Consider the following 72,089-nt stretch of genomic DNA (forward strand, 5'->3'; position numbering starts at 1 on the left):
AAATTAAATCGTTATTTTATATTTATTATAGTTAAATACGTTGAAGTATTTTTCTCATTAAAATGGTAAGTTTTTTGAATTGAAACTATAAACTTAATAATCAGTAACAAAAACTGCTACAAATCTTTTCTTTTTAATGGTCCAACGTTTTTATTCGTTGGACTTTGACCTGTGATTTGAAGTTTTTTTTTCTTTGTTCGTAACTTAACGGCTACGAAACTGAAAAGGTCGAAAGAAAAGTTTCTTTGATCCCACGTAAATATAAGAAAAAATATTTAATTTTTATTTCATGATATAAACATATATATTAGTTATCCTTTTTCACGCTTATCAATAAATCAATCATTGTTACTTATTTCAATCGTGAGATAGTTTTCGATTCAAAATAAGAATTTTTTTTACCAATTCTCGTTAGACATGCCATCGTATAAAGTACTAAAAATGTGTTCAACAACGCATTTTTTAACAAATATGTTAGCGTCAAACTAATTATAAAATTTAGCACCCACTTCTTCGTGTGGGTGTCCGGGAATTGCGATGAAATGAAGCGTGCAATCCTTTGCCGACCTCGAGTTAATGCGGGCCGCTAACATCGATCTTTAAATTCATGCCAACGATAGGAATATTGTTCAATGGGTATATATGTATATATTATAAGTATTATATTGTTTAAACTTTCGTGAGACATCATAATTAATTAATTAAGAAACGGCGGATCAAAACGTGAGTTAAGCCGTTTCTTAATTAATTAATTATAAGTATTATGTAAATACATAATTTATGTAAAATAAATGTATACACATTCCATTATAATATCAGTATGAGAGATAGAGTTTGTCTCTTCTTTATTAAGAACCATGTTTCATTATTAATTAACATATACCAATTGTTGCTTATTAACACTAACATTAACTATTACTATTATTTTAATCCACAATAATCCAAACCATATCGTAAATTTTATTTTAATACTAGCTGTCGCCCGCGACTCCGTCCGCGCGCAGTTAAAAAATGGGGGGGGGGTTATGAAAAATAGATGTTGGCCGATTCTCAGAATATGCTCACAAAATTTCATGAGAATCGGTCAAGCCGTTTCGGAGGAGTATGGCAACGAAAACTGTGACACGAGAATTTTATATATTAGAAAAATCTTTTAAGAATCCAAACTATTAATCCAATATAACCATTACTTACTATGTTATATTCTAGCTTAAGCTTTTGAGGATTTCGAATCTAGGTTACATAACAACAGCTGGATATTTGAATCTCTATCTAACATTTCTAGGCCTTCAGACTTATCCTTGAAACATCGCCCTTGGAAATATCATTCGAGTAACTCGACCTATAGAGGATTTATGTGGAGATGATAGGTTGAATTTTGTAGTTTACGTTTATTCGTATTTTCAATATTCATGTAAAGGTCAAGGTCAAGTTAAAATTGTGGTAATAAATTATGAAACAGAATTATAAATCAATAAAGTTTGTTGGCCTTATTAACGTCACTAACTGATTTTCAACTTCGCTTTATTTTCTCTTCGATGAATTCAGATGACCGCTTGCTTGTTAGCCAATTTACCTATCCATCCATTCATCCATTCAGCCTCGTTACACCCACTGTTGGGCATAGGCCTCCCCCAAAGATCGCCACAATTATCGGTCCTGTGCAATTTACCTATCTATATATATAAAAGAAAGTCGTGTTAGTTACACCATTTATAACTCAAGAACGGCTGAATCGATTTGACTGAAAATTGGTGGGCAGGTAGCTTAGAACCAGGGAACGGACATAGGATAATTTTTACCCCGTTTTCTATTTTTTATACCGCGCGGACGGAGTCGCGGGTAAAAGCTAGTATAATATAAAAATACAACTTTCTTAATTATATAACCTAACCTTGGACAAATAATTTGAACACACGTTTGATGTCTCAAACACACTTGTATTCATAAAGATTGGTAAAATAATAGAAATGCTATAATTTAGAGCGTAAAATATCAAGCACACACACTTATAATTATGAAAAATTCATACAAAGTGAGAAAATTATGCCTAGTTCGAACAAAATAGAAAAACATAAACTGCCTACGCGGTACGAGTGGAAGTTAATTTATATTTAAATACAACCTTATTAAAGGTATAATTAAAAACTCGCAAAGTAAATACAAATTCATCGCTCGAACTATGTTTAGAACGTGAGAAATATTTCATGAAAGTTCTCTATATGGGATTAAGTTGCCGGTCTTAAGTTCGAGCTTGCGCGTTCCAACCTCCGCTAGGCGGCGAGTCAGTCGCACTACGCCTGCCAACATAACCACTACTGCGCAGAGCTTTTGTACTGAGCTTTCGAACGGAGCTTTTACGCGATTTCACCGACGCAACTTTGTAGTGAATAAAATATATTGTGTTGGTGTTAGTGAAGTTTTAAAGTGATCACAGGATGTGTTGTAATTATGTTATGTTGAACATAATTTATTTAATTTATAAAAATAAACGATGACCTTTGAATTCTGCAGGTAAGTTGTGTATTTTTAATTTGGTTCTAGAATTTTAATAAGCATTTTTTGAAAACGTTTTAATTAACATGTGTGCTCGAGTGTGTATTTGATTTTATTTAAATTCAATTAACCTAAGATATATTAATATTTTTAACTATTTATATTTATTATTATTTATTTTATCTATTTATATTTAATTTAACAATTTTAAATACTTCTTTACTTGGTAAAATATATTTCATGCAACTTTTTGTAAATTTAATTGAAGTTACAATCGATTTAAATACTTTTTTGTATTAGAGATATGTTGGTAATTTTTCCGGTAAAATTGAACATTAATCGATCAGTTGGTCGACAGAAATGGATATTAAATATTATTATGTACTAAATATTGTATTTCTAAATGACTGAGCTCATTGATTTGTTCAATATACGAATACAATTTACACTTTGAGTTATCAAAATGACCAAACAAAGTCAACGTTACGTGAGACTGAGAAACTAAAAAACTACTGAAGCTATTTTCAAAACTCTTTTATTAAATGAAAGCTCTTATTTTAAGTAGCGAAGTTAGGTTTTGTTTGTAGACTAGGGAACTACAATAGCAAATTTTTAAGAAATATTTTTTTTCTATTATATTTTTTATTTTGTGTTAAGTTCGAATTCTCTCACATTTAACTATCCAAAGATAGGCACAAAGGTTCTTATCTATATTTTAACCTTTGTCTAGAAGTAGTATACTTCAATCCTTTTTTAAAGGTTAAGGCTGCTCTTTCGATTCCCTCTCGCTTGAAAAAGCGCCCTCAAAGGAAACTAAGGTGAAAATTCGTTATTAAATCTAGATTAATACCGTATAAGTATAAGATTAAATTTTTCATTCTGCAACATTAATTTTCAATTTTATTACAATATTACACAGGGCTTAAGACGATCCTTATATTATCCGCTAATTAAAAATAAAATCCAGTGATTTATATTTTTATAATACATTTCTTTTACAGGATGTTTTTTAGATTTAATATTTTACATATTTACTCGATTTGCCCAGATGTTTATGCATGTTTCTAACCTCTAGTTGGTTTATCTTACCATTCAATATAATATAACAAAACTTTCATTAAGAAGAGATTGGTACATAACTATATGTCTCCAATGCCTTCTATTTTATTAGCTATGTCCTGTCTATTTATATTTAAGTGTCCAATTCTACAGCGACTCTTTGTAGTGGCTTTCGATTGATGACAGGTTAATGTCCTTTGTCATATGTTGATATATACTAGTCAAGCTAAGTGGTATTAAACATGTTCTAAGCTTAATGAATGATTCTGATCAACCAAATATTATACGATAATTGAGATGATATCAACGTAGAAGGCTTTGAGAAAACATTATATAAAACAGTGAGCAAAAGCTGATGATGGTCGAGATTAAATATAACATTTTCAGCATGGGTTTCCACTGCTGAAACATCAGAATATAACTCTATTCATACTTGTCAAAAATTACTTCTATTTTTTTAAAGAATGAAAAGGGTGACAAGTTTTTAAAATCTCTAGGCATCTGTAATATATTTCATACCTTGTAGTATAATGTTGGATAACACAATTTTTTACTTGAAAAACCATTCCTAAATGTCAAATATGATAAAGGATAAACCCTAATGTGGGTAATAATTTTTACTCTACTTTTTATGACAAGTTGGAGACATCTCCGCCAGGTCTGAGTATTGCTTTGCGATTGGACAGATTACAACTTTACTTTTATTGCTACACTAACTGACACTTAGCGACGTTTAAGGGTTTCTAAAACAGCATCTTAGACAGAGAATTAATATCTAGTTGTTAATATCAAATGTTGTCTATAAAGTGCACTTACCTAGTTTCATTTCGAAAATAAAAAAGTGTACATCTGACCTATGAACTTGTCACAGTAGTAAACATGATTTTATTTTTCGCGATTTATTTCCGAACACTTGATAATTATTTGCATATTGTAATTTTACAAATACATTTTATAGAAATGATTTCATTTCGAAACAACATGAATGAAACCATAAAAATCTTCGTCATATTACCGCTAGGTAACAAGTCTATTTTGACACGCACGTATTTCAAGTAGCATTTGACGATTAATATAATAAGTGTTAGTAGAGAAATTTTTTGAATGTCCACTCTACAACGTATTTATTTCAATGTCTATGTTGAGTGATATTTGAGACTTAAAAAAACAGAGCAAAGAATGCATCACACTTTTATATTATATTTTAATATAAATAATCTTATATAAAATTCTCGTGTCACGGGGTTCGAACTTGAACTCCTCCGAACCGGTTGACCGATTCTTATGAAATTTTGTGAGCATATTCAGTAGGTCTGAGAATCGGCCAACATCTATTTTTCATAACCCCTCCCCCCATTTAGTTTTTTTTTAACTGAGCGCGGACGGAATCGCGGGCGACAGCTAGTTAATCATATAAAAATCTTAAAGCATCTCTCATTCGTGTTATAGGAAAGTAATCTTTGTTTGTTTTCAGACTCATGTTTTTAAACAATACAGTAGGGAACCAAACAATCTTACTTATATTATAAATGCGAATGTTTAGATGGATGGTTGTTTGTTTGAAGGTATCTCCGCAACGGCTCAACGATGAAATGTGGCAAAAGTGTAGAACATAGTCTGGGATAACACATAAGTTATTTATTATGTTTTTATTTAATTCCGCGCAGATGAAGTCTCGGGCGACAGCTAGTACATTATAAAATTACATTTAATGTTGTAATTGTTAAAACATTCAACAATACAAAAAGCTCTTGCGCGGCTGTATTACGGTCAAAATTTTCCGAGTTCGCTTTCATTTCAACACTCCCTTTGTTTTCAAATATTAAATATACTTTTTTTACATGTTATTTTTCTAAGTATGTTTTATACGCGTTTGAGTAAAATATAGAATTTAATTAAAATTAAACTGTTTTTACGACATTAAAAGCGGTGCGTTATTTTTCATTTATGACGATTTATTTGGTAAACAAATAATATAACTTTATAAGTCAAAGTATTTGAAAAAAAAATACTTTATTCGTCCTTATTTATAATTAGAAATATCCACAAAAGAGTGGCATTTCCGATAAAATCTTATCTATCTATATATATAAAAGAAAGTTGTGTTAGTTACACCATTTATAACTCAAGAACGGCTGAATCGATTTGACTGAAAATTGGTGGGCAGGTAGCTTAGAACCAGGAATAGGACATAGGATAATTTTTACCCCGTTTTCTTTTTTTTATTCCGCGCGGACAGAGTCGCAGGAAAAAGCTAGTATGATATAGTTTAAAGGTCACCTTCAATCAAAAGCATCGTTTATTCATGTAGATGTTACAAAGATCAGAACATATATGATAATATGAGATAAATTGTAACATGATAACGTAACATATAAAATATATAATTCTAGTCACATTTTTACCTTCTCTAAAATTCCTAACCTAAATATTACATTGAAATTAAAATTTACAACGTACTTTTATATTTCGGAAAAGTGTTAGGTTTATGCTCACGTTGTGAGCTCTTTAAATTTATTATAATTAATTCTCGGTGTGATATAAAAGCGGCCATGTTTAATGATAACAGAATTTTAAATTAAGGGCTAATATTATGACCCTTTTATAAATATGAACAACGATATCTTTCTCCTCCTGACACAGATTCCAAGCATTTTTTATATAATTTTATGTCCTTTCTTTTGTAATAATTAGATGTTGAAGATTGAGCGAAATGGAAGAAATTAATAAAGTAATCTGACCTCAATTCCAAATGAGATACAGGCTAGTAAGAGAGGGACAGAGCTGTTACCTGGGACTTTGGATTTATTTTTTTATTTTATTCCTAAATTTGTAGCTTGATTCTGTTTTCAAAAAATTAAAATTACAATAATGTATAGATTTTTTAGAAAAAACATAAATCATTTAATCTATCTATCTATCTATCTATATATATAAAAGAAAGTTGTGTTAGTTACACCATTTATAACTCAAGAACGACTGAATCGATTTGACTGAAAATTGGTGGGCAGGTAGCTTAGAACCAGGAAAAGGACATAGGATAATTTTTACCCCGTTTTCTATTTTTTTTTATTCCGCGCGGACGGAGTCGCGGGTAAAAGCTAGTATTACTATAAAACATTTCTTTATATTTATTTATAATACGACTTACGTTCTTTTCTACATATATCCTAGAAAAAGTAACCACACATACACAATGTGACTTTCATCCAAAACATAAAAGTTCCTAAAAAACAAACTATATTAGATTCATTATTTCGATCACTAACCAAGAAATAAGTTTGCCTTTTTAAATGAACATAATTTACTCCGACATACACTTACAATGTAAAGTAAAATAAAATAACTTATAACTTCATAACCTCACAATTAAACCAAAAAGTCGTACGTTTTAAAAATAAAAGCAAATTGCCTGGAACGCATTAAAATTTCTCATTTCTCGTCGCAGCGTGCGGCGAATACTAACGTATGTACGATCATTAGCCGCTGTATGCAGAAACTGTAATGCATTTCTGACGACCAGAGAACAGTTTTCCCCAATTTTAGGGTAATATTCACACAACGCAGCCAACAATGTTTTGATATATTTATATTTTATGAGAACGTCAAATACACGAAGAACTGAGTATTATGCTTAAGGTGATAATCTTTATTTCTTTATAGTAGACCATAAAAAAGCGGAATACGGGATTTGTCGTACTAAAGGTCTTGGGCCTTATGTCCAGGGTGGGTTGAGATAAGCTGATGATACTGTGAAATTCCACTGCCGGTGAATTTGTATTACGAGGTACAACAATAAAGTGAAAGATTTTCTGTAATAAAAACTCTTTTGATACCTTTAAGTCTTGTAAAGAAAGAAAACAACAGATTACTAATTGTTAAGTTTTACTGTCAAAATTTAACCTTTAATATATACTTAACCTTGAGTAACCTTGGACTGCATATTTTAAGGTTTTTGAGATTTTTTTTTGCAATATAACTACAGCGTAATTTGTGGTGTATACTGTAAAATGATTTTGTTGTAACTTTGTCAAAATAAAGTTAAACTCAATTCGGATTATTATTTCTTATTCACGAGTCGTGGGGAATTAAGTACGTGCATAAAATATGAGATAAATTTAAAGACTCATGACGAATATAAATGAGATTTAATATCAATATTTTGTCGAAAATATCATCTTTGGATTAAGTTAAATTTGATGTATTTAGACATTTTACTGTATAATTATATTACATCGGACATCCATCGGATATTCATATATATGATGCATTTACGTTCATGATAACGAAAAACCATTTTTTATTTTTCTGTCTGTCTGTCTCTCCGCAAATTCGCGTTTGTTCCAGGAAATCTCGGAAACAACTGGACCGATTTTAAAGGTGAAGTATCGGATGCATGCGTGCTAATTATAGGCTATTTTTTACTACGCAAACGAAGTCGCGGTCGACCTCTAGTTATTAATAAAGACATCAATGGGCAGAAGAATATAATTGAATAACTTCTATATATTTCCCCCAACTCACGCCTTACCCAGAGGGGTAGAAAGAGTTCACAGACCACCATTTGGAGTGGCTAAATGAAACTCCGCAATCCACTTTTCGCTATTTCGGAAGACGGAACATGACGTGTGGCACGCATCGCCGTCTTTTTCTCCCGGGAATTCACACATGTGTGCGGGTTCAACACGATGTTTTCCTTCACCGTACGTACGTCGGATAAATGTACATATGTAAATCAAAAATCGAAAAACACATTGGTACACGGCGGGATTTGAACCCAAGACCTGCAAATTGCAAGTCAATTGCTTAACCTCTGAGCCACGGACGCTCTCTAATTCATTTATTATTTTCACATTAACTATTTATACGGTTACTATCGTATTACAATATATACAAAACATATTTTTAATACTGTTCTAAACAACATCAAACTTGAAGTAATTTTTCCTAAAAAGACGTGAAATTTTAAATTAAAGAAGGGACCGTAAACATCTTGTACGGTGGACAAATTATTCATAACCTTAAATATTTCATGGCCCATCTCCGAGAAGGTAGAAGTTGGATAAATTCATAATTTAATTTGATTTCTTCACGCCGAGTCGCCTGCATATTTTCACTTATAAAAGCACTTCGACCCACGCTAAGTACACTAACTTCTTCTTCTTCGTATACTCCATTACTGAAGGTCGTGCTCATCTTAATATGCCTTTACAGATGCGTCGACCAGCTACCTCCACGCCGTCCTGTCTTCGGCTTGTCTCAAAGCAGTCATGATATTAAGTCCCAATATAGCCTGTACTTGATCGGACCAACGGGTAGTTGATCGACACCGTGACCTTTTACCGTCAATTTTTCCAACCACGACCAATTTGTGGGCTTCTCCGGGCAATATGTCCAAAGTATCCAAGAACTCTTCGGTAGCATGTACTGGATAATCTGGTGGATATTTTCAGTTGATCTAGAATTGACTTGTTCGTTCGTTTTGTAGTCTACGGTATACTTAACATTCGCCTCCAACACACTTCGAAGGCATCAATTTTCTTTTGGTTGGCTGCACAAATTGACCACGATTCGGACACGTACAGTAATATTGAGAAGTACACTATAGGAAAGTGATAAATGTATTTTTTTTAATTCTTAATCTTATTCTCTTTTTTTTATTAATATCAAATGGTCCTTCGACGAATTTTGCGAAGAGTTACAGTATAATCTGAAAACTGGTATAAGCAATATATTTGGTGCAAGTGTTACGGGAGTGAAAACCTACTATGAGATAATTAAATTCTACTAAAATTCAAATAATTGCTACATGCAATCTATTTAGAATTAATTAAAACTTATTCTTGTCACAGCTTATGTTGCATCTAAGTACATTGAATAGTAATATATCTGTAGTTATGACAAATTACTCTGTGTTTAAGTACAGAGTAAGCTACTCTGCCATTTCGTGATAAGTAACGAGTACTGGTGACCCAGTTCCCAGTTCTCAGTTCAGTCACGATGCTTTCTTTCTATACGCAAAGTTGACATTGTACGTACTATATGTGTACGATATACAAATATTATATACATATTGTAGTGGAAATAGCATTAAATTTAATTGAAGAAGACAATGTCTCTTCTTCAATTTAAAAATTAAAATATCGACTTTAAAAAATTTATAATTTTGAAAATCAAATTCGGATTATTCTAGTTTTTTATTTAAATTTAATATAGTAATTTTTTATAATTTGAATGAGGCTTGATTGTATATTTTAAAAAACAATCTTAATTGTGTTCTTGTAAATTAAAACAATTGAAGATTTAAAAAAAGAAAAACAACTCGTCAAAACACTTCAAACGAGTCCAAATTTGGTGAAGTTGTCATTTCATTGCGAAGTTCCTTTAGGTAACTTCCAGCTCCATCATCAGAAATTCACCAAGTCATGATAATATTGAAATGTCAAGGAATTTCAGCACAATCAGTAACCGGAAAATCTAATTTAATTTGCTATATTTGATGCCAAGCACTGGGACAGGTGGAACTAAAAAAAAGTATGTAATAAAAAAGCTATAATTTAAAAAAAAACGCTTTAACTTATTGTCATTTCACATTAAGTAAAAAAAAAGTAATTCCACTTAAATAATAAACCATCAATCGTATGGGAAAGACATAAAACATTTTTTTATTGCGTATTTACTTTACACGGGCTTTAGTCGAAAACTTTTTACGACATATGAAATTGCGTGGATTTGTGTAACGCAGTTACTATGGGTTTCCACTGTTGAAAGTCTTGTTTAAAAGCATGTCATCCTTATTACCACAGATGAAAAGATAGAGACAACAATATGTATGAATATATGTGTTACGGCAGTAAAATAAGTGAAGTAGTGTGTTAATTCTACTGGGGAATTGTAGGCAGTTTAATTTTTTCCTACTTTCCGGATATTGTGGCAAAGTTTTAATACAGTTTGCAGTCTTTACGGCTCTCGAGGGAGGGGTAGGGGAGGTGCGCAATTATAAGACCTCGTAACTGTTGTTCATCTCGATTTTACTATAGAATAACAAAAACAAGTACTTACAATTTATGCGAGAGTTCTTACTAATATTATAAACTAGCTTTTACCCGCGACTCCGCGCGGAATAAAAAAATGCACAGAAGATAAAAAAGTTCCCATGTCCGTCTCCTAGTTCTAAGCTACCTCCCCATCAATTTTCAGCTAAATCAGTTCGACTGATATTGAGTTATAAATAGTGTAACTAACACGACTTTCTTTTATATATATAGATGCGAAAGGTATCTCAAGAACGTCTCGGCAGATCTTGCTGAACTGCTGAACTTAGGCTACTATTTTTTTATTCCGCGCGGACAGAGTCGCGGGCAACAACTAGTAAATAAGTCACGAAAGCTGATCTTGTATTCGTTTCCACGGATCAAACACAAAAACAATGTTATGTATTTCTAAGGGTTTTTCGGCTTTGGAAAGTAACGCCTACAAAAACTTAATTTGCTTTCTGAATTGATAAAAGGATTTTTAAACAAAACAAAATCAACAATTTCTAAACAAATTAAACCAAAAAAAAAAGTTGTAAAAAAATTAATTCTTTTTTTTTCGAAATTTCTCATCGTTGTGGTTTAAATAAATTATTTCAAATATTATGCAGAACATTGTTTCTGAAAACAACGAAGATAAATTTGTATTCCCTCGTAGCAAATGTAATATACTTAACCCAGTTCCAAGAACATATTTATTCAGTTATTTGCAAATATCGCCACGCACTTCCTTTAGTATATCCCGTAAACTTGAAGGGTTCCTTAACACAATTTGATAAGTACATACGGTACACATTTACACCGAACTCCTTGCATGTATGTGAACCAGCACGCATTTACACCGAAGTCAGCGTGTCACCGAATGATCATGAATATGCCAATTTGTAATTTGCCTAGGCAAATTTTAAAGACTTGAATTGCGTATTGAAGGGATGTATTGACAAAGTGAGGTAGATATATTCCGACATCTTATAAAGATTGGCCACACAAAATACGGTTTCAAGGTTGATTAGCCTATATACTTTTGTAGCTGCACTGTTCATTTTTTTATATTAAAAGGTAGTAAACTAGCAAGCGGCCACTTGAATTCGCCGAAATGGCGAAGCGACCGCTGCCCATAGACAATCGCAATTGCAGATGCGTTGCCTACCCTCAATCGACGAAGGAGGAGACGCACAAAAAGAGAATATTTAACCTTCCTATGGATCTCCTCCTCCATCAAATCCACCTCCCCTTCCCATCATTTCCTTATAAGAAATGAGATGGGAAGGGAAAGAGGACTTAGGCCTCCAGCACCACGCTCATCAGACGAAACGCGGAATTACTTCCACTTCACGTCTGTCTTCTGTGTGGTCGTGGTATTTCACCAGGCGAGCCGACCAATTCGTGCAACTGATGTTGTTATTGCTGGCGTCTACCACTGTTCATAGCCAAAGTGTAATCAGAGCTAACCCAGAGAATCAATTTTTTTTTTCTTTTTAGATCCCTATCAAAATGTTCTATGTCTCTGCTATATTTCAAACTATCTGTTTTCCCGCCAACTTTAATTTGTAAAAAGCACAAACGATATTCAACACCGACTATTAACTGCTTTTTAATTGTCTAGACAAATAACAAACAGATGGTATTCGCGATCGATCCGCGACATAAATGGTTACATAGAAGTCCGTACATGCTAGTATTTTGGTGTGAATGCGTACCGTTTCTAATTATGTTATAACTTCATCGTAAGTTTGCTAATGTTTATTGTTTAGCGAAGTCGGCCGGAGTGAGGCGTAGCTAAACATTTACCAAGTTCTGTTCCCCGTTTTCTCCGTCATTAACAAAGGCCTTAATTAATACGGCATACTGTGATCATTAATTATACAAACTCTTTGATACATCTTGTTACGTAGTGTTGGATATACGAAAAGACGACTCCTTAATTATTTTTCGATCAAACGACATTTATGTTAATGAAAAAAAATGCTTCATTATTTTAGCGAAATTAGTAGGTAATTATATTATGTTTTTCACACTAGATGTCAATTAAATAATAAAAAATAATAAGTAGCCTATGTCTTCTTCCAGACTATGTTCTATTACCATGACAAATTTTATCCAGATCCGTTGAGCTGTTCTGGAGATAGCTTGTAACAAACATCCATCCATCCAAAATTCTCATTTGTAATATTAGTAAAATAGATTCGATACGCAAATATATAGTCGATTTATTGTTTTACTTGTTATGTTAAATAAAGAAGTACTAGGACTTAAGTAAATTCCTAATTACTTTTGTAATATCCGAGTGGAGACAATCAAAGGAAAACTGAATAAATAACCCAACAAATTTACTCGAAGCAAGGCATGTAAAAAATTAAGTATCGTGTTCTTTACATAGTTCGCCACATTAATATCTAGTTAAATTTATAACAGTCGTATTTGTCAATTGGTCAGTGACATGTACAAGGCGTGCACCACACGTATTTACGTTTTAACTTCATTATATGAAGGTACGTGGTTCATTCAGCGCTGGACAGTCTCAGTTAATTTGATTTAATAAGGATGAAATGGGTAGAGAAATATAATTAGCCCTTACATGTTACTCCGCCCGTCGCGTCGCTCGTTATAACTGGCCCTTTGGGGTTTTACAAAATTAATTTACAAATTGGCAGGCGTTGGAGTTTATTGTTTAAGTAATAAAGGTCATTTTACAGTAAAATATTTTAAGCATTTTGATAAAAAAAATGCGTTTGTTAATAAAAGATGGCAGACTAATAAAATATTTTTATTCCCACCGGACTTATATCCTTCGTTTACAAAGCAATGTAAATCTTTGAAACAGGGTAAGTTCAGTCGCTAAGCGACTTCAGAATGCAATGTCGAAGAGATTCGGACAGAGCGCGCATCGCCGACATTTCTGTCATCGCTAAAGACAATCCCTAGCAACCTATTTGTCAAGATTGCGAAGAGAAAAGTTGCTGCGATTTTCAAGATTGACGCAACCATAGATTTACTTCGCTTTGAGTACGAAGGGCCATACTCGCTAGAGAAATGGTTTTCGCGAATATAATAATTTGAGGCTGTAGCCTAAACCACTGAATCGATTTCGACAAGTGAGTTGTTATTCGATTCACATTCTTTCCCTGTGTCATAGGCGATAACAATAACAATAACAAATATTGTTATTTAAATTTAAACTATCCAATAAGTCGTATGTTTACCATAAGGTAACTTCAAATCTTTACGAGTCTCAGGACAGTCATAAAATAATTATAGGTAAGAGTTGGAGCGTTATATTATTGCCTCTGAAGGGTCGTAAAGGTCTCAATGTGTTATTCATGTATAATTTTATGGTTGCAGGAAAATTGACTTATTATTCGTAGGTGATTGAGTTCAAAACGTACGTTAATTCACATCTTTGGATAGTCTGGCGATTTTAGTCGCTAAGTACTTTGTTCTTTTATTGCCAGTCAGTCGCTCACGACCTGTTTGTCAAGGCAATCCTGTCGCTGCAATTTTCAAGATGGCGGAACAAATATATACAATTGACATGTAGTCGCTATGCCCCACTCCGCTACAGACTGTTGAGGCGAACGGACGTGTTCTCTCGCCGCACATCTGTCGCTCCGCCCGACATTACGTTGAGCAATCCGCACCTGCGCGCGCCATAAAAGGTGCCGCCGTCCTTTGTTCGCGAGCCGATTGTGTCGGCGCAATTTTTATTGCGCCCGCCTTCTGGTAAGCGCTAATCCTAGTTTCTAGGTAGAACGTCGTAACGTCTATTGTTCCGCTAAGGAACTATTATTGCTCTGCCATCTGGCAAGCCATCTGGTTTCTTGGGATAGCGACGTCATTGTTTCCGACTTCGGGAACTGCGTGAAAGAAATTGTGAAGTGCAGTTTTCACTGCGCTGAACAATATCTTAATAACCGCAATTTTGAGAAAGGCTAGCGGATACCTAACGGTGATAACGAAGCTAGTCAGGCAGCCCCGTTCGCCTGCGTTTCCCCTTCAGGGAACCGCGTAATTCGGAAGGGACCTCCATCATTGGCCTTGGGTAGTGCCCTAGTCAACGTTGGTCCACGCTTGGCCCTTTAGAGCCCACGGGTAGCTTTAGTTAGACCTAAGTACACACCCGAGTGCACAATAAGATCGGCACTCGGACACACTAGGGCTACACGTAGTAGGCACACATCCTCCCTGCTTAACCCAGCAGGGAGGGAGCTAGGGATACACACCCCGGCATCCCACCGGGAGACTACATTTAGAATAGGTACGGTCCACCATAAGTCCAAATGGCGGACCACAGTCTAGTAGCTGTCCTGGACTTTCTCAGGACAAAATTTCCTGATGTATTTATGGCACTTAATGCCTCGTTAACAGCCGCGGAATCCCAGGCCCGCGCAGGGCCATCCACTTCAGACTCGACGTCTAGCGATGCGTCACTATCGAATAGTGACGCCGAAGACATGGAGCTTGACTCTCCTCTATCGCCCGAAAACCCCGAAGATGCAGGCGGTCTTTTCACGGAAGTGAAAAACAAGAAAAAGCGCAAGAAGCGCTCCTCCCCCACACCTTCGTCGGCATCATCATCCTCCCCATCTCCGGTGCCTCAGAAGGCACCGCGTCCACACTCCCAGGTCGAATCCAGACCCTTACAACCGGTACCCATCCCATCCCTCATGACCATCCCAGTCGCGCCGCCCAAAACTGCTCCCGTAACGCCCGCTACTCAGCCACCGTCGGCTGTCCGTCCGGTCCCCCCCGCAGCCCGCGCGCTGTTAGATAAAAAACCTCCGCCCATATATATCCAAGCACAGGACAAGTGGCCAATGATCCAATCGGCCATGTCCAACAAGTTCAAGGTCGTCGCTTCAGCGACAGCCCAAGGAATCAGAATGCAACTGGAGACCGCCGAGGCCTTCAGATACGTAACCCGATTCCTCCAAGAAAAAGAGGTTTATTATCACACGTACACGCTCGCCGACGAGCGTATCCTTAGAGTGGTGGTCAAACGCATCCCTAAGGAAATCCCGGTAGAAGACATAGTCCAGTCCCTCAAGGATCAAAAGTATCCAGTAATAAGCGTCTTCCGCATGACAAATAGGCGTACAAAATCGCCTATGGACTTGGTACAGGTACATCTAGACCTGTCGCCCGAAGGGAAGGCCATTTTTGACGTTAAGTCAATCTGTGGCCTTAGCGGGCTCATAGTTGAACCGCCACGCAAGAATGGCCTACCCGGACAGTGCCACAAATGCCAGTTGTACGGGCATTCTGCCCGCAACTGCTTCGCCCGCCCTAGGTGCGTTAAGTGCTTAGGCGATCATGGAACGTCGGATTGTACAAGGCCGAAAGACAAATCATTATTAGAGGCTTTCGGGAAGCCTGCATGCGTCCTTTGCCGCGGTGATCATACCGCTAACTATCACGGATGCCCGAAGGCACCAAAGCGAATCCAATCGCAACCCCAGCGACCGTCGCGACGTCTAACGCTTCCGATACCGTCAGCCAACGAATTTCCACCTCTTCAACCATCGTGGAAAACTAACACCCCCGCATGGGGCAGTAACAGGCCCACCGCTAGCGCACCCGCGTACAATACATCTACCGCGCCCATTGCTAAACCGGTACCGGTCAAGCCGGTGGCAATGCCTACGCCACCTAAAACGACAGGGAATCCGTTTGAATCCCTCAATCGTCTTTCAGGCCTCAACATGGAGGAAGTCTTAACGTTCGCCGACGAATACGAAAAGGCGTCAGGAAATATAGGCACCCGACTGTACTTGATTAAGAAGTACAAGCACATCGTCAGTGCTCTCGAACACAATTAGGCTTTCCGATGGCTGCAAACGCGTTAAATAATTGTAGTCATCCGCCCCTCGCGCATAATAATGGCAGAGTCAAACCGCGTTCAATTATCGTAGCTTTTTTTAACTCGAACGGTGTTAGAAAACAACGCGACGAAATTCATAACTTCCTTCGCGATCATCAAGTCGACGTGTTACTCGTGCAGGAAACCTTTCTCAAACCGGCTATGAGGGACCCGAAAGTCTCTAATTACAATATCGTTAGAAATGATAGGACCGGCGCCCCAGGCGGTGGCACTGTCATTTACTATAAAAAATCCCTGCACTGTGTACCGATTGACACGCCCGCGTTAACGCACTTAGAGGCCTCGATCTGTCAGCTAGCCATGACTGGCCATGCCCCCATTACGATAGCTTCGGTCTACCTTCCTTGTAGATCAAGCGCAACCATCATACGCTCCGACTTTGAATCACTTCTATCTATAGGAGGAGCCACCATCCTTGCTGGTGATTTCAATACCAAACACATTCGATGGAACTCTACCAAAATCAGTAAACGCGGCCGTGAGCTTGACTCACTGTCGGACTTACTTGATTTTGAAATCATAGCGCCACTAGAGCCCACTCACTACCCCCACATACTGGGACACACTCCGGATGTGCTTGATATTGCAATCATCAAGAATATTAACCTAACCTTACGTAATATTGAGGTGATACATGAGCTTCACTCAGATCACCGACCAGTTTTGCTACAGCTAGGGCCCTCTGCACCGGCTGACCCCCAATTAAGACAGTTGTTGACTGGCACAAACTTAGTGCCAGGCTCAAAGACATTAACTCCCCACATCTAAACGACATCCCCGACATAATTAATTCTGATAACAATATGGGCGTCGCGATCGGCTCTCTAACAAGTCATATCCAAACCGCCATCAAGGACTGCTCAAGGCAAATGCCAGAGTCAGACAATCAACGCTGGGCACTACCACCAGATGCCAGAGACTTGTTGAGACGCAAGAACGCGGCTACCCGAGCTCACGATTTGTATCCCACTGAATCGAACCGAAAACAGCTACGTAAATTACAGCGTGAAGTAAAAACACGCATAGCTGCCATCCGGAACGAACGATGGGATTCAACGCTTCGAAATATAAAGCCATCACATTTAGCATTCTGGAAGCTTCCCAAGTCACTTAAAGGCGACACGTACTCAACGATGCCGCCATTGTCGCGTCCAAATACAACACCAGCTATGCTGGACGAAGAGAAAGCCGAATGTCTTGCAGACAGCCTCGAGGCCCAGTGCTCCCCCAGTAGCCTACCGGTCGACCCTGACCACCTACGGAGGGTGGACAGCGAGGTCGACCGAAGGAAAAACGAACCCCTTCTCGACTCAATTCCTCCGGTTACTAGCGACGAAGTCGAGAAACTAATTAAAAATCTACGTCCACGCCAAGCTCCCGGCTCAGACGGCATCACCAATAGGGTGGCAAAACTACTTCCAGTTGCCATTATACAACTTCTCGTAGCCATTTATAATGCGGCAATGACCAAAGGCGTCTTTCCCAGCGAGTGGAAGGACGCTGAAGTCATAGGGTTCCTCAAACCCTCAAAGCCGCCTTCCAATCCCACGTCTTATCGCCCCATAAGCCTTCTCAAAACCTTTGGGAAGATTTATGAACGATTAATATTAGCACGCCTTCGCACCTTTATGGACACAATGGGCATGCCTATTGCAGAACAGTTTGGCTTTCGCGCCAAACATTCATGCACCAATCAAGTGCACCGCATCACGGAGCACATACTTGTCAAACGCCAACGCGGCCTTAGCACCGGAGCTATCTTCCTCGACGTAGCGAAAGCGTTCGATAAAGTATGGCACAACGGGCTTATATACAAGCTATATGAGTACGGGGTACCCGACCGTCTCGTATGCATAATACGAGACTTCCTAAGTAATCGCACGTTCCGCTACCGCGTCGAGGGAGTGTGCTCACAATTGCACCCCGTTCGAGCCGGGGTGCCCCAAGGTTCGGTGTTAGGGCCTGTTCTATTTACCTTATACACAAACGACATTCCTCGCGTACACGGTGTAGAGCTTGCTCTATTCGCCGATGACACCTGCGTATACACATCTGGTCGTTCACCCGAAGCTATATGTCGACGTCTCCAAACCGCTGCCAACACGTTAGGTGCCTGGTTTCGGAAATGGAGGATCGAAATTAATCCTAGCAAAAGCGCGGTGCTCTACTTTTCACGCCAGAAAGGGGCTGCTCTTCCGTCCATTAAACTCATGGACAGCCCTATACCTTGGGAAGACCAAGTTAAATACTTAGGTGTCATATTAGACTCTAAACTTAACTTCTCCGCTCATGTGACCCGGGTCAGGAACCGCGCGGCTTTTATCCTAGGTCGTCTTTCTGCGTTGATTAATAGAAAGAGTAAAATGTCCCTTCGGAACAAGGTGACACTCTATAAATCAGTAGTTCGTCCCGTCATGACATATGCTAGTCCGGTATTCGCGCACATCGCCGCGAAACAAATACATCGACTTCAGGTGATTCAGAATAGATTCTTGCGTAGAGCCACGGGAGCCCCGTGGTACATGCGCAACAGCGATCTCCATATAGACTTGGACTTGCCCACCATTGCCCAACACCTGAAGTTGGCGTCGCGTCGTTATTTTGACTCTGCCGTCGGTCATCCTAATCCACTAGTTGTAGGTGCCGCCACCTACAATCCAATCGCGCTCGGTAAGTTTCGTCGGGATTATCGTAGACCTAGGCACGTTCTTGACTTTCAAGACGATGCAATTACTATCGCCCAGGCTAAGCTCAAACATCACAAACAGATCACACGCCGCAGTCAATGTCGGCTGCGGCAATCATTCTCGCGATACGGCCTGATAGCAGGCAGGTTTTCTCCTATTAATAGTAGAAGCGTTGCTGGAGTTTCTTCCGCCACTTCTTCTCCCAGCGCTAACGCTTTCCGAAGTGGTAGTAATGTTAGCTGTATTAATAATAGCAATCAGATAATAGCAACCGATCAAGCCGAGGTTCGGCCCTCTCGGGCACCCTTGAATCGGAATGCTAAACGCGTAATGAGTGACAGCCCAAGCCGAGGTCCCCTCTCGGGGGCCCTTGCGCCCAGTCACTCCATGGAGCGTCCACCGAAGCGACCTAAGAGCTCGGTGACCTCCCAATCCGGTAATAATAACGAAGTAACAGCCCGAGCCGAGGCTCCTGAGGGAGCCCTCGAGTCTAGTTACTCTTAAACGAGGTTTAGGCTAAGCGCCATCTGCGCCCGGCCACCTCAAGCCCGGTGAAACTGTAAATGCCTCCTCAAGGCAAACAGTGACTACTCAGTCACAAAAAAAAAAAAAAAAAAGTCGCTATGCCTGAACTGGCCCTAATAGTCGTCCACCGTGGACGATCCAACATTGTGTGCACGGAGCGTTAAATTTAGATTTTCCAAAAAAGGTTATGTATTCACGATCACTTTAATATTAAATCAACATTTGGTATACTACAAACATCCTTATCCACGTGTCGGTTAACCCTACGTGCTTATATGCCTACCGTGTAACTCGCCTCCGGTCAAAGGTATAAAATGTACCCATAAATTTCTGTAACTGTATAGAAATGGCTGCACAACTTTATTGCGGCTACGTTGCAAACCTCTGTAACCAAATAGATGGCGGTTACGTGCTGTGTGAGACCACTGATGTATTGTGTACTTCTAAAAGAAAAATATCCTTTAATCCTAGTTTTACAGGAGAACGTAATATTTTTAATATTTTAATTTTAAAACAGAGTAAGAGACAGTGCAGTACTGCTATTGTATCATAGTAGTACTGTTCAGTCGTACTGTTACATTTGTATTGCCTTCGTATGAAAGTAGCTTTGCTTTTAAATATTACTGTTAATCTTGTGTAATTACGACAGTGATTTATTACCTAACAAATAAAGAAGTTGTGATTTCTACAATGCTTTATATTAGCTCAGCACGCATTGCAATGGCCAAAGTAAATTAGAAAAATCAAAAGGTTGCAAAAAAACAAGTTAAATTGAAAACAAAAATTTTTGTTTTACATTTTTAATTCACAAATCTTCTCTCTCGTCATCAAAAAATCCTACCAAAGTTTGAAAATCTGTTCAAATATTGATTTTCATTTTCTGTAGTACATCAGTGATAAGAAGCAGTAATATGAAATGATTCCGTGCTCGCCCGCGGCAGTGGACGCTCGTAATCCTCGGCTTTCCAGATAGAGCTATCCGAGACGACTCTATCACGAAGTATCAGTAGGTCACGTTTATTGTTAATACGCTACCATATCGATAATAATAAGATTAGCACAGCCATTGAAATAGTTACAAAGTTACTTACAATAACTAAGTTATACATATTTTACAATAATTTACTAATTATTTTACAATGCAATCTTTTTCAAAACAGTCGCTTAGTGATTTTTCATACTAACTCTTAAAAACCAGTTAACAACTCACTGTCTCAGTGAATAGTGTTTTTTCAATAGCCTTTATTGGTAATTGATCTGTCAAATACAGAAAGAAAACTCCTACATGTGAGTTATACGTTTGAAGGAACAAACACTTCAGTTTTTTTTATATTTTTAGCCGACTTCAAAAAGAAGGAGGTTATCAATTCGACTGTATTTTTTTATGTGTGTTACCGTGACGCTCCGCCCCTGGTTGTCCGATTTTGATAAAAATTATTTTAATCGAAAGGTAGTGCTTGCAGATGAGTCCCATTTTTTTTGATTTTTTTAAAGAAGACTAGTAGATTTTGAATTTAGCTTCAAAATTTGTTGCGAAAATTAGGGACATTTTAGATACCAAGGAATTCTATTTAAACTACGAGATTGAAACTACTGACTATATTCAAGCTACTACTACTATTATAAGGTGGCAAATGAACAAGTGGCCACCTAAATTCGCCAAAATAGCGAAAAGACCGCTGCCCATAGACGTCCGCAATCGCAGATACGTTGCCTGCATTTAATCGACGGAGGAGGAGTTGCACAGAAAGCAAATATTTCGCCTTCCTGTGCATCAAATCCACTTCCTCTTCCCATCATTTCCTTATAAGAAGACTAAAATATAAATCTATAATAGTTTTATCAGCTTGCATAATAACTTTTACATATACACCTGACCTAATAATGTTGACCTATGAGAACCGCTATTTTCTGCATCACAAAGCGTTGCTATTGAGCGGAGGTGATTACCATGTTTACGAACGTGCCAGTAACTATTTTACATCACAATTCAGTTGAAATTACATCGATATCGATAACATTTTCAAATAAAATAGAAATATACTAATTTATTATTATTTACTAGCTTTTACCCGCGACTCCGTCCGCGCGGAAAAAAAAATAGAAAACGGGATAAAAATTATCCTATGTCCGTTTCCTGGTTCTAAGCTAACTGCTCACCAATTTTCAGTCAAATCGATTCAGCCGTTCTTGAGTTATAAATAGTGTAACTAACACAACTTTCTTTTATATATATAGATAAATAAACTAATAATAATAATACTTACGCATTTGTAATATTAGTAAGGATTTTTAAAATAAATTATAAAAAATCCGTAAGTTTAGATGGATGGATAGATGAATGTTTTTGAAGGTATCTCCGGAACAGCTGAAAAGATCTTGATTAAATTTGGCGCAGACGTAGATCATGGCTCGAGACCAAACACAGAGCTCAATATAGAGCGAGCTGGCGGTACACTGTGGACGCCCTCTGCCCCACTACGGGGACATATGACATTAAGAAGAAGAAGACGTAGATCATATTCGGGAAGAACACTTAAGCTATTTATTAAGTTTGTTTTAAATTTCGCGCGAACGGAGTCGCAGGCGACAGCTAGTGTTTTGATAAATTACAATTTTGTTACTTCATGTTTGTAAGTTCCAAAGCAGAAGAGAGATATATAAATTAAATGAAAATAATTTAAAGGTAATCCATTCTAATCAATTACTGGAAGTCTTAATATTAACATTCCTTATTATTGTACCTGCTTGGTATACTTTACTAATTTGAACATTTGCAAATGATATTTACAAGGTGAAAAAGTTTGTGCAAAAGAAGGGAATAGCACCGGGCACTCTATCTTAATAAATATAAATCTCGTGTCACAATGTTTGTCCTCAATGGACTCCTAAACCACTTAACCGATTATAATAAAATTCGCACACCATGTGCAGTTCGATCCAACTTGAGAGATAGGATAGTTTAAATCTCAAATTATAGTCGCAATTTTAATTTATTACTAATTATTTGTCTGTTATTATTTGACAATCACAATTATCTGTTAACTCCAAATGATTCTAACAGATGTCGATACCTTTCGACTGGGTTGAGTAAGTAATCAATAGATGGCGCTGCTATGGTAAATCTACGAACGTGTCATATAAGCTTATTAACTGCGCGCGTACGTAGTCGCGGGCGACAGCTAGTAGCTCTATAATTCTAAAATATTAGTTTGCAAAAATAATTTACTGATTCCACTTTTTGTTACTGAAATATATCAGCACCTAACTGCGTTATTCCGCTGCGAAGTGACACAGTAATAATCTACCCACAGTCGTCATACTTTCAGATTCATTGTCATGAGGCGCTGTTAATGATGTCGCATATATAAACGCACCGCACGAATACGACATTTGCAGACTCATGTGAGATAAGCGAACCCACAATACATAAAACTGAGTTCATATTAATGTCATATAGAGTTTTGTCAGAGAATAAATCATTTATAGAGTTGACGTTTGAAACATTATTCCACAATATAAACTTACTAGCTGTCGTCCGTGACTCCGTTAGCGCGGAATAAAAAAAAACTCAATAAATAGTCTATGTGTTCTTCCAAACTATGTTCTACATATTTGCCAAATTACATCAAAATCTCTTCATCCGTTTCGGAGTTACCTTGAAACAAACATCCATCCATCCATCCATTTAAACATTCGCATTTATAGTATTAGTAAGATATATGTCCCAATCGAGGGGCTTGGAGCATACACTAAGTTATAGGTAACTTGGTCTTAGTTAATCCCGCTGGCCCAGTCCGGATTAGTTGACTTCCCACATAATCTTAAAATCTCTTCTCAGGTATATGCAGATACGATGTTTTCCTTCGCCATATGACCCACAAATATATTACATTTCAAAGAAACAGGACCTATAAATTATAAATCTAGAGTTTAACACCTAAGCTACCGTCGCCTACGATATGACTAGCAAACAAATGACATGCGGATGCATAAAATTTGTGGATAGTTTGATGACACTTTAGTTCGTGTTGTTCTGTCTATAAAGTTTAAGGTCTTTAACTCTTTAATTATTCAAACTTTTGTGAGACATTATCATTAACTTATATAGAAACGGCTAAATCACTCACGTATTATCCGGTGTCGTCACCGACTAGTTTCGAGCTCTTCGGGGGCCCTTCATCAGGGTAAGTGGGACTGGTATTATTTCGCGGACGCGGCTCGTCGCTCACTTGTCTAAAACTTACACGAAGTATTGAAAAAAAAAAACTTGAGAGGTGTCAAGGGACACCTAAATGGAACGAAGTTCCTTTCTATTAGTTAGTGAAGGAACCAATGTTTATTCTATGAATAAAAAACTTAAGTCTTCACAAGAAGTACATTTTATTTCTATGAATTTTCGTTATATATTGTCACGTCGTTGCCATGGTGAAGTAGCGCTCAATCGTCGTTAACATACTTACTATAGCAAAAAGTGTCGTGACAACTTTTCGTAAGAATTTATTCCGTCTAGCCCCCTTTCAAAACGCGCGATAAGGAACTTCGTTCCAAAACTATTAATTTACTGTTTGGCAATTTACAAATATATTTTTCTTCGTATATTTTAATTAATCTAGTTGATTGAGTGTTTAATTTTGGCCAAATAAATGTTTTCAAGATGAAATAAAATCCTCATTACTGAGTACAACTATATAAGTGTTCAATGTTCATGTTTTGTTTATATAAAATGGAATTAACTTTATTATTTTAGTTATGGACTATTTACAATCATATAGAGCAGACGTCTGATACTCGTTAAATATTTTATAGCTGTCAAAGGATCTGCGGCGTTCGTCGCTCTCAAATTGTTGTACGACGGCCGATTTCAAGGGCATTGTAACGAAAGATCGATACAAGATATGAAACTTTGTAAACAATTCGTCAATTCTTGGTAAAATTACTGAATAAAATGTACATTTTTAGATTAAAAATAAGTTGCATGAACTCTTAACAAAAAATAAGATAATAATAGTAACTTTAAAGTGCAGATCACCTGTATAAACATATGTGAAAATATATTTTTTTAGTTTTTCCTACACTCGAGTTGTTAAACCGGTGACAATTCCGATTGGATTTACGTGTTCATTTCATTTTATGAGAAATTACCGCGCAATGTTATTTTCTACACGACTAAGGACGTTTTATTTCAAAAAATAGTTAAGCTATTTTTATTAAAAGTTAGTACCTGTAGGCAGTAATACTAGGAAATAATACTAAGAAGTATCGAATTTGGCATTTACTTTTATCTCGCTCGCTTATATTTACGTTCACTATCATAGCTTTCGGAAGCTATTTATAAAAGCTTTATAATAAAACTACCAAAAGAAATTCAAGTCTGTTAACACGCATATCACTTCTAAGATAAGACCCTTTTCCACTAAGCAACTAGCTTTTTGTAAATCGTCTGCGCGAGTGAAAATCATGGTTGTAATGAAGTTGAAGATTGTGCGTAACTGATCGCGCGGTTTCTCGCTTAGTGGAAGTAAGTTTTAAGTCATACATGCCTTTTGTCTGTGTCCGTCTCGAACTGGCACCGTCTTTACGACGCTCATAAATCAGACGTTTCCGAACGCTATATTGACGAAAAAAGCCAACTGTATAAATCATACGTTATTTACTATTCAGGCAATGTTTTAGATTTTATTGCTGGACGATACGTTTTCATATAAAACATATTATTACTTAATATTTTTTTATTTATATTACAAGATAGTAAATAAGAAAGCGGCCATCTAATATCTTACTAATATTATAAATGCGAATGTTTAGATGGATGGATGGATGTTTATTTGAAGATATCTTCGAAACGGCTCAACGGATTTAGATGAAATTTGGCACAGATGTAGAACATATTCTGGAAAAACATATAGGCTACTTATCATGTTTTTTTTAATTCCGCGCAGACGGAATCGCTGGCAAAAGCTCGTCGCTAATATAGTCAAGTGACCGCACGTAGGCATTTCCAATCTTGCTAATATTATAAATGCGAATGTTTAGATGTATGGATGGATGTTTGTTACAAGGTACATAAAGGTTGGATGAATCTCGATGAAATTTGGTATAGATATAGTACGCAGTCTGGAATACATAGGCTACTAATTAAGTTCTTTTTTAATTCCACGCGGACGGAGTTGCGGGCGACAGCTACTGAGGTTATATAATCTGCAACCTCCAGACGATCTACAGAAAAATTATATTTTCCTTTTATATAAATCCCCATCCTTTTTTTACCCTTTCTAAAAAGTAGGACTAGAACTGATCTAGAACATAAAGACATAAAGTTATATAACATCATAGTAATAACGACAGAAAAGTACTGAAAACATAATTACTCATTGTCTACGAAAAAATGAAGTGCAAGTAAAGCTTTGTTTCAAATTTTGGCAACAGTACAGTGAAGTCACGATAAAGGAATAACTAAAACATCAAAGCTGATGCGACGAAGCGTATCCCAGAGATTGCGACGCCGACGTCAACGCAACTTTTGTATTTAGCAAAAGCGAAATTTTACGGCTAGGTTTTGTTTATTCTCGTATCTTCTTTAAGAAAATTATAACAAAATTTCTGTGTTAATACATTTTTAGTGTTAAAGGAATATCTGTGGAAATAAATTAGCAATATACACGTTTATCATATTTGCTTTTTTATATGATAAGGAGCCTACGAGCAACGGATCGTCTGCTTAATGCTAAATAAAATTTTATCACAAAATGAACCGAAAAACATTTTAGTATGTAGGTCAAACATTTAATAAAGGCAGAGACAAAAAGTTTCGTCTCATCAATCGTGGCCGACCGCTTATTTACAATGTCGCCGTGTTATTCAAGATGATTTCCCTCGTCGACAAAAGATTAAATTTATGAAACCCCAAGGACGTTATTTATTACCCCAGCCTACCTCCGCATTACAAGCCCTCAGTAGACAATTATACTTGTGTTTACCAAATCTGCTTGATCGAACAATCTCATATCTAGGTTATATTAAGTAAAGATTTATTTCTAACAAATACTTTATTTTGTACAAAGTGCTTCTTTATTTGCTTACATAGTAAGATGTTAAATGTATTTTTGAGTTAATGGATAATGATTTTCATAGATAAATCCAACTACTAAATAGATATAGAAACAAACTTAATATTCCTTAATCAACAATGACTCTAGTGACAACCTCACCGCATACAATGTTAATTAAAATTTATAACCATTTACCTAACTACATAAAAGGTGACTATTAAATTTATAAAAGAACTCAAAAAATTTCTCATACAAAAAAGTTATAATAATAAGCTATAAATAGATCTCTCGTATTTAGAACATGTTCAAAAAGTGTGAGGAATCTGCGGTTTGTTTTCTGAACATTCCACGTTATAAGCTACTAGTTACGTCCCAAAACTTTACAACTTAATACGTTGTAAAACCAAATAACCATTTGTATTTAAAACAAACTTCTGTTTTAAACTTATCTCTTTAAAGTCGTGTCGTTCAAGTTTCAGGAAAGTTGTGACACGACCAAAGATGTTTTGTGAAACAATTCCAAAATTAAAAATTATCTTGTTGTTATCTGTCGATATTTTTTTTTAAATGTAACCTAAAAATTTTACTAATATAAATGCGTTTAGATTGATGGGTGTTTATAAGAAGGTACCTCGGGAACGGCTGAACTAATCTTGAAGAAATTTGGCACAGATGTAGAACATAGTCTGGAAGATCAAAAAGGCTTTTTTTTAAATTCCGCCGACAGAGTCCCGATCGACAGCTAGTCTATAATATAGAGTGTTTCTTACAAAGACATTGTTTGAAAGTTGTAATACAATAGACTTATGTTTATGAAAATAAAGCAAGGGAAAATCATAACTTAATCAGATTACAGCAGTGAAAATTCACGTTATATAAATACGATGTTTACATTTACTTCTACTTTAAATTGAAACAAAGATAATAAAACTCTATTAATATCCGGTTGCTACCAGTTTAGACCGGCTAAGGCTTTGTTTTATTTTTCTTACGTTTCCGTTCCAATATACAATGTTTTGGATTTCTGTTTGAACATGCTATATAAATAAGCGATCTTTTAACTTAAGAAATACGTTTAAGATTTCCGGTATTTATTGTTCTAGTAAAAAGATAATAAAATATATGAAAAGATAAATCTTTCATCTTATAAAAATAAATTAATTACTTAGTAATATTATAAATTCGAAAATTTGAATAGATGAATGTTAGAATGTATCTCCAGAACGAGTCAACGGATCTCAATGAAATAGAACCCATAAGCAACTTTATTTTAATACCTCACATACAGGCTGAAATTTATAGTCGGTACTCGGACTTAGCTCCGACTTGACTTAGGTTTATCTTATGGCAAACTCATCTAAGCATTTGCTTAAAGCTATCTCAGATTCGAATTTATAGTCGTTCTGGGCTGAGATTTTGTCAGTGTTGCCAATTTAGCGTATTTTATGCAAAATTTGGCAGAATTTTAGTACGTTTAACACATTTTTCTTCATTTAGCATATATAATTATTTTTATTACCATATTAACTTTTATAGGTATAAATAAAATTTAAAAATGAACATGATGCATTTTAGACGTATTCAAGAAATCACATGGTAATCATTATATATTTTTTAATATAATTTAGTTCGGCATTCATAACAACGAGTATAGCAGATCCACTTTAATAGGCCACATTTAATACTTGGAGGACTTTTTAAAAAGATAGTATATTTAGGCATATTATAACAGGTCTTTAAGCACATTTTGAAGTAGCCGAGGTGGCAACAGTGATTTTGCTAAGCAACAGAGTTTTACAAAGTTTCTATTCGCACATTATCTTCTTGGTACTTCTCAGTATTTAGAAAAAATATATTTAAAATACATGATCCATATATCATTTAACTTATTAATTTAATCGAATAGTTGTATTTATTTATAATTTGCTATCGAAATTATAAGCAAAACGACGAAATTAACATTTTTAAATTAACACTTTTGTAAAATTATGGTTAGGTATACGGTAGAACGGAACGAGATTATTTGACTTGTCAAAGTAAATGACAACGTCAAACCCATAACCTATTTAATTTTGTTATTGTTGAGGTTACTAGAGATCCATTTTATGCATTTCTTCTGGATTTTGGTTTATCTACCTGGACATACAAAGATTCTATCCTTTGACGTTTACCCTGGACTCGTATTCTTACGGGCTTTCCATACTTTATCTTTCATTTGGATTTGGCTAACGAACTAACAAAGATTTTCGAATGGATTTTATTGAACGGACAAATTGGATATTGTCTCGAATAGATAAAATTAACAAGCTTGGAACATCGCATCAACAGGTAAATATGATCAGTACCGGCAATAAGTAATACTATATTTATTTTTCTGTTAACAAAAATAATCATGTATACTTTAGAAGAAACCTTTTTCTTTGGTATTATTTTTTCTACTAATTTTCTTCTTTCTGTTGTAGACTGTTTGTGGAGATTTACCAGGCTTAAGCCACCTGCACCGTACATAATCATAAATAAAGTTTCAAGAAAATTGAGTCAACTTCTACCGCAATTTATACGTTTCCCTATCCACCTACATACGCAAATTGGAATAATCGGGTAGCACTAACAACCTGCATGGCCTGAACAATATTCTTAATAAATATATATGTATATTAATAAATATATTTCTTCTTAAATGTTCAGAATATGGTTTTTGTTTGTTTATTTTATCGTAGCAATCCATGTCGTAAGCAAAATCGAAATTCTTTGAAGCGAGAAAGAAGTATTTGTAAGAGTAGGCAGGTACAAAATCCTTGGAAACGGAGTGGTCATCAGGTGAATCCAAAATATATAAAAAAGGTTCAAAGCACGCACATACTCCGAAACAACCATAACAATGACAAATCCATATTGATATAATACCAAATGCCTATTAGTAAACTCCTTCGAAATCTTAGAACAGTGGTAAACACCAGCAACAACAATATCTTTTGCACGAATGGGTCGACTCGCCCGGTGAAATACCACGACCACACAGAAGACAGGCGGAAATGGAAGTAATTCCTTGTTTCGTCTGATGAATGGGCGTGTCTGAGGCCTATGTTTAGTCCTCTTCATTATTCCACCCTTTTCTTATAAGGAAAGGATGGGAAGGGGAAGAGGATTTGACGGAGGAGTGGATGCCTAGGAAGGGGAAATATACCCTTTCTGTCCCTCCATCAATTATATGTAGGCAATATCTGCAATTACGAATGCATATAGGTATTATACGAATTTAAAAGTAGTCGAGAAACGTGTCAGATTTCGCTAAGTCAACGATTTTGGTGACTTAGCATTTGCTAAGCAAACGTCTAAGGTAAGCTTAGCATGTGACTATAAATTTCAAACTCGTAAGATAAGTGTAAGCAAAGTCCAAGTACCGACTATAAATTTCAGCCACAGAGTCACGGGCGACAGCCATAGTATTTTATTTATTCTTCAAGAAGTTGAATGTATTTCAAATATATTAAAATTTATCCACATTAGTATAGTCTAGTTTTTTTTTAATCGTAGACAAAAATCCCTGTTTAAAACATACTGTTATTTGTTTTGTAAGAAATAATGACAGTGATGTTGATATGTTTTATACAGAGATTACGGTCTCGGAAACCAATGGTATATTATATGGCTAAATATGTACTGTAAAATACTGGATATTCTAGGAATAAATTAACATGGTCTCTATACATAGAGAGGCTATAAACAATGTTATTTTGTGCCTATTTGATTTTCTCTATTTTAGCGCTGTCGGTTGCCGTTGGTTGATTCTGGCCAATAATAGAGATAGTTTTAATTGCCAGGAACTTCAATAGGCGCGTTTAAGTCAGAACATAGCAAAAGCTGTCATATTCAGGGTATAAACCTAACCATTTATTAGTGATTTAAATACAATAGAAAAAGTTGAATTTGTGGTTCGTTATATATAAATTTTATACAAATTATTTCCAACTAAAACTAAGCAAGCGCGATGTACAAATATATACATACATACATATTAAATTTATGCTTAGTTTACATTCAGCTTTGAATGCGACGTGGCCAGCTGTGGTCGCTATATTATTTAAATAACAAATTTCAATGAAAATTTTAAGGTGTTATACAACGTAGAAAAGCAAAAAATTTACATCGTCATAATATCTAAGTAGTTAGTGTGGTTTGGACATGTTATGCCGAGGGATTATAATCATATGAGCAAAAAAGTAATGAGATTGAATGTGGATGGCTATAAAGGTAGAGGAAGACCAAAGAAAGTATGGATGGATTGTGTGAAAGAGGATATGCGTAAGAAGGGGGTAAATTCAGATATGACGGCTGATAGAGATGTATGGAGGAGTAGTACATACTGTGCCGACCCTCCATAGGGATAAGGGCAGGTTGCTGATAATATCTAAGTAGTTGATATACGAGTGATTAAAAAAGCGTAATTTATTTTTAATGAAGGTATAAAAAGTTACTAAACTAAGAGCTTTATTAGTTTAAATTAGACGATGATTTTACAGTTGTTCCATTGTTACTTAAGCTTAGTAATCCTACGTAGACTATCGTAAGGCACAATTTTTCGATTAACCACATGTTTAATTTCGTTGTTAATTTGAAAGTATAGTTACAAAGAACTGTAGATTTTAGTTGTCTATTATACGTTCATGTTTGATGCATAATAATTAATTATCTTTTTTTATAATTTTGTTTTGAAAAAATAGCATTCCAAACATACGATAGTTTACGTAGGAGCCATGTTATTTTTGTTTTAATAGTACACCTTTTTAATTATAAATTTTTAATTAAAACAGCAATATTCCTAACTTAAAAATAATTAATTGAAATAGTAAACGAATACGGCGAGGAAAATTTTAAATTGCGAATTCAAATCTATATATATAAAAGAAAGTCGTGTTAGTTACACTATTTATAACTCAAGAACGGCCGAATCGATTTGACTGAAAATTGGTGGGCAGGTAGCTTAGAACCAGGAAACGGACATAGGATAATTTTTACCCCGTTTTCTATTTATTTTTATTCCGCGCGGACGAAGTCGCGGGTAAAAGCTAGTTTACTATTATTTCATTTTTTTTTACATTAATGTATTTTTCTTACAAATTGTGTTATTAAAAACATATACTATGTATGTCGGTATACTAATTTTAATATTATTTAGTAAAGCTAAGTGACCTAAATAACTTAACCTGCCATATTATGCTCTGACGCATAACAGCGACATAACTGAATTCTAGCCTAAATAATTTCGCGGGAACATTTTATTTCCTTCCCTCATAACTATTCGTGTTGCGTACACCACAACACGAAGTCGCAATTACGCGCTTGCAGATGAAACGGAAATTGAACGTGTGGAAATTATTTTAGAACATTATCCGGTAATTTTTTTTTTTGTAATTCCAGAATTATGATTTTACAAAATTTTTCTCTGTACTGTGTGTAAAAAACACTGGAACAGATGTTTTTTTTTTCTAAAACATCATGTTTTTTTTTAGAATTAATATGAAACCCCATTTGCATAAATTTTTAATCACTGATTAGTGATAAGTATATTAAACTAAAAATTTAAAAAAAAAATCGTATTTAAATGACAAGTGTTTTTAGTAAAAAAAAAAAATATTGAATAGAGTATTTTAAATAAATCAGAAAGGACATTTTTTAAAAACACGAATAATCAAAAATATTTAAAACAACTTAGTAAAAACCAATTTCAAACAAAATGCACTCAAAAGTAACCTAAAAAAAACAATTTCAAACAAAATGCACTCAAAAGTAACATAAAAAAAAACAATTTCAAACAAAATGCACTAAAAAGAAACAACATAATGTCATGAAAACTCTCTAAACTCTATTAGTTAGTAGCAGGGGCTCAGTTTTCCGCAACTCCACGACAAGCGCGTATTTTGCGTGTCTCTAAACTCTAAAGAAAGTTCTCTTCTTTCTTGTAACATGTCTATATTGTATAATTATTGTTATTTCGCAGTCGGTGTCGGCCGAAGTAAATAGATAACATTTTATATTTGAGATGTATTAGACATACTTACGTTTATGTCCCTACTTAGGCCGAAACCGACTCCAAAATAACAATAATTATACAATATAGACAAGTTACAAGAAAGAAGAGAACTTTCTTTAGAGTTTAGAGACACGCAAAATACGCGCTTGTCGTGGAGTTGCGGAAAACTGAGCCCCTACTTCTAACTACTAGAGTTTAGAGAGTTTTCATGACATTATTTTGTTTCTTTTTAGTGCATTTTGTTTGAAATTGTTTTTTTATGTTACTTTTGAGTGCATTTTGTTTGAAATTGTTTTTTTTAGGTTACTTTTGAGTGCATTTTGTTTGAAATTGGTTTTTTATGTTACTTTTGAGTGCATTTTGTTTGAAATTCGTTTTTTTAGGTTACTTTTGAGTGCATTTTGTTTGAGATTGTTTTTTTTTTTGAAGTCGGCTATTTTTTTTCTTAAAATTTTTGTTTTATTTCACAAATTTTAGTGAATTTGAAGTTTAATTACAAATTTCGTTAATACGTATAAAGACATAAATAAGACAAATAAAGAAAAGGACTTTCCTATTTGATATGTGTGTAATTCAATTCAAAAACTAATTTAGAATGCAGCAGATAACCACTTATCCTTTAAACAATGAAATAATTATCAAAATCGGTATACTAATTGAAAATTAACGAACTAATACATCGCGTGCCTATATAATTTTGTCCAGCCGCGCGCCGCAGTAGCATTTTTCGAATGCGCGTAGTTTTTAATTATTTAATATCTCCCAAACTATTGATCAGAATTACATAGTTTAAAGGCTAATGTAATCTGCATTTAATACTCTAGCCATCAAACATATTTATTTAAGGATTCATATCGAATATAATATAATAGCGCCGTAAGCTTACGACGCTGTTTTTCGTGTGCATTTTAATCGAAGTTTGTTCACAATAACATGGTTTTTGTGAGACATCCATAGATGATAGATATATGCCACCGAAGACTTTTATTTAGCAAATTTAAGGATCTATAATTACTCTTACATCATTTTTATGTAAGTCATATAGTTTGACCTACGTAAGCCCAGAAAGCAAAATTGTGCTTTTCGTGTAGCATTTTTAGTTTCCGCGTAATTTTATTCTTACGATATCTCCTAAGGTATTAGACAGAATGATATAGTTTCAATTGCAAATATAATCTACATTACATTCTCTTGATAATGAACATGTTTATTTACATAAGGGTTAATACTGAACTCGAATAATAGCGTCGGAAATAGGGCATGAATTTAATTGATGTTTCTGAAGAAAAAAATGGTTATTGTGAGAAAACTATAAAATATAGATATATGCTATCGCGGACTTTTAATTAGCACATTTAAACAGCTACAATTCGCCATACATAATTTTTATGTAGGTCCTATAGTTTAGCCTACGTAAGCGCTGAAAGCAAAAATGTCCCTAATTTTCGCAACAAATTTTGAAGCTATATTCAAAATCTACTAGTCTTCTAGTTATTTAAAAAAAAAACAAAAAAAATGGGACCCACCTGCAAGCACTTCCTATCGATTAAAATATTTTTCATCAAAATCGGACCACCAGGGGCGGAGTTTCGCGGTAACACACATAAAAAAAAAATACAGTCGAATTGATAACCTCCTTCTTTTTGAAGTCGGCTAAAAATCAGTTTAATACTTCTAAATATACAAAGTTTGTCAGCAAAATAAAGGTTTCTAAATAAGTATAAGTCGCTAAAAAATTACAAACTTATTGGTCGCAAGTCCTCAAAAAGTCGTAGTAGCAGAAATCAAGTTTATTGTTGAGTGGAATGAGCCCGCGTTTTAACTTAATGGACAACTTAATACCAACTTGGTACGTGACAGTAATATACAAACTGTAAGTAGGCCGTACTTTATTATAGACGTAGAACATAATTTCCTACCCACACTTTTGTCCTAAGTTCTACATTAAGAATCAAAGCTGGCTTTATTTAAACTCCGTCCCAACTTCACTCGAGAATTTATTAGACTCGCTAACTTTCGTATACATTTTTATTTTATCCGAAGCAAGAAAAGTCAACATTTTTTTCTTTATACTGTTAGTATTTTTTTCTTTAGTATAAATTGTACAACGTTTTTTTGTGATTAAACTTAATTTTTTTTAAATTACTGCAGTTTTGTGACAATTTATTCTTTGCCTAGTCGAGTTAGAGACTGACTAAATTTACAAAATGTTAGTAACATTAATGTTTTACTCAATTTTGCATAAACTTATATATAAAAGGTATCATTAGTGGTAGTAGATCTACTAATAACAGAAGGGTCAAATTACTTTGGACACCATTACTTCTCTCATTTGTTCAGTTCTTTTTATACGTTAATCGCATTGCGAGAGAAAGGGAAAAAAAGACGCGAGGAATTCTTCGTAGCGCTCAAAGTAAAGGCAATTAGGAATGTTATATTCTAGCTCGTATTAAAACTTGTAATTACAGACTGATTATTCAGCTTTAAGCTAGATTTTTTGATGAAAAAGTATGTTTTAATGAAAAATAAAGCAAAGAATAACGGTAAAAGAGACTTTATGAGAATTATTGCAATAGTATTATACTTAATTCACCTCCCATTATCATCCTATCTTTAGTAGTAGAGTAGGCATAGAAAGAGAACCAGAATTTGGCCTCTGCCCCTCAAAATCTTACAAAATGTAGAATTACTTCCAATTCACACATGGTCGTAGTTACTTTTTTGTGGTCGTGGGCATACTGATCGAGCCTGTCATAACCATCAGTGCACTTAGTGTGTTGCGGACTCTATAGTAATAGAGATTGAATCTTTATTTTATTTACAGATTATGAGAGGCCGAGCGAGGCGCGGCCTTATTCAGGCGCTATGTTGTGGAGCGTGGTCGTATTCCTTCTTACACAAATAGGCGTATGTCGATTCGCTACAGGTAAACAATTATATCTTTTAAGCAGTAATTATAACAGTATATCGTCAATTTTGTCGACAAGTTTGTGGGAAGGGGAATTAGATTTTGCAGAATAGGGGACGCATAGGAAGGAGAAATCCTATTTCTGTGCGTACAATTCTCCGTTGATTAAAGGTTGGCAACGCATCTGCTATTACGGATGTCTATAGGCAACGATTGCCTTGCTATTTGGGCGAATCCAGGTGGCCGTTTGCTCGTTTGTCACCTTTTTTATATAAAAAAAAATCATCACAATAATCACTTAACATAATACGTTTTGTGTTGCGTTTCATTTTTCCTTTAACTAGAACATGGTTGGCATTTTTGTAACATTACTATACATTTTACAAAAAAAAAAATCCTAATCATTGAAAACATTTCAATAGTTATTTTTGTAAATCGGACTTTATTTTATCTTCCTTATTTCAAGGGTATTTTACAGTCTTTACCTTGTCCACTAATTAACATCCGAGCTAGTAGCCAAAGGCACAATTTTGTTAGCATATCTTGTAACTCTAATTAATATGGACCACAGATGTAAGTCCACCCTTGTCAGCGACTCGTGCAGCCTTAATTAATTTTGGCAAGTAAAAGAACATTGTATGAGAAATTTATTTTTAGTCTACTTTGCTAAGCTTTTATTCTAATATACATATAGGTAGTAATTTCAATTACGTACAAGTTCAAACTATATGATTTTAGTGAAGAAGAATCTAGTGATCCCTTCTATGATTGATATACGAACTGTTAAATGAAAATGTTGGTTACTTATTTTTAACGCTGTGGATTTATAAATAAATAAATTAAAGAACAAATATTAACTTTGACGTTTTTTTATATTTTATAAGGTGGCAAATGAGCGTGCACCTGAATTTACCGAAATAACGAAGCTACCGCTGCCCATAGATATTTGCAATTTTAGATGCTTTGCCTACCATGAATTAACGGAGGAAGGAACGCATAGAAAGAGTAAATTTGCCCTTTTCACGAGTCCCCTCCTTCGCCAATTCCAGATCCCCTTCCCATGATTTCCTTATAAGAAAAGAGAAGGAATCGTAGACCAGAATTAAGCCTCCGGCATTTGTATTTACAAATAAATTAAATTGACTATTCGACTAAAATTGCAACTTTCGTTAATTCAATGACCGTACTTTATGTGTGAATTCTTCATAAGATTTAATTCCGCAGATCCAACAACGACTGAAAGCAACACGGTGACTTCATTCTACGTACTTAGTACAGGCGTAGTCCCAGCACCGGTAATGCTAAAACTCGGCAACTCCACAATAGATAGTACGAAATCCTTTAAAGTCCCGCAACCTACATCTGACGTCACAGACTCAGGAAGAACCATAACGAACAAACCAAACTTGATACTTGACATGGTACCTCATGTAGTATCAGCTAAGAACACATACTTTGACCACGATAGAAAATATGGACCAAACTTCGAAGATTCGCCGAAAGGGAATTTAACTAAAATTACTGTGCAGCTCGGTGAAGATGCCTATTTAAATTGTAGAATTAGTCTTTTACAGGATAAAACGGTAAGAATTTACAAATGTTTTTTAAAGTTTGCATGCGGATTGCCTGATGTTAAGTAACCTCTATTTATAGGCATCTATAACTTTCTAATGGGTTAAATCTAAAAAGCATATTTACTTCCGTATCCCAACCTATTTTTATCCTTACCTTGTAGGATGGAAAACGGAATAGAATTGCGCCCATGTACATCATTAATTAATAAAATAAAATAATAATTCTGCGTAATTAATAAAAAAAAACCTTTTTTATTCTGCCGTGATATCCATAGTATGAATGTGCCGTACGAAAATAATTATTTCTGATACATAAAAAGCTCGGTTTCTCCATTACACGTATCATTTTCAAAAGGCTTGCGGCTCGAATCGTCGCCGACCCAGTTCTTTCGGATCGGCTTCCACTGACCTTGCAAAGATATATTGCGCTTACATATTTGATGAGTATTTACTGCAGGCAATGTACCGACTTTGATTATATTGCATCTCTGAAGCTACATTTATCTTACTAATATTATAAATGCGAATGTTTAGATGGATGGTTGGATGTTTGAAGGTATCTCCAGAATGGCTCAACAGATCTCAATAAAATTTGGCATAGGTCATAGTCTGACAGAACACATAGGCTACTTATTATTTATTTATTTTTTTTAATTTCGCGCGGACGGAATCGCGGGCGAATGCTAGTAAATAGATGCTATGCTGGTAAATAGATGTGGTCCTCATTATGTTGTTGTCTGAGCAAGTAGTTTGTAATCTTAAGGCAAACTAATTTGGATGAAAACTTTATTTTTTCTTCAGTTTCACCATTGAGTTTAGAACAGACGGACATTTTTTTTTTTTTTCGAAGGGGAAATCTTTGAAAATTACCCTGCCTTCTAAGTGCTGCCCTGGGAGAAAGGCAAAATTAGATGGACTTATCAGCCAAGCACAAATCGGATATTATAATTTCCTTTTTTGATTCTAGGTATCTTGGGTGCGTCGAAGAGGCAAAGAAGAATTACCGGAACTACTTACCGTAGGAGCTGTGACATACGCAGCAGACAATCGTGTCACGGTCGCTAAGCGATATACTGGCAATTGGAGGCTACTCATCAAAGAGGTTAAACCTGATGACGAGGGAATATATGAATGTCAAATATCAACACATCCGCCTAGAGTCAGCAGAATCTACTTGCATGTTAATAGTAAGATCTTTTGATCCATAATATATATTTTTATGGACTTTGAAACCTATTTGAATACATTTCCAGTTAATTAGTTATACCCTATAATAATTTTAAGTAAATTTTATATAACATTTACCATACAATTTGTCTCATTGTCCAACTTAAGTTTGCGAAGTTCTAGAGCTTCAATTTACTTTAAAGTGCAACGCAATAAATTTAACTTCTGTTAAAAAAACGTACTCTTATGTTGCTAAGAGTTTTTGCGGTCATATAGAGGTCATAAAATTTTTACACCGACCGATATAGTTCTCATCTTCAATTACTTATATCTCCCAGATATTTTTTGCATTTCTAGTAAAGTTAAAACTGATCTCGGTACTTAGCTCCACAAGTGTGGGTAGTGGACGAGGCCGGCGCGCCGCTGTCTGAGAAGTACTACGAAGCGGAGTCAACACTAGCGCTCGTGTGTCGTGCGCGTCACGTCGACACGCCAGCCGTGCTGACCTGGATACATGAGGGCAGGGCTCTTAACGCCGACACTACGAGAGGCGGCATCAGGTATCTTAAGTTTGCTTTGTTAACTACACCTTTAGTAAGTACTTAGATGATACTCTTTGACGTTACTTTCTTTGTACGGTAAAGGAACGTGTATTTTTGGACGTAATTAACAGGGTTTATTAGTGAAGACTTTGCAAGTCAAATTTTGCTTGAAATTGATCGGCCAAAGTCATCTAAAGCACAAATATCGTGTCATGTTATGACTTTTGTTTTGATGGAAGAAGCTGTCAAACAGTGTGACGAATTCTCATTTAAAAAAACAACAACAAATATAACATCTAGATATATTTTTGTATTTGATTGCAGCGTGAAGACGGAACAGGTGCCGGGCGGTGCAGACAGCCTGCTGCGCCTCGCACGTGTGAACAGCAGCGACGCGGGCAATTACACGTGCGCTGTGCGAGGCGCACGGCCGCATACTGTCGCCGTGCACGTGCTCAATGGTACGAACATATACATTAAAGATCACTTAGTCTCTGTTCAATCTTTCATTCTGATAAAAAGATTGAGTGATTATCTTGTACTATTGAGCATTCGCCTTGTTTCTATTTTATTAATTCTTTCTTAGTTCCTGCAATGGTTGCAACGAAATCTTGGGACACATTCTAAAGGTTTAGGGATATGTCTTTATGCTTTACATATGAAATCAAAATCATGTTTGATTTTATTTTAGTTCATCCATCCTAATCATCAACTTCATCTCCGTGGACTTATCTCACTGCCTGTCGATAGTTCTACTCAGGAGAGAAGTCAAAATTAATTATATTTCTTTTAAAATAAATTTAAAAATAAACATCTAATCCTTCCCATTAGTCAATTATGGAAAGGCTTTTGCAAATAACTGTGGCCATTTTACAATTACTAAACCACTTACTCTACCTTCATCGAATAAAAAAGTTTACAAAATTATCTCAAGCTTATTCCTTTGTTGTGTAAACTGCAAACACTTTAAAATCTCTGCAACTGTAAAATTAGCATTGGAATTGTGCGGCAAAAACTCTAGCTACTCTTATTGCCGGTCTAGCGACAATTTGATTTATTCAAAGAGGAAAATATAAAAAACAACAGACGACATTTCTATTGTCCACTTTAAAGTCGACTTGAAGAATAAAATAGCAATAAATCCACTGTTTCAATACCACATTTTTATAGAATCTTTATTTCTACTAGATAGTAGTGTCTATGTACTAGACTGTTTGTAGATAGTGCATTTTCATATCATTTTTAATACGTTTAATTTTGTTTGTGTATAATAAATATGCATTTTTATTTTGAAATGCGATCATTAAAAATTTCCGGTGCTAGTTGTGAAAGTTAGGTCACGCAATATAGGCATCCTAGAAATGCTTCCGTGACTTAACCGCGCGGTCAGCCTTGAATACTAATCCTTGGTGCATTCCTTTGCAACTCGGTCACTAACTAGTGCACCAGGATTACGATTTTATCTGAATAATTTCAATATCGTATAATATAATATGCTTAAAAAATACTAATATGAATTCGCAGAATATTTGGTTATGTCGGATTACAATTGTCTATTTTAAGATTTATGTTGTACCAACTCTTGTAAACCTTAGGACAGACTAACTTTTTAAGTCGCAGCAGTCGTGCGCGGTGAAAAGAAGTTTAAGTTAAAGAACAAAAACTCCTTTTCCCCGCGCACGACTGTGAACAAGGAATGTATCATTTTCTACAACCAATGCTCCAACAAAATCTAGACTAGCTTTTGGAAAACTAGTCTATAACGCTTCATCAGAAAGGGTCACTTAAGTTGTCAGGGCATTTATAATTCATCGTTTCCTACAAACACGTACATTTGTTTGCATCACTAATATTCTCCTTTGTTTCAGAAGAAAGTCTTGCTGAACTCCACGCTGGTGCTAAATCATTTCAACTACCCTCAAATAGTATCACAACTTTAGCTTTACTTGTAACATTTAACGATTCAGTATTAACGTTATCAAAAACGGTGATTTTCTTGGCGGCAACGTTGCCTTTATTGTATACATTAGATATTTTAACTTTATTAATAGAATATACAGTAATAGTTCTACCTACGTGATAATTTACTACTTTATTTGTATATAAAATGTTTAAATTTGGTTCTAAATATAGATTATTAATAATAGCTACATAATAAAAGTGATAAATGAATATGTGTTTCATTATAATGTTACTTTGACTTAATTCCTACGTTTTTCTATATCCTTAGCCCAGCATCTTGATATAGAGAGTTCAATACCCTGTTATTTTGGACAAGATAAAGTTGGCAGCATATCTGATTCTATCTAACATAATTGTGAGTGCCCTTCATTAAATTATTAAGTTCAAAATTGGTCGATTTTCATCAATTAGCGTCATTTTTCGTCATTGGGTTCTTAGATTTTTTAACAAGATTGAGTCAGATTGTATTTCCATTTAGAGCTGGACGAGTGCGATCACCTTTTGTAAAGCAGTTCCGGCCTCTCCAGTGGAAACAGGTCCTTATATACGTACAAATGAAGTTAAGTTGCCAACGTAAGCTAGTTACTAGAAAACTAAGTATTATGCCTATTCAAGTTGTCTAGCGGCGTAGCCTTTTATTGGTACTTGGGTTAAGTTTGCTTTTAGAACTTACTTTGTTAATTACACCTTACTTCAGTCTCAAGGAAACCCTAAGATAAGATTTTTTTCTTAAGAATTTTTCATATGACTTCAGTAATGTTTACGTCACTTTTGTATTACTATCAATTCTGGATACGTGAGAAACGAGATTAGTTTAAGTGATTATGCGATTCCGAAAAATGACTTAAAAAGTAGAAATTCGGGTTAAAAAGAAACTTTTTTAAAAAACAAAACAGCGGCTGCGAGCTCGAGAAGCTAGAACTAAGCGAGAGTTCAACTCTCGGTTTATGTTAAATAAAATTTATTTTTATTCTATATAAATTCTTACAATTGTAACAAGATCGAAATGCTTTCAAATAATTAAGGCGAAAGAAAACATCATTATAAAACCTGCATACATCTGCAAAGAAAATAAAATATACTAGCTTTTACCCGCGACTTCGTCCGCGCGGAATAAAAAAAAAAGAAAACGGGGTAAAAATTATCCTATGTCCTATTCCTGGTTCTAAGCTACCTGCCCACCAATTTTCAGTCAAATCGATTCAGCCGTTCTTGAGTTATAAATGGTGTAACTAACACAACTTTCTTTTATATATATAGATACTCGTAGATGTAAGAAGTCGAGTAATATGCGCATGAGCAGTGTGGTAAGATTAAGGCCTACTCAGTCGTAACACAAGGTAGGCTCGAGCGTCTAAGGATCTGTATAAACTGATGTCCTATTATTAAACGTATTCACATAAAAAAAATAATCATTGAAAATGTTACTTAAATACATTGTTCTCTTTATAGAAGCTTTTAAACAATTTCATTAACAAATTCCATTGCCCAAGTTAATTAGGAAAATAATAATTCTGTTGTAAAGACACTCAGCTTTTGTTGAAAACTTTTCATTTTAGTGGACGAGAATAATGGAACAGAACATAACTTGTTTCTTAAATCTGCCATTAATTTAGGTTATTACAATCAGATTAAATTAAATTTTACGTGTCGCTATTTTGGTCTTAAAATGTTGATAACATTTACATTACTTTCCTAATATTATAAATGCGAATGTTTATAGATGGATGGCACATAGTCTGGAAGTTCACATAGGCTACTTATTTCGTTTCTCATAACTCCGCGAGGATGGAGTCACGAGCGACAGCTAGTTATTTACAAAAGAACAAATACTACAAAATGTTCTCCCAAGTATGGTTGGCGACAGGCAGACCGGCCGGCTGTCAAAATTAAACCAAAACATTAAGATTTATAAAACAGTTATATAATAAATCGAATTGTTCGGGTTTTTTTAATTAAACAATACTGTAGTACTCCAAAAATACGGTTTACTTTAACACGTATTTCAACCCTTTGACCGCCGCTGATTAACATTATTGACGTCACCACAATGCTTTCGGTATAAATACTTCATTATTTTATTGGCAAAGATCGCATTTCACAAGCATATGCATAATCATTTTTCAATAACCATTTATAAAAAAATCCGCGCTTTACTCTTGTATTTAATAAAAAAGGTTGACGTATGATTAAGCTAAAATATATTCGAAACACTATCTAAGTTTTTGGAACGAAGTTCCTTATCGCGCGTTGTGAAAGGGGTTAGACGGAAAAAATTCTTACGAAAAGTTGTCACGACACTTTTTGCTATAGTAAGTATGTTAACGACAAATGAGCGCTACTTCACCATGGCAACGACGTGACAATATATAACGAAAATTCATAGAAATAAAATGTACTTCTTGTGAAGACTTAAGTTTTTTATTCATAGAATAAACATTGGTTCCTTCACTAATTAATCGAAAGGAACTTCGTTCCATCCGGGTGTCCCTTAACACCTCTCAAGTTTTTTTTTTTTTTTATGGTAAGGCCTATAGTATTTAAATAGCAGTTTGTTAAAAGACAAATTGAAATAGTTCGACTTTGGTAGTAACAGAATTTTCGTAGTAAATCTATTCGTCGGTCCACGGTACTTAATAAAAGTTGGTCTGATGAAGCACTCCGTTGTTACCTTTGATAAATGAAGTGCGCAATGAGTGGGTGTGGATCGAATTAACTTTTCACACCGTTAACAATTTTAATTTATAAAACAGATTATATAAGTTAATTAATTTTCTCACTTGTTGTGGCTTTCACCAGAACAAATTAAAAAGTTATTGGAGTTTATGTGACACTATGTGACAGGATATTACTCCATTGAGTGTTTCAAGATGTTTTGTGTAAAGGCGGTTTTTATTTGCACAAGTGAACATTTAAATTTTTAACAATATCAAAAATAGTATCGATGAATGGACTGATAGGGATAGAGTTGCCAGGAGTCCGGATAAATCCGGACATAGGAAGGCTTTTTGATTGCGTGTCCGGCCAAAATAAACGATTTTCCGGCTTTTGTTAGGCTTTTTACATTTCCTAAACATAACAGTACACCCTATCTATTAATACTGAGACAAAATCCTAAATAATATAGGGTGTCCGACCTTTCTACCCTAATGTCCGGCCAAACTGGCTGGTCTGTCCGGCTAGTAGGTTTAGCGACCTGGCAACCCTAGATAGGGAAGAGCTTCAACCAACATCTTAAGAAGCTCTCGCTAAACAGTTGAATTAATAGCCTGATACAAAAGGCAGTTAGTTATTTTAGAAAACGCACGCATAGTTAGGAGACTCCTGTCTCTGATTGCTTGAGTCATGGGATTCCATGTCGTGGTTTACTATTTTTATATGAGATATTTTGTTATATTTTTTATAAAACATAGCTTTTACCCGCGACTCCGTCCGCGCGGAATAAAAAATAGAAAACGGGGTAAAAATTATCCTATGTCCGTTTCCTGGTTCTAAGCTTCCTGCCCACCAATTTTCAGTCAAATCGATTCAGCCGTTCTTGAGTTATAAATAGTGTAACTAACACGACTTCCTTTTATATATATAGATATAGATAAGATTAAATTCAAATTATTATCTATATAATACAGATGAGTTATTAAACGAATATGGTCAAAAATAGCATAATATTATTTAAGAATAACGCATAATTCTAAAGATGACAGAATTTTTGAAATCGGTCCAATAGTATTTGAGTTTATTCTGTACAAACATACAAACAAATCGTTCCTTTTTAAAATATTAGTGAAGATAGTACCATATTAGTAGAATATTAATACACTAGTTTAAACTAAACCTATCAAGTTTAATATCAACTATTTATTTATACTAATCTTACTATCATTGCAAAATGCGATAATTTGGATGTTTGGATGGTGTTTGTTAGAAGGTATCTCCAGAACGGATCAACGGATCTCACTGAAATATAGTATAGAACATAGTCTGGAAGACTACGTATTCTATTAAATAAGTTTTTTATTCTGCTTTTAATAAATATACACCACACTGTCATAATATCTTTGTCGTGTGAGTAAAAAAACTTCAACACAACCCAATAATCCAAACAATACGGATGTAATGTAAAATTATATGAAGTACTTTGATGAGACTCTTCAAACTTTGTGTGTTCCTGTTTGCATACGTAAGTACACTTCAGATATTCACCCTGTTTTATTTTAAATTTAAGTAGTACTTTCGGCTGTACTTAGTCATTTAAAGGGCCCCTCAGTGAAGATTTCTAATACTTAACCAACATTATTTACTTCCATTAATAGTCCTTATTCAGAGTACAACAGAGTAATGCCAAAAAACGCCCTCGGATCATAAATTTAACTTTAATGTTTTTTAACAATATCACCTTAAAAAGCTCTCGCTTAATAATTGGATTAGGAGCTTCATACAAAAGGCAGTTATTTCAGAAGCTGCACGCATTGTGAGGAGTTTCTTTTCTCTTCAGCCTTGACAACTGGTTGCTTGAGTCATAAGATTCTGAAGCTGGTGGTATATTGTTTGTTTTCTATAAGTTTAAATATTAGCAAAGTATCCTATCTGAATAAGTAATAAAGTAGGTTAACATAAATATAAGATATACGCTTAGAACTTAGACATAACATGAAACTCGTGGCAAATTTTCAAGCAAGCGAATTCTTCAAATTGGCGCGTATGTTGCAACACAAGTTGAACGTAGAAGTTAAGAAATTTCAAACTTTAGTGTTAGAGGAAACTTTCAAAGAACATTTTCAAAATTGCTGGCTAAAGAATAATGACACATCGAAGGAGATTGTTAGTAAATGGTATTAGAAAGTTACCGATAAGAGAGTCGTAAGTGTTGAGAGAAAATATTAATTTTCACAGGTATGTGTGAGTTCAAATTTTATTTTACTAATTCATCATCATCAGCTCACTGTACGTCCCCACTGAGGGGCTCAGAGCCTACCCTAAGTTAGGGGTGACTAATCCATAGTCAACCAAGCGTGGCCAGCGGGCCAAGTGGGGGTTGACTTCACACATATCATTGAATTTCTTCTCAGATATGCGCAGGTTGCATTACCATCATCACATCATCATTTTTACAACTTACTACAACATTAATATATCATTGGCTATTCGTGAAGTGAGTTTTATTTATCTCCGTAGTAAATACACTTTTATCTATATTATTTTATTTAATGGACTTATTAGATACTACCATTATTATATTTTGGAATTATTTATTCGTTTTGCACAAGAACTACAGAGCCTCGGTAGCGCAGTTGGCAGCGCGTAAGTCTCATAATCTTAAGGTCGTGAGTTCGATCCTCACCCGGGGCATTCCTTTTGCAATATTTTGCACACATTTGTTGTAACCATTCCCAATAAGCTCGAAGCTTGTGATAGGACATGGTTTACTAGAGTAGTCCAATCACCGGATTCGAACTAACCACCAAAAATAGGCGATCCGAATTCTTTACCATTAGGCTATTGTCCCTTGGTTTTATATTATGCGAGTGCGCTCCCGCTTACACATTTCAATGGTTATTGTAAATTAAAAGATACGTTACAATCATGACAAGATATAAAAGTGACAAAAAAAAAACATGTACTAAGATCAAGGAAGGGATTCATAGGAAATATTCTCTTTCTGTGTGTCTCCTCCTGCATTTGTCCATTGTCGCTTCGCTTCGATGAATTCAGGTGGCCGCTCGCTCGTTTGCCACCTTATGATAAAAAAATAAAGTCCCTTCTTATAAAATTCACTGACACTCAAGGTCATCCCGCAGGGACATTAACCATAAATCATTACCTTAATACCCGTACAGAAATATTATTATATCAGTTATTTCAAGGAGAGATGACAATATGTTTGAATACGAATGTTTAGGCAAACAAAACTCACAGAACACACACACAAAAACCTAAAAAAGTCACATTTACGTGTAAAGTTTCTGTATCTGTTAGTACGAATGCGAACCTGTAGCTGTTAACACCGTCTCTTTGACTAGACTTCATAATGACGGCCGTCAACCGCACAGACTGCGGCGTCGGAGTTAAATCCTTTGACAAAACTTGACGGCTTTTCCGTGACTAATAAACTATTGTGCAGCTTAGTACCTACAGCACTTGATTTTCGAGGTACCGAATAGGCTTTATGAATTACGATGAATAGTCTACACGACTGATTGTGTGAATAAGTTTTATATATATTTACATATTTTATTTGCAACTTAATAATTATGTAACAAATATTTAAATTTTAGAATATTAAGCAAACACTGAATACAAAGTACTGAATAATTTCGTGTTACGTAGGCGAGATATTTTAGGCTCGTTAAATTCTAATTACCGACGTTACAGCACACAGAGTAATGTTAAACAAGATTAAGATTAATCTTCGCGGTTATTTGAATTATTAGTTTAAACTAAAACATGTCTTCTAAAAACAATTATAGAACTAAACTAAACTAAACTTGGTTTAGACGTTAACAAATAGCAAAGGGACCATTTCATTAGATGATTATTGTTTTGGAATATTTTATTCCCACAATTTAAAGTCGAGCTTAAGGTTAAGTGTGTTATTGCATCGGTCAAGCCAGCACATTCGTGAAGCAAATGTTGATGTTACTGGTGTCTCTCTAATTACTAATAAGTGAGAACGGCATCGCAAATTGAGGAAGATTTAGGCTGATAATGTTACTATTGTTAAAAAAAAAATCCAGTTATAAAATATATTTTATTCGTTTACCTCTATATCTATTCACCGTTAGATAAGGAAATTTATGGGAAATGTTGGTGAATTATTAAATGTAAATAACCTAATAACACCTAGGAAATGTATTAAAATAATTATACACTGTCCTTGTTGAAATTCACGTACGAATGCGCATGTTGGTCGCGAACAGAAATTATAATATGCAAGATAAAATAAACCGAGTCCAGTAACGAGCCACTACTACTGATTAATATAGTTATTTTGTTTCCTAAGTTACTTTACTGGCTGATATGTTTATTTTGTTGGTTAAACTACTTTGTCAGTTAATATACTTTTTTTTTGAAGAAGAGATTTACAGCCATTTAAAACAATAATTCATCAAATTAGGAGTCCCTTAAGCAGTATTTAGAAGACCACTAATAAGAATTTAAATTTCACCAACTTGTAGGTGTCCCATAAGTTTATAATTTTGCTTTAGATTTAAACAGATTACTAACCTAAGCGACACCTATCTCAAATAATATATATAACCTATAATTTAGGAGCTGGTTGATGAAAACGGTCATTAATACTCTTAAGGTAGGTTTTCGCTGTCGAAACATATTTCTGCTCTTTTGCTTATTATGAGTGTGCAGATTTACTACTCTTCTAAAATATTATCAGCCGTTATATCTGAATTCACTTGTATTTATATCTTTCACTATCATACATTCTTCGGTCCTTCTCTAACTTTTGTAGTAATCCGCATTCAATATAAATACATTCTTTTTCTTCTATCCATTACTGCTTCAAGTATACATATAAAGACATAATAATTTCTTTTTTCTAATATTTATGCTCTCTATATGTGGTATTGTATTTAATATTACATTTTGTTGGTTAACGTATTATTCCACTGTAATCATTAGCGATACGAAATGTTGAGGATTATGTTTCTAATTATTGTGAGTTCACGTCTACGATATTGTCTGCTTTAATTATTTCATTTCGAATTCAAATTTAAACTAAGATTCGAAAAGTGTGAATATTATGTCAACAAATTCTTGGGTAACTTAATCCACAAATTATTCATATTAAATTAATTCGCAATTAATTAGTACCTATGCCTAGTTAATAAGCATTTTTTTATTTATTATTTATTTATTTCCGTACATATTACTAAATGTTATTTTTATTTTCAAAATTTACAGCTGCCTGCATCTAAAGTCATTTGGATTCCCGGCATGAAATATATTCACCTCCTCTCTCTAAAACAAATTGATGTCGTAACAACATTATTCTCTCGTGAATCAGTGTCAACGGTATCAAAGAAAAACGTGAAATTGATGGCACAGGTGTGAATTTGATCTTGGGGGAAAATAACATTCTCTTTGAATAGGTATTTTATGTTGGTAGAACTGAGAACATCTTTCACTTTATAGAGTTTCCTTGTCCTTTAAAAATTCCGACTTAAGGAATTCGAAATTTGAAAGTTATAAGATCATCACAATAGTTTTTGTTAGCTTTTTTTATATCATAAGGTGGCAAACGAGCAAGCGGCCACTTGGATTCTCCGCAATAACGAGGCGACCGTTGCCCATAGACATCCGCAAATGCAGATGCGCTGCCTACTTTTAATCAACGGAGAAGAGGACGCACAGAAAGAGAATATTTCTCTTTCCTATGCGTCCCCTCCTCCGTCAAATCCACTTCCCCTTCCCATCCTTTCCTAATAAGAAAAGAGTGGGAAGGGAAAGAGGGCTAAAATTAGGCCTCCGGTGTTCTTTGGGTAACTTATATAAGATTGGGTAAAGTTTAAACCAGCGGTAGCACAAGGAGGTATGTGTGTAACCACCGTTGAAAATACCTTTACAGATCAGATCCAAATGTCATGTACAGATCCTTGTCAGTCAGTTTTAATAAAATGAAATACTGATAATTTAAAACTTTACTTCTTAAAGATTCCATTTATTGTAAAAGAACTTGAGAGACAAATTTGGGCAAATGTTTGCAATTCGCCAAAAGAAGTCATTTTCCTCAAAGTAAGAGACAATCTACTTAACTTTAATGGAATCTCTTCTGTAAATTACTCGAATACTTTGCGATACTTTATTAAATTATTTAATTCCAGAAACACGGAGCTTGTAATTTGGCTTGCCGTTTTACTTAATCAACTAAAGCCAAGCCAACAATGGTGAACCTATTTACTACGAGTAAACATAAAAAAAAGTTATAAAAATAACTACTTCGGATGTCCATCATATATTGGTTTTAGTAACGTATTTTTAAGCTTTGATAATTGTTAAATATTCACTTACAAAACAGAAGATTTTGATATTAAACCAATTCCTTATTTAATTTCTGAAGGTACACACAGTTCTGATAGCCGTGAAAATATTCAACAATTTTGAACATAGCCAAGATGATAAGTCAAGAAAGCTGGTATTATCCAATCAGCTTTCGATTAGAATATTATCAACTCTAGCTGCCATAGATTGATTTATAACAGCAAGAAACGTTCTCTGAGCTAACTGTGGACTGAGAGATAACACTAATGGAACCACTGAAGATCAGACTTAAGCAAACTAGGTTTATAAATCTTAGCATAATCTTATGACTTGTAAATTTATGAACAAATTTAGAAGAACATTTTTCTGGCTCACAGTGATAAATAGATTTAAATTTATATATTACTAATATTGATTCAAAAAGAATTTATTGTTTTTAATTTATAGAATGGTGACAAGGATAACTTTAAACATGAATGAAAAGGTGACATCATAAAGAATATAGTTGTATCTGAAATGACGAAAACCTGGTGCGCAGACCGCAGTATAAGTAAATAATATTAATTGTTCGTTTGCTAATGGTTTTTAACTTTAAATTGTAAATACTAGAGTCATTTGTTTGAGCTATTATAAATAAGTCAAGCCATTAAAATATCTCCTGACAATCTCAAATCAAACACAAAATTCTTGTAAGAAAATTCGTAAAGTCGGAACGGAACGATTTCTCTGTAATTGCTCACAAAACACGCGGCAAACGGAATTTATTTACTCAAATTTATTCAGAGAGAATTTAATTATTGCTTTATTTATTTTCATTGTGCCAGCAATAATATTTGCGAATTCAAATATGAAATTTGTTTGATTTTACAAATTACTTTGGCTAAAAGAAGCTAGGGACACATTTACTTAATGTTTATTTTTTGCCATAGATTTGTTTTTATCACGGTATAAATACTTAATAAGGATGGTCAGAATGCCCGCGATTCCGTCCGCGCGGGATTAAAAAAAACTTTATAAGTAGCCTATGTGTTCTTACAAACTATGGTCTACATCTGTGCCAAATTTCAACAAGATCCGATGAGCCGTTCCGGAGGTATAAGGCATCCCTTAAAATAAACATCCATCAGTTTTTTTCAAAAATAAAAATACATTTTTCTTTTCTTAACATGATGTTGTGTTTCGGCAGTAGAAGTTCCTTTTATGCTCATCTACAGCAAATGTTTAATGTTATCTTATAACCTAAATAACCTGATAAAAGATCTCGGATAACCCCCTGTAGAATATAATATTTATTTAGTGAAATTGAATACTACAGGGAAGCGTTTACCACCTCGTTACTTCGTTGTTTACAAAAGTTTGAAATGATGTTAATATTTATTAATTTTAATTGTTCATTGGATATTCTTGTGTAATAATTGAACTTTTAATTAGTTGAATGAATTTCGGACGGTCGCTTGTTCAACCTGCAATGCCAACCCTCACTGGGACAGTGTGGTTCATCCCTAACTTGGGGTACGCTCTGAGCCCTTTAGTGAGGACGCATAGTGAGCTGATGATGAAAATCGCAAAATTGACGTTTACGATAGTTTACGTAGAGGCCAAAGGAGCTATATAATAGATGTATACTATAGCACTCATTCTATTCTGAAAAACAGAGATAATAAGTGTCAATACAAATGTCGCTGCAGTAACCTACAGTAAGAATCAACAGTCACGGCGAGTGACGAGAAGCAAGAATCTATTGTATCTAAAATGGTGTAGTTGACATTGCGAGCTGAGATACAGTTAAGATGAACTTGTTATTCTTACTATCAGACCTATTTGTTAAGAGTCTTAAAAACATTTGCAGATAGCTTTTAACGTGTTAATACACTATTAGACTGTTCAAAATGTATACAAATTAAATAGTAAATTGAGCTGACTCCAATTTTATAAAAGCTGAGACATTATAATTAAAAAAAAATCAATAAATCGCACCACAGACACATCTAATACACCAAGTTACTAAGGAAGATGGAAGTGAAACCAAGTAACCAATCAATTATTCCATTTGAGTGGAGACTCAAGCAAACGCTTTAGCGGCGAGAATGCGGCTTATTTACTTTGAGATGGCTTGCATTAACCGATGTATATAGTGCTTGAAGCAATCAATGTAGGTTCCAAGCAAACAAAACCAGATTGTTATGTATACAGTAAATAATAATTACTAACATATGCTTTATTTACTTAATTGTATATAATAATTTATAGAGAGAGAAATGAAACACACGCAAATAAAAATTCAGTTCCTTAACTTTGAGTTCACAGATTAAAATGCTTTTAAAAACAGACACTTCTTTTGTTAAAATTTACTTTGGAACTTGAACTATGTATCACAGATAAAAAATAAGCAATAGAAATCAAGTCAACAGGACTGGGCGGCTGTTCACCCGAAAGTTCGATTGCTTAATAACTACAGTTTTTTTTCATATAATTTCAACAAAACTGCAAATAAGTTTAATTTGATTTAACATAAGCCTCGATATAAAATATTAATCCACATAGTTTGAATAGAGCTTGATTGCCTTTCTTTTGTTGTTCTATTTGTGAAGTTGTTTAAATCAATTTAATAGGTACTATAATTTCTCTAGGATTCTTTTCTTCAATTTTATCTGTGATGTCAGTTATATTAAACTGTGATATAATTTCTAATTACACTAAATCTTTTATAGTAAGACAGAAAATGTGTCATCCACCATTCTTGAAAATGTTATTTAGCAGAATTTCTTCGCTTTAGCGTTTTTTTTTCCACAGCACCTGTCAACCTCACTCATTCCACGTAATCCTATGCGGCGCTCGTAGTCGATTCGCGATAAAAATTAAAGCACGTACTTGTTCTAAAACTTTACACGAATACTAAACCATTTTTAAAGAGACGTTTTAGTTTATACTTTTAAAAACTTTACAATTAAATAATTACGCACACATCTTTCATATTTGACACATTATCAATATTAGCCGGTGTTAATTATTGACCATGTTTGTATTTTACTTTAAAACTTTTTAACAATAATTTAAATTGGAAAATGGCATCACCACAGATATGGTCTCATAGTTAACGACCATTAGTTAGTCTAAACATTAACAAATTATAGTTTGTCTGTAAAACTAATTTTTAAGTTTTATTTTTTGCTTGGACTTTACTTTGATATAATAATATTTTTGTCGTTTCGATTAAAGCTTTAATCAGTTATCTCTGCGTTATCCTATTATAACATTGTGAGACACAATATTATGAAATTATTATAATAAACGAGGAAAAGGTTTGTTATATTTATTTTGATCCTATGTTCATGGATTAATGAACCCTTACTTATCCTCGATTCTGTTTTAAAATTACATCAATGGATAATATTTATGTTATTGAAGTAAAAAAATTACATAATATATTTAACTAAAATGCGAGAAAAATAAATTATTTTTTTATTAAACGGTGGGTTTTTAAGACCTATATTGTTTTCTATGTTTTGTCAAAGTAATGGCAAATATGAAACTATGATTTATACAAATATTTTTGGGCTCAGAAACCATGGATAAATGGAATAAAGCTTTTTGTGATATTGCAATTCTATCCAAAAATAATCGTCTATATTTTTAGGTAAGTACAGTAAGGTTATACTGTACTTAGGCGGGTTTTAGCTAAGTGGGTCGTCAAAAGCTAGCAGAATGTGTGAAGGCTCATTAAGTGCGAAATGTACTACGGTCTACGTATATATGCCTCAGTGTTCATATATTTACTAGCTGGAACAAGCGACTTTGTCTGTGTGAAATTAAAAAAAACTTAATAGCCTAAGCATTATTTTAGCACTTAACTTTCTTCTTTTTCAAATATGTTCATTATGCCGTATGTAACGTTTACCAAACATGCATCGAAACTTTCTCATTTATAAAATTGATACACAGATATTTCTTTTTTTTTTTATCTTGTCTATTAAAAAGAATACGTAAATAATTTTGAATTCGTCCACGTTGTCCGCTCGGAATTAAACAAAAATCTAGTAATAAACTTAGCCTTTGTCATCCAGACATAGCGTAGCTTCCCAACAGTGAAACAATTTCAAATCGGGTTAGTAGTTTTGAAGCTTATTCTTTGCAAACAACCAAAAAAAACTTTCCTCAATATTAAATAACTATCTTTTACCCGTGACACCCTCTGTGCGGCATAAAAAAAATGCACACAAGATAATAAAGTTCGTAAGTCCGTCTCCTAGTTCTAAGCTCTAAATCAGTTCGACCAATCTTGAGTTATAAATAGTGCAACTAAGACAACTTTCTTTTATATATATATTGATATAAGTTATAACATAATATATTGTCTCCATTATCAAAATATATCTATCTTAATGGTCAAGTAACTAATATTTTATATTACGTAACTTCCTACAAAGTTATTACGTACTTTATTTATGTAGCACTTAATTCTTATTTGCGTTACTTACTCTCCCATATAAAAGGACGAACAAATTCTTGACCAAGGCAAAATTATGAATAAAAGTCGCCAATTCAGCGAAATTTCGAAATTTGACTGCAATTTACAGTAATTTTTTATGAACAAAAACAGCTTTATACACTTTTAGATATTAAATTTATCTTTTTCAAATTTTACGTTCGAAATTTTCTCAAAAATTGTTACAATATTTTCGCTCCACGTTTTAATAATGTAACCATTTTAAGTAGATCACGTCCACGTAGTGTATAACATATACAGATATGTCAATGTATTTGGTCCGGTTATGCAATATTCGAATAGCTAGGCTATACCGATTTATGGTTATTGCATGGAATTAGCCCGATAATAATTAACTGGTGGATATTACGTGTGGATGATTGCACTCAAAAGCATGATTATACGTAGATTACTAGCCACTAGATATCAAGGTTGGTAGCATTGTGACGTCATAGCAGACAAGAATTTTTATATTAAAACGTGAAACAAAAACTTTGTACCCATTTTTAAAGAAAATGCGAGAACGGATGAAACATGAAATTTGACACATTTAAAGTTAATATTTAGAAGTGTAAAAAAATATTTAACACCAAAAAAAACTAATAAAATTGATTTTGAATTATGGTCAAATTTAGGCCAATGGGCGACCATTAATAATATTAAATAATTGCGCTCGTAACCCACGAGTAAAGACAAAGATTGTGGTTTATCGATCAGACGGTCGTGGGTTTACTTCCCGCCATTTAACAAATATAATTAATCAACATACTCAAGTAACTTAAGTTAACTTCCGTATTATAATACTTCTAATAAAATTTAATGTTTTACAGCCTCTTGGAGATGTCTATGAGCAGTGGTTCATTCACCGTTTTAACGAAATCAGGTGGTTGTTCGTTTGCCAAATTTAACTTAAAAAAAAACATCAAGTAACACTTACATGTTCTTTTACTCTACTGCTGTTTGCCAAATTGAACTTAAAAAAAAAACATCAAGTAACACTTACATGTTCTTTTACTCTACTGCTAATCTATTATTTGCTTTTCTATAATAATATTATAAAGGATAAGATTTGAGTATTTGTCTTTTTGCATTGAATACACTCTGACACTACTGAGCCGATTTGAAAAAAAAATCACTATTAGGAAGCTACGCTCTCCCTGTGTGACATAGGCTGTATTTATTACTAGATATTTATTTATTCCACTCGAAGTCTTAGGCAACTGCTAGTAATTTATAAAAGAAATCACCCTGTAAGTACCAGTACCAATATTATTTGTTGTAACATTATAGGTATACCATTATCGATATACGCAATATAAACATATCCATTATTTGTGAAATATGATCCGTTAACTATTCGGAAGCAATTTATTTTGTTATATTTTTCATATAAAGAATACATAAGTTTTACAAAATACGAATTTATTGATACCGAATATGTATTTCTTTTGTTCTTTTCTTTTATTTCCTCAACCCTTAATCCTTCTGCCAAACGATTTGTGGATACGAATGGAAGTTACGACTGTTATCATTTTGGTCACTTACATTGCTTTAGAAAATAAATGAGCGAAAAAGGATGCGAGTTTATTTTAATTATTATTTTTAGTTGTAAGATAAATAAAATTTTAGCCTCACATCTATATATATAAAAGAAAGTCGTGTTAGTTACATTATAACGCAAGATCGGTCGAACTGATTTAGCTGAAAATTGATGGAGAGGTAGCTTAGAACTAGGAGTCGGACATAGGAACTTTTTTATCTTGTGTGCATTTTTTTTATTCCGCACGGACGGAGTCGCGGGTAAAAGCTAGTTGAATATAACTTGTCCTGAGGGCGCATTAATTAGTTTATTTTTTAAATCACTATTTAATGTGCCAGTTAGTTTCACATTTCTCCGCAATATGGTGATAACAAAAATTGTAGATTGCAATTTTATATTGTTTCGTTTTTTGCTTTTTTTATTGTATCGGTGGCCAGTTTTTATTTCATATAAATTAGGTAAAAAGAATATATAAATAATATACGCCGTCCTCGATACATTTTTAATGTTTCAGTTTTTAAAAAGTTGCTTAAATATTTTAAAGATTTTACAACAATTATCTATTTTCAGCTTTATTTAAGACAAAAAAACGTGAGAGGTGTCAAGGGACACCCGGATGGAACGAAGTTTCTTTTCTATTAATTAGTGAAGGAACCAATGTTTATTCTATGAATAAAAAACCTAAGTCTTCACAAGAAGTACATTTTATTTCTATGAATTTTCGTTATATATTGTCACGTCGTTGCCATGGTGAAGTAGCGCTCATTCTTCGTTAACATACTTACGATAGCAAAAAGTGTCGTGACAACTTTTCGTAAGAATTTTTTCCGTCTAGCCCCCTTTCACAACGCGCGATAAGGAACTTCGTTCCAAAACCATTATCATAAAAAAAAAACTTACACAGTGTTTCAAATACATTTTAGCTTAAACATACGTGAACCCTTTTATACCGTGACTCTAGCGGCTGGTGGGTATTTTTAACAAATCATGGTTATTCAAACATTATTATGGGTAGGCTTGCGAAATGCGATCTTTACCAATAAATAATGAAGTACCGATAGCATTGTGGTGATGATACATACTCGTATCTATGTGGTAAACATATCACCACGTTGACGTCAATAATATCAATCATCAGCTGTCAAAGGGTTTAAACACGTTAACTAAACAGTGTCTTAAAGTATTTTTCGGATTTATACAGTTCTTGTTTTTATTCACAATGAAATGAGTAAAGTTATTTAAAGTAGCAAATTTGAGTGGAGTTGCGGAGATTACACAAAAGCTTCTATTTGAGCTGTACAATTAATGGATATGTGCTACAGAAAATGTGCATAATAAATTGGACACCGTTTATGAATGTTTTTACAAATATTATAATTACTACTATTTACAACATAATATAATTGGTCTTCTATATTTAAAATTTACTAGAAAACGGAATATTCGATACGAAATCAATAAAATTAGTTTGATTATAAACGTTCAAGAGTAGCGGATGTGGAAATACACATCCGCTACTCTTGAAAAAAAGTTAATGTAATTTATACCAATCTATTTGAAGAAGAATTATCTTTGTTTAGATGTTTCGATACTAAAATATTCGCAGCAGTATTCAGCTACGACAGAAATTCCGACATTAATGTCTGTACTATTTAAAACTAGCTTTTACCCGCAACTCCGTCCGCGCGAAATAAAAAATAGAAAACGGGGTAAAAATCATCCTATGTCCGTTTCCTGGTTCTAAGCTACCTGCCCACCAATTTTCAGTCAAATTGATTCAGCCGTTCTTGAGTTAAAATTGTGTAACTAACACGACTTTCTTTTATATATATAGACAGATTGTACGGATGAATCAAGAAACACTCGTGCTCATACAGATACACTTCGATGTCTAATTCTATCATTAGATTTAACAGTGGTAGACGACAGCAACATATATTACACGGATGGGTCGGCTCGCAGCAATAACACGACCACACAGAAGAGAGGTGTAAAGTGGAAGTCTTTCCGCGTTTCGTCTGATGAGTGAGCGTGCCGGAAGCCTAATTTTAGTTCTTTTTCCTCTTAGGAAAAGAGATTTTATAGCGGATATATATTAAAGGTAAATATTATCTTTCTGTCTCCTAATCCGTTGATTAAAGGCAAAGAATATGGGCATCGGTCGCTTCGCCATTTCAGCAAATTATGGTATACACTAGCTCGTATGCCACCTTATAATATAAAAACAAATAGAAATGTAATCACTTAAATTGGTTGTTGTGTTAACACACCAACCAAGGTGTTAAACAAAAAAAAAGTAAGTAACCTACTTGAATAGGAAGAATATTGTACTTTTATTACTTTGAAGTGATTTCATTCATTCATCGTCTTGCGGCCATGTTTAATTAACGTAACCTTGACGAAGGGCATTTTATTGTTTCATCGCGTTCACACTGGCGCTGTTGTGTTTAATTTTATATTATTACAACATCGTGTTTCTACTGCAGAAACATCTACATAATCATTCACGACCCACTTATTTAGTTTTGCTTTAGTTTATTTATTTATTTTAATAGGTACACAATACAGTTTAAAACCATTACATAGTTAAAAAATAACATAAAGTAAGTTCAAGAAACTAGGTTATAAACCAATGTGAGTGTACACAATATGATTATACAATGTAAAACAAAATGAAAAGGGTGATAAAAAAGTGGTAAAGTGCATATTAAGTACTTAAAAATTAAATATGTTCAACAGTTATATTTATGAGGTTAGAAAAGTCATCAAATAAAGGGATGAGAACAACCAGGTATTGTCTTTAATTTTAGTTCTTAGTTTTGCTAGTGGTCCTGTTAGTGAAATTAATAAAGCCAATCTTAGCTAATTCTAGCGGATTTAAACCTTATCTATTTTATATTTTAATCTATCTTACAATATTACTGCAGAAATACAGTTAAACACGTGTTTTAACCTTTTGACCGTCGACGATTAATATTAAGGACGTCAACGTGGTTTATGTTTTACTCTTCAATATACATACGTGATGTATAATGTACGTGAGTGTTTCAGCCGTTCCTATATAAGTTAATGAAACACTGTCAAATTTTTAGTCTCTTATTATTTATTCACTTGTTTTGTAAATGGTACCATAGTGTTATTATCTTGATTTATTAACACTTCAAATGCGATTGAAATTTGCATGAAAATTGCTTTTTGAAAGAAACACACGAGATTCATGTACCAAATAACAAGCAGATGACAGAGTTAACAAAAATTTCAACATCAAGTGTTTGTTAACATTTCAAAAAAAAAAATGTTGAAAATCTTTTTAGATTTCTTTAGCTACTAAATCCGATCACATGTTTAAGGAAATTGATTATAAATTTGTTCGCTTTTAAAATCTGTTATATGTGAAATAAAAAACTCATAGCATTTTTTGTTACATTTCCCTAAAACGTATGCGATAAGGATAACACCATTAGAGGAAACCATTTGGAACAGTCCATTTACGTTTTCAATATGCATGAGCCCGTAAATCGGGCGTGTCCCTTCTACCGTTAAAATGTTTGTAATCCTACCTTTTAGTCATAACGCTTCTAAGTTAAAAGTTATTTTAAATGTAAATATGAAAAAAAATTGTTATGAACGATATTTCGACGTAATTGTATGTGCCACGATCACGTGTTAAAAGTCATTTATTAGTTGTTTATTTTTGAACCACCACCGTCAACCCCACGTGAGTGGGATAAAGCTAAGAAAAATACTCAATCTATCTTGTTTTGAGGTGTTCCAAAGCGCATCTTTCATCTTTCATCATGCAATAACTAAAAGCAAAACAAACATTTCATTAACATATTTTTTATATCATCTATAGGCGTCCACAACAATATAAACGTCTACTCTTACTCGACGGAGTAACACGCAGAGAGAGGATTTTTTCCCTTCATATGAGTCCCCACCTTTAAATCTACTCCTCCTTCCCATCCTTTTCATTTAAAAAGGGTGGGAAGGGAAAGGGCACTAAAATTAAATAGAAGAATTCTTAAACATTTGTAAAAGTTAAGCATAAAGTTTTCTTATAGTTTCTTAGAATTACTCCTTAGGCACTCACAGAATTAAATATTTATAAAATTGTGCTCTCTAACACGCTCTCTTGGATTAAAAGACCAGCGTGACCTTTGCACGCATTGCCATATAAATTTATTTTTCTTTTAACTAGAGTTTAACATGATTAAAACATTTCTTAATAAAAAAAATATCAAATGGATTTAAATCTGAGTTAAAGAAAACTTAGATGTGTAAATGTTTTAGTAAAAACATATTTTAAAGTTATATAATAAATCAACGATTGCAGTTTTCAAATAAATGTTATCATCAAATATTCTAGTAGACACATCAATTAGATTTGTAAAAGACAGGCTTAAGTGCTAAGAAAAAAACGGTTTGTTTGTTTTAACAATTCAATTCAAAACAATACAATTAAATTCAATTCGAGTAATAATTGAATATTATAATAAATATAAAGGAATAATAACTACAAAAAAAATACAAGTTTTATTTACTACATGACGGACGAAATCTCATAAAAAACACGTATGTAGACTGACAAAGTTATCTGACCCGGTATGCTTATGTCAAATTAAATTATGACATTTATTTATTTTATTTATTTATTTATTTATAATACAATGATAAACAAAAATACAACTATGTCCCACAAAATTATATAAAATAATTTGACTGTGGGATCAAAAATTTAAATTTAAATTAATATAAAATAAAAGATAATAAGTTATGATAATTAAAATTAAAATAAATTTAAGGAAAGTATAATTAAATCAGTAATGAGAAAAGAAGTTATGGCAATGTAATAAATATTTTTTGAGCTTTTTTTTAAATTTCCCTTTGATACTTTTATTCGTAATGGCTCCTGTCAATTTCAAAAATATGTCACATAATCATTGCCGGACTGTAGCCGTCTTGTAATTTCTTTTTTAATAACATTTCTAGGGATATGTATGTTTTAAATATTTTATGCCAGAAATAAATTTGATAGCATCGCTTCTCTTAACGAACCAGATAAGCTAGTATCACTATACATGTCAAAATTTCCTCAAAGACAATTTCGCGTGTCAGCTATTTTCCTTGAATGACTATAGCTATGAACGCCGAGCATTAAACGGAGGAAATTCTGGATGCCACATACGCGCAATAATTAGAAACGTAATTCCAAGGGATTTGTGTCACTGCTAATGTTTGTAAGTCAGAGGATAACATTTTAAGGTGGCATGTGAAATAATTAAAGCATGAAGATCTTAATATACAGGCAAACTAAAATAATAATTAAAAAAGTAATACGAAGTTAAATTAAAATATAGTGTAGGCAACAGTGTGCACTCGGTAAAAGTATGCATTTTCTTTTATACTGAACTAACACGATTAAACTTCATAGACATGACGATCTCTACCTATTATACGAAGCACATCATCATCATCAGTTCACTATACGACCCCAATGAGGGGCTCGGAGCCTACCCTAAGTTAGGGATGTGACTAGGCCATAGTCAACCATGCTGGCATATTGCTAATTGGCTTCAAACATATTTTTGTATTTCTTCGCAGATATGTGCATGATGCTTCACGATGTTTATCACTCATGTAAATCGAAAATAGAAAAACACATCGGTAAAATGCGGAATTCGAACCCAGGACCTGCAGATTATAAGTCTGCTTAACCCCTGAGTCACCGACGCTCAGGAGAAAAAGTTTTTTAATACCACGCAGACGGAGTCGCGGACGAAAGCTATGTTCTTTATCGTATATTTAATTAATTTTAATTTTTACTAACTATTGCCCGCGACTCAATAAAAACGTAATTAGTAGCCTATGTGTTTTTCCAGACTATTTTACATGTATGCCAAATTTCGTTGAGATCCGCTGAGTGGTTCTGCAGATACCTTCTAACAAACATCCATCTAAACATTCGCATTTATAATATTAGTAAAATCATATCGTAGTTCTGTCATACTTTTTATTATTGCAGTATCTCTAAACCGTCGATTAAATGTCAAGAATAAAATGACAAAATTTTTTAAAACGATAAGCTTGAGCTATTACACAAAGAAACTGCGAAGAATTATAACAATGTGTGCCCACGGTAACATATTGCTCCGCTCTGGCATTTTCATAAATTGCTAACCCTTGTCATCTCCGGTATGTCACTTTATAATATGACGAAGATGACATTATTTGTAACATGAATTTCAAGTAAAAAACGTGGAGCTGTATTGTTCTTTTTTATCGTATCTTTTTTTACCTGTAAGGGTTGAAGATTTTTCGTAAATTACTCTCACAAGTTATAAATTTTTGGAAATCCAACGCTAAAACGAAAGCTGTATTACTCCAAAAATTCAATTAGACACTCTTTAGTTAATGAGTGTTTTAACCCTTTGACCACTGGTGTTTGATTATGGGCGGCAACGTTGATATAAATGATGGTTTACCCTTAAATATGTATCACCAAAACTGCTTCCGGTATAAGTACTTTGTTATTTTTTTGTCAATATAGCATTTCAGAAGCATGTGTATACTCATATTTCAATAATCATGATTTTTTTATTATATAAGATGGCAATCGAGCAAACGGCCACCTAGCAGGATACGCCTATAAGCGAAGCTTCCCATAGACATCCGCAATTTCAGATGAGTTGCCTACCTTTAGTCGACGTAGGAGAGGACGCACCGAAAGAGAATATTTACCCTTCCCATACTTACTTTAAAACAAAAGGGTAGGAAGGGAAAGAAGACTAAAATTAGGCCTCCAGAACCACACTCATCAGACGAAACTCCACTTGGAATTACTTCCACTTAGCCCCTGTCTTTTGTACGGTACGGTTCCACCGAGCGAGCCAATTCGTGAAGCAGATGGTATTTTCCTGGCGTCCACCACTGTTACTGCCACTAACAAATCTCTATTATCATACATGCGATAAAAGAGTTGACCTATGTTTCAGCTAAAATTTATTTAAAACACTGTCTAAGTTTTTTATAGTTAGACCCAAAGTCTCTATTCCTGACTACCGTAAGTGTTATAATACCGTGGATGTTTGTTTATCGCACTCTCAGTTACTTACATTTATATAGTCTTTCGTTATTAACGTGTTAAGTATCTCTGTGAGCTATTAAAGGTGCTCGTGAGGTCTGGAAAATGCTTCATACAAAGCCTTAATAGACAATATAAAAGCTATCCCGTGTCATTACGACCATCTCTTTATTACACAGACTACTATAATGATTAAACATTGAACTACCTATGCTATTACAAGTAATAGGACTTAAGGGTAAGTAGAGATTACGGATTTTCCTTCGGCATATTTCTAACATCTATCTTCTTTAAAATTTGATTTATTTTAAGGATAGAAGTTTTTCTAGGACATCCCCTACCATCATTACTCGGTAATTAATTTAAATTTACTTAGTAATTTGTTATTGTATTGTATGTTAAGAAATTATATGTAACAACGCCTGGAAAAGGCAAAAATGTTCAAATAAATAAATAAATACTATACCTTTGTCACTTTTTATAATTACAATAGGCTCTAGTTTTAATATTTAAACATGATTCATTGCTTTATATAATATAAAATACTAGCATTTACCCGCGACTCTGTCCGCGCGGAATAAAAAATAGAAAACGGGGTAAAAATTATCCTGTGTCCGTTTCCTGGTTCTAAGCTACCTACCCACCAATTTTCAGTCAAATCGATTCAGCCGTTCTTGAGTTATAAATGGTGTAACTAACACGACTTTCTTTTATATATATAGATATAAAACACCGCTGATAATATTGTGCTAAAATATAAAACATTTTATACGGAATAAATATAATCATTATTAAGTTATAATTATACAATAAAATACAGTTTGTTTCCAATAAAATCATTTTATCGTTGCTCTATAATGTCATCAATTTTATTTAATTGTCACCGTTATTTTCCGTACTAATTGCCACATTTGCCATAATTGCCACGTTGATTCATTATTCATATTGTTGATAAGATGGTTTAGTATGAAATTATTGATTTTAAAAAATTATAAAACACATAAAACAAAACACGCACGCACGTAGAAGTGTAAGCAAAGATTTTCAGCGCAATCCAGGTCAATTAGTAGTTTATGATTGTGTAAACCATAAAATTTAAACATCTAGGTTTTTTTCATATAGATAAGTACCGTCATCAGAAATAAAAGAACCAGCTTAATTTCAATTACTAAATTTGACCCATATAAATAGAACAAGTTAAATAAAACTATTTAAAAAGTTTCATGTTACGTAGAGTATGGAACGATCTCGTTTGTGAATTTGTCAAACAACGCATTTTTGTTTTGACAAATTGGTTAGTTTTTGTGTTTTTTTTTTCATTTGTACGTGACATAGTGTTACTAAAGTTAACGCGGATACTGTTTTATTTTATCGCGAATTTCAATTGTAAAGCTTGTATACAAAAATTATTATCTCTACTTTTTTTGAAAGAGTCAGAAAGGGATGGCAACTGTCGTTATGCAGTTCTTACAACAATCAATCGAGAAATGTTTTTTGTTGTTTGAATATTATTACTATTTGAACATAAGACTTTTAAACATATTTAAAGATAAATGAAAACGAAACCATTGTATGGTGAAACATATAACCACGCTGACGTCAATAACTACAATCATCGGCAGTCAAAGGGTTAGAACACGTGTTTAACTAAACAGTGTCTAACAGTAATTTTTGGAGTAATAAAGGTATGTTTATATTAAAAAATATATATCTTTCGTATTAACATTGCTCTGATCCATTTTATCAAAAGGAATATTACGACGAACATTTACATTGAACAAATAAACATTTTACTCTACACTTTACTGTGTCCTGCGATGTCAATATTGTGCCATTAAATACGAAACTTCGTATTTGTTAACGCAGCGAACTGTTAAAAGTAATAAAAAAAACATGACAATTTCTAATTGAGCTCGTATTCTTTAATTCAGTTAAACATGACCTCAATAATATTAATCAGCGGTCAAAGAGTAAAAACAGATGTTTACCTAAACAGTCTTTCTATATTCTATGCGTTATTATAGTTAATATATAAGACCTTAAAAAAGACGGAGATAATATTCAGAGATAGTGAAAATAGATATTAAAAATATGGAATGAATATGAACGTTAGGTAAAAGCTTTTCTCTCCGAATGCGTGAAAAACGGATCGAGTTAACCTTTGCACAATTCAACTTTACATATCCCAGGAGCTTAAACCCGATTGTGGTTAAGTCTTTCACTAAAACGATATGCTGAAATATGTGTCACTGTAACATAAAATTATAGATATTACTTTTTAAAAAAGGTTTTATATAATTTTTAAACGAAAAGTTAATAAATTTTTTAACCATATCATTCTAGGCCTAGGCTTCGAATGAAAGGTTTTTTTTATAGCAGTAACGTTTTATAAAAAATATTTAAAAAGGTTTTTAAATGTGTCTTTATTAGTTTCTGTCTACCTAGAGCAAAATAAAACAAAGGCACCCTTTAGTCTAAACTTAGAAGTCGTAGAATGGGGACATTGGAGTTAGACACTGTGCGTTTACCTTTCATTATAACATACTGAGGGGTTCTTCCCTATTGTGTGAATGCTCATGATAATATTCTTTTTTTTTATACGCTACAATTTCGCTTTTGTTTTCATACTTTATTTTTTAATATTAGACGGACGGTTCAATTTTGCAATTGCTGTTTTTAAAGAACACAACTTTTCCTTTCAATAATAAGTTTACACAAATAAAACATGAGACGTCATTTTTATAAAAAAAAAAAATAATTACTAATGTTATAAAAAGTTTGTATGTATGTAAGGATTGTTACTTGAGCCACAACAGATCTCGATGTAATTTGGCTTAGTTATAGAATCGTTTTTTTTTTTTTATACCGCGCGGTCGCAGACGTGTTCAAAAGCTAGTTATCGATAAATCAAACCCAAAGGTGTAGGTACACAGAAGCAAACAGATCCTATACCTCCTATTATTATTTTAAAATCTACACATTATGAAAAAAAATCATAAAAGTCTTGACCATTATAACAGAAAAAAAACAAAAACAAACATAATGTTTAAACATTCCTGTCTTTGTCACAGTAGACCACAAAGTTGAACGTTGCGCACCACAAAAACTGTTGACTGATATGTATTTAAAATTATAATTTAACAAATAAACAAAAAACTTGAGTTAAAAAATTCAAAATCTAAAAAAAACAGAAAATTATTTATTTACCTTCCTACCTACCAAATCTTTTATAAAACATGACTGATCAAAATTCATGCCAACCGTTTTCACTGCCGACACATGTATCCAAACATAATGCTCACTTTACTAAAGGGGAGCAAATGCCTTGCTCTTTAGAATATTAAAACTAATACGCGAACACTTCAACTTAATTCCAATTATTAATAACACCTCAAATAATTTCCAATGTATATGTTGTTTCATACTAAATAAGCTATATTGTTCACGCAAGCTACAGAGCTTCACTACATTACAGAGTGCAACTCTAACTTGCTTAACACTATGAATAGAACGCTGTACGGTTGCAACTATTTTATTACAGTATCCGAACTAATTCTGTAACTGTAAATAAATATATCGAATAATACTAGTAGTTATAATACTCGTACTTATTTTACTAATATTATAAATGCCGATTAGATGGATGGATGGATGTTTGTTACAAGGTATCTGCCAGAATGGCTGCATAGATCTCGATGAAGTTTGGTATAAATGTAGAACACAGTCTGGAAGAACACATAGGCTACTAATTAAGTTTTTTTTATAATTTCGCGCGGACATAGTTTCGGGCGACAGCTATTTAAATAATAATTTTACTTAAATATATTCTGAACATTTGCACCGTAGGCAAATAAAAATTTGCCATGAAAAAATAATAAAGCGTACAGACAGCTAGGAAATATCGCAATTTCGAATTAATCACTCAACTAAAGCTAAATTGTATTGATAAAATAATATCATCAATGATAGAGTCTGCAGCAATAGATGCACGAATCTTGACTCTTAACTAGTTTAAAAAATAATTAAAAAATGGGACCAATCTGCAAGCACTACCTTTCGATTAAAATATTTTTTATCAAAATCGGAGCACCAAGGGCGGAACTTCGCGGTAACACACATAAAAAATAAATAAATGCAGTCAAATTGACAACCTCCTTCTTTTTGAAGTCGGCTAAAAAAATCTTGAAACATCTACGTATATCCGATTTTTTTGTCACTCATTATGTTGTTGAGGTAATAAAACGAGAACTTTTGTGAAGTTAAATGATTATTGAAAAACATTTTTCAAGTTATTGAATAATTGATTCCTCTTTTACAGAATAAACAGAATTGAAAGGATAAGTGATCATCACTGAAGTATTCTTTTTATATTGAGCTGAAAAATGTCTCGTTGAGAGTCTTATCAGACTTAACAATGCCTTTGAGAGGCTTCGAGTTTTTATTATATTTCATTTAAGACTCCATTTCATATTTCGTGATTTCAAGCACTAATAATGAAGGTTTGAATCCAAATATATATTTCATTTAACATTATATTTAATGTAACAAAGAAACGTTTTAAAAAAATACTGTGTAAACAGTAAAACGAATTGTTCTGCTTAAAAATAGAAGCGATTTCTTTTTTCATTTAATAATAGGTCTTTCTGTCAATTAGAGGCAAAAGTCAAAAGGCCGAAATCGTACCCATGACCGCGTGTTTCATTTTTGTGTCAGTCATAAAAAAGTTATGTAAGGTACATACATGTACTCAGGTTGTTGGTTCGGGTAGGACTGACTTGAAAGTAGACAACAGTGTTGCCACCATAGCGGCATAAAAAGCGAGCGTATCACCATCTCAAAGGTCTGCAACGCATCTGCGATTTCTCTGGTATTGCAGTTGTCCATGGGCGTCGATGAACACTTTGGTGTTCCCCCTACTCGTTTGCCCCTTCTCCTATATAAAAAAACACTACATTACAGACGGAAGTTGTCGTAAAACTAAGTTCGTATTGTGAATTAAATTTTGTCTTAATTTGTACCGAAATTCCTTCGGTGTTAATTATAAATTCGTGAAAAACCAACCTAAATGGTTAACGTTAACTTGAGCTGTTATCAATGCCAAACTTGTCAAATTAATTTGTATCTTAACCCTCTCAAGTTCGGCGTCGAGTTTAAGTTTCATCGTTATGCTTTTGCAAGTTCTAATCGCTGTTTAACTTATTAATAAGTAGGAGTTAAGTAATTTTGTAAGTAACAAAATGTTTGTAATTATAATAATATTGGTGTTGCGGCAACACCGGCCCTAGAGTTGTGTGGCCAGTGCGCACCGCGCAACCTTCTTTGTACATATGTTTTTCTTTTTTTTTCTTGTCATTATTCTTTTTTTTTCTATTAATAAAAAGTCTTGTCATTGTAAGTTTTTTCAACACCAAAAACAGTTTTTTGTTATTGTTTTGCTATCGAAGAAATCAACATCAACAATTGGTAAAATGAATCAAAATTTTACCATTCTGCAAGTCAGGCAATAATAAGTTATTTTTTCGATACAGCCAAAAAATGATTATAAATGAAGCTTATGTGTTAAAATGTCTTTAGTGTACACCTACGCCATCAATCTTCCCATTTCATTCAAAAGGGCGACGTGTAAAGATCCTTCATACCTACCGTATGTCAACGTAGCCCTTTCAAATTAAACGAAAAAGTGAGCTGAAATAACATTTAAATTAAAATATAAAATTTTATAACAATAATTGATCTTAAAAGTTGGTAATTTGGCCATAGGGAATTTGTTCATTTTGGAAAAGGGGTCACTTGTCCAAAATAGTTTGGGGATCCCTGGCTTAGAGATTCTTCTAATCTAAACTATTTATCAAAATTAAATACTTTAGAAGGCAATGAATAAAGTAATTACCATCACATATGATCTTTATCTTGACTACATTAAAGTTATAGACAAGACAACGTTTATCAATTGATTTTAGATACAAATTATGTGTATACATAGACGTATATTACTAACGTTTATTCTAAAGTCGCATATGTAACACAAGACAGTATTAAATGATTATCACAGACGACTGCACAGAGTAAGGAAGCCGATTTGAATCACGTGGAGCGTAAACTTGATAGCGTTCCTACGATTGATAAATTAAGTTTAACAAACATTTTAAAGATTCATTTAAGTTGTTCCTCGCAACTTGTTTACTTTCCTTCTCTGTATTTTTTTCTTCATCTATTATTAAATAAATTACGTAGTGATTGTTAGTGTAGAATTATTGCACTAGATTAAAGCTACGGAATTGTTAAGGTAATCATTAAGCACCTCACACGAAAGATAGACCATAAACAACCATGGTAATCTTACTCTTAATCTATATATATAAAAGAAAGTCGTGTTAGTTACACTATTTATAACTCAAGAACGGCTGAATCGATTTGACTGAAAATTGGTGGGCAGGTAGCTTAGAACTAGGAAACGGACATAGGATAATTTTTACTCCGTTTTCTATTTTTTATTCCGCGCGGACGGAGTCGCGGGTAAAAGCTAGTAATAGTATAAATGTCAATGTTTAGATGGATCTTGATGAAATTTGGCACAGATGTAGAACATGGTCTGGAAGAACACACAGGCTACTTACTAAGTTTTTTTTATTCCGCGCGGACTGAATCTAGGGCGACAGCTAGTAAATATTAAATGAGGAATCGTGCCGGAGGTCTAATTTTAGTCCTCTTTCCCTTCCCAGGCTTCCCCTTTTTTCCTTCTTTTGTTAGGATGGAAAGGGAAAGTGTATTTGAAACAAACTTTTAAAAAATTTACAACTTCCTACGTCGATTAAAGGTAGGCAACGTATGTGCAATTGAGGATATCTTTAAGCAGCGGTCGCTTCGCTATCTCGGTATGTTCAAGGCGCTTGCTTGTTTACCGCCTTATAATATAAAGTTATAAAATAAATAAAACTTGAGAAGTGTCAAGGGACACCCGAAAGGAACGAAGTTCCTTTCTATTAATTAGTGAAGGAACCAATGTTTATTCTATGAATAAAAAACTTAAGTCTTCACAAGAAGTACATTTTATTTCTATTAATTTTCGTTATATATTGTCACGTCGTTACCATGGTGAAGTAGCGCTCATTCATCGGTAACATACTTACTATAGCAAAAAGTGTCGTAACAACTTTTCGTAAGATTTTTTTCCGTCTAACCCCTTTCACAACGCGCGATAAGGAACTTCGTTCCAAAAGTTACAAACTATCGTCACTAATATTACTTTGTATTACATCGTTTTACATCTCGACTTAAATAACACACAAATATTTAAGGTCTTGCATCAGTCAATTTTGTACCGACTTATTTCCCTACGGCGCACTTTACCAACATTAATAATCCGTAGATAGGGGAATCAAGAAATACAACAGCCTGAATAAATAAATGCTATTGTTGGCAACACTGAATAAATGTCTAAATATATCAATAACAAACACCTGTCAAAATTTACATCGATATGTTTCAATTACCTTTAATTTATAGACCGACAAATATATCTGTCGTAAGCATAAGATAAAAAATATAGAAAACTATTCTATATTCTATTCTATTCTATATACTATTCTTTATAACTTTTCTATATTCCGTCTGCACGGAATAAAAAAAACACATGATAAAAAAGTTCCTATGTCCGTCTGCTAGTTTTAAGCTACCTCCCCATCAATTTTCAGCTAAATTAGTTCGACTGATCTTGAGTTATAAATAGTGTAACTAACACGACTTTCTTATATATATATAGATATAGATTTCTTCTTAATTCAATTTATACTCGACATAGATTATAATATTACTTAATAGAGTTACATATCGTATAAAGTTCCAAGTAACATGAACCGTGACGTTTCATTCGTCGTAAATGGTTTTAAATTATGACATTTTTCGCCTAGTGCACTTAACTAAAGTGTTACTACGTGATCTTTTGTTGGAAAATTTGTACGAATTTTTTAACAAGAAAGGTTTTCAAGCTTTATAAAATAATATTATATCACGTATCAACGAATATCAAAAATATTATTTATATAAAACTTTAACGTGATATTAATAAACGTTATATGAAGAACCACTAACAGAAAAGTTTTTATAAATAAAATAATATTTTAAAGTTTTCAACAAATGTCGAATCAAGTTTATTTAAAAGAAAATCGAGCGTATTTTTGTACTTAAGTTAATTTAATGGAATAAATTTATAAATCAAAATAATTCGATCACTATCACACTTAGGATCATCTTAGTGTAGATATCTACTGCTAAACCTACACTTAAAGACAAATTAATTGTTACTTAACAACTATGAGTGTGTCAAAGATTATATAAATGGTATTTTCTATTTCGATAATGTTTAAATTTAATTTTCATGCTAGTCTTGTGAGAAATGCAATATCCTCAACATTTCCGCAAAACATAACAATTTAATTTTACATTTCCCCAAGAGAGGCGACGTGTTTGCCTTTTCCTAAAGCTACAAAATCTGTTATAAATAAAAATTTCTCAGTAACTTTCATTTTTACGACAATTCAAGATAAAAAACCAGATGCTATAATCATTGTCGGATCTTATATATTATTTGGTTAAGAATACATGTATTTTGAAAATAAAAAAACGATAACACACTGTAGATTAACAAATATAGTTAACTTAACGAATAAACAACTTAAGGAAAAAACTACGTTATTGGGAATAAATTATATTTAAGACAATTGACTAAAGTTGCCGAAACATACAGCAAAAACATATGATTGTCCCTTTCTTTGTCTCTCTCACTCTGTTGAAAAAGAACAATGATAACAACGTTTTTGTGCATATATTCCAGTACTTATGTACCACTACAATATGTGCTAATAACAGCACAAGTGCCTGCGCCAAGTTATACAAGGGTTGATCTTAAATTAACGCGACGGCGTGAAGTTAGCCTCCTAACGATAGTTTCATACCAGGACGGAATAGACAGAGCAGTAGAATATAACAGTATTGGTATTGTTTGAACGTCCACTTGCTGTCAATATAGCCCAGACACAAAGTCACATTAAATTAGTAATAATAATTA

General features: G+C 33.8%; 1 protein-coding gene and 1 non-coding gene across 2 annotated transcripts; both read left to right on the top strand.

The window, feature by feature from the left end:
- The first annotated feature begins 2,304 nt into the window (after positions 1-2,304).
- LOC106714664 lies at positions 2,305-41,036 on the top strand. The gene is made up of 7 exons (XM_014507763.2): positions 2,305-2,514; positions 35,590-35,691; positions 36,898-37,256; positions 38,215-38,434; positions 38,800-38,974; positions 39,281-39,417; positions 40,825-41,036. The coding sequence occupies exons 2-7, from the start codon at positions 35,631-35,633 to the stop codon at positions 41,034-41,036; spliced, it is 1,164 nt and encodes a 387-aa protein (XP_014363249.2). The 5' UTR covers positions 2,305-2,514; positions 35,590-35,630.
- A 5,158-nt stretch (positions 41,037-46,194) lies between these two features.
- Positions 46,195-46,267, top strand: Trnam-cau. The gene has a single exon. It is a non-coding gene; the product is annotated as a tRNA-Met (tRNA).
- The last annotated feature ends 25,822 nt before the right edge of the window (positions 46,268-72,089 follow it).

The sequence above is a fragment of the Papilio machaon genome, chromosome 20 (assembly GCF_912999745.1).
Source record: "Papilio machaon chromosome 20, ilPapMach1.1, whole genome shotgun sequence".
Lineage (NCBI taxonomy): Eukaryota > Metazoa > Arthropoda > Insecta > Lepidoptera > Papilionidae > Papilio > Papilio machaon.

Coding starts and splice junctions, on each gene's coding strand:
- LOC106714664 (XM_014507763.2), top strand. CDS start 35,631: ATGTTGTGGAGCGTGGTCGTATTCCTTCTTACACAAATAGGCGTATGT. Junction 35,692..36,897: donor CGTATGTCGATTCGCTACAG/GTAAACAATTAT, acceptor TTAATTCCGCAG/ATCCAACAACGACTGAAAGC. Junction 39,418..40,824: donor CGCCGTGCACGTGCTCAATG/GTACGAACATAT, acceptor CCTTTGTTTCAG/AAGAAAGTCTTGCTGAACTC.